Here is a 72089-nt window from a genome sequence, read left to right as displayed (position 1 = left end):
AAATATATTTTATAACCGTTTGCAAAATAACTTGTATCAATTCAAAGTGTAATCTTTTCCAAACTAAGAAGATACATTCTCTATATTGGCAGGGCAATTTAGTGGCAAGCATTATATATGCCACAAGACTAAGGCAAGTAGCAATTACTTTAGATGGGATACTATTGGCATAGTACCAACCCAACAGGAATACTGACACAAGAGGCAAATGTTATTAAAATATACCTAAAAATGAGCACTAAGCCGGATCAACAGGCGCATCTGTCTTGGCATTTGGCCTGGTGGACATTCATAATCACTATTGGGCTTAGGGCATTAGTTAGAAATGAGCAGAAGGGATACTCCATAACAAACATGGTGAATGTCCCATCCATCATGTCACAAGTGCATTACGGTCTGTGGCCAGCTGCGGCCCGTGCAGACCGTGGGGCGGTGGGGCCGGTGGGGCGGATTTAGACAGATGACCACAAGCGAAAATTAATGATTTATTTACATTTCCCTCGTGGTCGTCTGTCGAAATACACCCCCCCCCCCCCCCAACTGGCCCCACCGCTCTTACCTGCATGGGCAGCCGCTGTCTGTGGCACTTGTAATACAACAGACAGGATATCCATCACGTGCTGGCAGAGTTTCCCATCTGCCAATTTCCAAGTAAGGCCCCTAATCTTTCTGTCTGGTGAATTTTTCAATAATTGTCTGGCGTTTCCCATCGAAGTCTGACACTGGCTTCAAAATCTGCTATTATCTTTTATGGAACCCTTTATGTGACCCTTTGGCAACAATTGAACTGCTCATCTTCAGCCAGTGGTGATGTATTATTATGAGTTTGCTCTTGACAGTTAGATTCCTTAATCAAAGAACCTCAATGCATCAAGAAGTGGAGAAATGTGTTTCTTGGCAATTTCTTGTTTTTAGAACTATTGCCTAGAAAGGCAAGCAAATACGAGCGAATCATTCATACGCGAGAATGTATTTAAAGCATCAAGCATGGCCAGAATGCTTGACCTCCTCAAGGCAATGATTAAACGCTTCGTGGTTTAAGAAGTTGTACACAAGCAGCATGCATTTCGAATTCAAAAATCCTAATCAAATCGAACCAGGATTTCATTGTTTGTACTTAATACCGTCAGACATTGCAAAGAAGCTCTTAAGTCACCTCCATGAGCAAAAATACTAGAATTAACAAAATAAGTTATAAACTCAGAATTATTGGTAATTAATGCTCAATACCATTAGAAACAACAAAGAGGTATTATGGTAGAGAAGATGAATAAGACAACTGACTCTTCAAATGCAAATATCATCTTCGAAAGACCGCATTGAGATATCCACGGTCAAAAGTATTTTAAATATTATCAAGAGTTGTAAATCATCTTCAGCTACAGCTCGGGAAAGGCGTTCTTCTAACCATGTTCAGAAACATTTATACTGATGGGGTTGAAGTTACACATTGCCTTCTCTAACATTTTCCTGCCTCGTAAGATCCCAGCTGTTTGGAGATAGCTGTGCCCATCGTAAAAAGAGCAAAACGTAACCTGTAATTTGTTTTGTTTTCTGTCCATGACCAGACCTCCGGCACAAGATTTTTCTCAAATAATCGTAGATGAATTGACAACATAATTCCTCTTATTCTAACAATGTTTAGGCGAGGGTTCTGTACTCTTCACAACTCACTGACTTTGGATCTTTTATTTAATTATTTATTAAAAAATGAGTTCCCTTCTCTTTATAGTGCTTCTGAGGACTTTAGCCAGACTTTCAACTTAATTGTTAGGTCATTACTAGGTGTAAAATGTTAAACTAGCTGGTCCAACTAACCTTATATTTGATTTCACAACTCTGTGGACCTGATCATGACTAGACCCCATTGAATGCAATAGTTATTACATCTAAAATGTCCAGAATTTATCCAATGCAATAATTATCTCATGGTCCACCTTTTGGGGGAATAACATGCTGAGGTTGGTGCTTAGTGCACCAAAATCTACATGTCTCAGTAAATATTGGGTCTTCCCCCATCTTAAACTCTGGCAGATTTGACCTGCCGAAATTTAACAAAGGATGTAATCTCTATTGCGCTTGCCAATTACAGGGTGCAATAAACATTAAACAACTTTATTTGGGATCGCTACTAATGGATCACTTTTATTCATAACATATATCAACACTAGTTCCTCCATAACAAATTACCAAAAAGCATAATTCCCACAAAATTGTCTTTTGACGTGCAAAAAGGGTGGGGGTTCTTGCGCTTTATCTATTCCGTATTTAACTCAGTGACCTAGATGAAACCTTTGATCTTTTAAGAAGTAAAACATATATTTGGTTTTGTATTATGGCGATGGTCTGTCACTGCTGATGCTTAACCATACTCCTAGACTCCTACTGTCCAATTACAATATTTGGGTTTCTGGTCACACAAAATACACATTTGACAACAGCGACTTCTTATTGTATCTGTGAATCATATGTACGAAAAGAACCTCTAACATTGTTCTGCTAGAAAGGAGAATATAGTCCATAAATAAAGCAGCAAATGTCCTCCACAATCGATATGAAGGTTACTTTTGGGGCTCTGCTGAAGAGGGCTTATACTGCTAAAGTTGCGCCATTATCTTCGACTGAGGAAGTCTACTTCTTTGAAGGTGATTAGGTTTGAGTCAGGTTTCACCTCAACCAGACTATCCCATTGCAAGCAACTTGGATCTGAGAAAATTGAAAATGTTTATTAAAACAAAACTCTTTTAAATAGTAACATACATTAAAAGAGATAATGAAACAGACACTTAAATAAATAAAAATCATGTGATCAACTATTTCTACTTTACAGAGGGTGTAAAACAGCCCCGTCCAGTTGCTACATCAAGATATCACCTATCTGCCTAGAACAGTGCAGGCCAATGTTCCTTCTTTTAGACGAAGGGGTTTACAATCTTGTGATGCAGAGCTATAAACAGAAAGCAGCCCATCAAAATAAAGGAGAATGTATATTTGCAGCTCAAACCGCACCAACATTTCTCATCATTAGCCAGTATTCCAGATTCTGGGCATGGAACTTAAAGCAGGTCATTTAGATCTATATATGTATGTGCGTATGTGGTGCTTGTATATGCAAACTTAGCCAAATTGCAGCGGAGCGCTGTGCAGAGTCAAAGACAATCATCTAATCTAAATTTAAATACCTCTGCTCTCACTGATCAGAAAGTCTGCAACCAACAACAAGGTGAATGGACACACGTCACTGTCTACCACACTGTGGTGTTTTTGCAGCAGCTGCCTAATCGCAGTGGCCTCAGGCTCTATTGAGAGCCGGTTTCACGGCACACTGAGGGTGTCTATTACACGTGCTACCATTGAAGTGGCTGTTTTATCCCAGTAACAGAACAGGGTCTAGGCTCCTCTACAGTAAGGCTAAGCCTACTTTAATCACACAAACAAAACAACTGCCAATACTGGAAGTACTTTTTTTCTTTATTTTTCAAAGATCTGCCATGAATAAAACGTGGAAGTCTATTCTTTCTTTTATTGCTGATTAATTATACTCGTTTCTTATTGTCATTTGTTGACAAAAAACCACAAAAGATCTATGCGTTTCGAACACCCTGATTGCGGGGTTCTCCTCAGGATCAACACGATTTCTTAAGATTTAAATTCAGGGTGTCTCTCAGTACTGGTGTGGGTGTTGTGTAAATACACTCGCAAGCTACAGAATATCGCTTGGGGTGCCCGGTGTTGATGTCCGATTTGCTTTACCAGGCGCTCTTTTTTTGGGGGCTTGTTGTTCAAATGGCCGCCCTGTCGCTAGAAATATGCACTAAATGCACAAAGTCTTGTCAAGCTCTGACGGTGTGGCGTCTTCGCGGTGTAGGCAAACAGTCTTCCGTGCGAGTGACTCCCGGTCATGTGACCTGGTTTGCTCTTAAAGGTAGCTGAATTTAACAAATGAAAAAGTCTAGAGAAACTAGATCAAGGCACAACTTAATTTGAACTGTTTGAATCATTGGAACTTCGAAAAAATTGTGATTCACCCAATTTGTCTAAACTTCTTGAAATATAAATAATTCCTTGTTGACATTGACCTATACCTCAGAGGTAGCTTTTGTTATGTTTGTGAATGTTTTTTGAGCGTCTGTAGTGTGAAAGGTATGGTATGGATGTGTTGTCTAGGAATCATAAGACTGTTATTGTAAATTTTGTATAAATTTGTATATTTTGTAAATTTGTATATTTTGTACATGCACGAAAAGGTTTTCAAAAAATGATAAAATGAAAAAGTGTTCTGACAATAAGAAACGAGTATATTAAATCAGCAATTAAAGAAAGAATAGACTGCCACATTTTATTCATGGCACATCTTTGAAAAATAAAGAAAACAAGTACTTCCAGTATTGGCAGTTGTTTTGTTTGTGTGTTTTATCCCAGTGGCCTCTATCCCCACTGAGAGCTCAATACTACTGCATTTTGATGTAATATCAACCCCGCAGTAAGTATATAGCCAGTCACGTACCCACAGGTACAAATTACCTATTGGTTTTAGACCGTAGTCATTACACTACTCAGCCAATATGACCCAGGCATTCCACCTGTCCTGATGAGGCCCCTATATCACAATGAAGGTTGAAACGTGGTTGACATAAAGCAAACAAAGGGATTGGACATTGGCATAATAGTAATTTATTGACCTTGTTTAAAAAAAACATACGAAACAGATTTGTGACTGTAATTGTTTACACTCGCTTGTTAAAGCAATTGGAACATGTGACATGTATGCACACAGTAAACTATTACATGTAGTATATGGTACTCATGACATTTATTTCTTGTTTACATTGAGTGCTCACAGCCATTTTTGCTGACAATTGTTAAAATGATTTGAATGATACCAATGAGAACCACAGTGAATTTGAAGTATTGCTACCCCAGGTTCCCATATGTTTAAGGGCGGCTCTTGTTTCACAGTACTCTGCGTGGAACTTTGAACAGGGTATTTAGATCTATGTATGTATCTGCTTATGTGGTGCTTGTATATGCAAACCTAGCCAAAATGTAGCGGAGCGCTGTACAGGGTCAAAGACAATCATCTAATATAAATTTAAATACCTCTAGTCTGCTCTCACTGATCAAAAAGAATGCAACAAACAACAAGGTGATGGAAGGAATGATTGAATTAATCTTACCGACTAGTGTTAAGGAGGGCAGTATTCCTGTCCCTAGTTTTTCACCCACTATACCAATTTAGACAGAGACATGCAGTGTTTGTCCTGCCCCATTAGAAACAGTCCAACAGGAATTGCCAAACCATGCCCCTTCCATACAGGAACACAAGCACCCTAAGATGAGTTTCAGCTTACACAGGCTACGTCAATATACCTTGAGTCCTGTGACACAATGAGCACAGGACCCATGTCCGGGCATAGCTGTCATATGTAGGACTTTTCTTAGTGCTGTGTCTGAGCCATAGAACACCAGGGGTAAAAGCTTGCCCTGAATGACCCTTAACATGAAGTTAAACATATAAGATCCATTTCATGAATTCTAATCTTAACAATTCAGCTAATACACCAAGGTCATGCTCATTACAAAGTCTGAATGGTCCGTTCACTTAATGTTTGATTTGAAATATAGACTCTAGTAGCTGTAGAAAGAGACCAAATATTCTATTAGGAATTGTACAATTTTTAAACCTTAGTTTTCTTAACATTTATAATCAACCTATTTTGAGGAAAATAATGTTCTAGCATGAAAACCTGCTGAAGTGTTCATAATATTAGATGTTGTTGCTCCATTTTAGGTGAAAAAGAATGTATTTTTATGCAAATCCTGTTGTAAGTCAGCTAAGTAAAGACCAAAACAAACCAGGACTAATACACAAAACTGTCTTGGGACACTTTTAACAGTTGTGAGGTCATTCAGTTAATCTTTTTGGGCTTGCTAGCCCTTTAGTGAAAAGTCTGTGATTAGCATCATCACTGCTTTTAACAGCAGACAATGCTTTTCTAATAACAATGGGAAGAAATGTGCACCCTCTAAATAAAACCATGTTAAACATACTAGAATATTCCACTCATATACCAACTAAATTACAGGTGTCTTTTTATCTCACCCTTAACGTCCATCACTTAAAGCTGGTGCCTCATATCCAGAATCTCTTCCTGCTATGATAATGTTGATGGAAAATGCTGCAGGTCATGCCTGAAGTACTGTTTGCTGTTAACAAACTACTTAATCTATCTGCACTTTGAGAAGGGATAGTGTTTGAATTACAAAAAATCTCAGAAATAATGAAAGTACCACCTGGGTCCTTGGCTCTTCCCTCCTATTGCTTTAAAATAGTGAGGAGTCCAAAACAACAATGCCACATTTGACTCAGGTGTGGATGCTGCATTTGTATTTGTTTCAGGGAAACCTATGTTGGTAATACTTAGAGGAAAGTAAGGACGAAACTAAAAATGAAATCAACTCAGTGAATTTTCCTTTCAAACAAGCCCATTTAAGGAAGACAGAAACCCCTGCTCTCCAAACCTAAACCTCTCTCAGTGTACTCGGATTCACTGTTGCGATTATCTGATGCTCAAGTACCATTAGAAATAATGACATTGAAGGGAACATCTGTTTGGAAAGAGAAACTTGACTTATTGAGAGCAAATAGTCCGATAAAGGAAGCCACTTGTGATACATGTGCCTTACCACCCCCCTTTAAGGCCGGTAAGGTTCAGATTACGAAGACAGAGAAGCCTTTTGTAAGTGAAACTTCACATTGTAGAGGCATTTTTTATATTAATCAATCAATATTACTTTATTTCGGCTTCTAGCAAACCATACAAGAAGTACATATTAACCAGAATGGAAAAGGAAATCATAAGCGTAGGCTTTTAGACAGATGTTCTCTGTTAAGAGGACTTCAATCAATCAATCAATCAGTGACACTTATAAAGCGCGCTACATACCCGTATGGTCTCAAGGCGCTGGGGAGGGGGGGTGCCGCTACTGCTCGAACAGCCAGGTCTTCAGCTTCTTCCTGAAGGAGATGTGGTCTTGGGTCAGGCGCAGGTCGGACGGGAGGGAGTTCCAGGTCTTGGCGGCCAGGTAGGAGAAGGACCTTCCTCCTGTAGTCGCTCTTCGGATGCGGGGGACGGCGGCGAGGGCGTGGTTGGCTGATCGGAGGTGTCGTTTGGGAGCGTAGAAGTTGACTCGGCTGTTGAGGTAGCTCGGGCCTTGGTCGTGTAGGGCTTTGTGTGCGTGGGTGAGGAGGCGGAAGGTGATTCTCTTGTTGATGGGGAGCCAGTGAAGGTCTCTCAGATGTCCGGAGATGTGGCTGGATCGTGGGATGTCGAGGATGAGTCTGGCTGAGGCGTTTTGGATCCGCTGGAGTCTCTTCTGGAGCTTGGCGGTGGTCCCGGCGTAGAGGGCGTTGCCGTAGTCCAGTCGGCTGGTGACGAGGGCCTGGGTGACGGTCTTCCTGGTCTCTGTGGGGATCCACCAGAAGATCTTCCGTAGCATGCGTAGGATGTTGAAGCACGCCGAGGAGACGCTGTTGACTTGCCTGGTCATGGAGAGGGAGGAGTCCAGGATGAAGCCCAGGTTTCGTGCATGGTCTGTCGGTTTGGGTGCGGTGCCCAGGGCGGGAGGCCACCAGGAGTCGTCCCAGGCGGAGGGTGAAGAGCCCAGGATGAGGACCTCCGTCTTGTCCGAGTTCAGTTTCAGGCGGCTGGTCGTCATCCACTCGGCTACCTCTTTCATCCCTTCGTGCAGGTTGGCTTTGGCGGCGGCGGGGTCGTTGGTCAGGGAGAGGATCAGCTGGGTGTCGTCGGCGTAGGAGATGATGCTGAGGTGGTGTTTGCGTACGATGGCCGCGAGGGGGCTCATGTAGACGTTGAAGAGGGTGGGGCTCAGGGATGATCCTTGGGGGACGCCACAGATGACTTTGGAGGCCTCTGACTTGTACGGTGGTAGGCGGACTCGCTGTGTTTCGTCCGTCGAGGAAGGAGATGATCCACTCCAGCGCCTTGTCCTGGATTCCGATGTTGCTGAGGCGCCGTATTAGGGTGCGGTGGCAGACCGTGTCGAATGCCGCGGAGAGGTCTAGGAGGATGAGGGCCGCTGTTTCTCCATTGTCCATCAGGGCTCGGATGTCATCGGTGGCGGCGATGAGGGCGGTCTCGGTGCTGTGTTTGGCTCGGAAGCCGGACTGTGAGGGGTCGAGGGATCCGTTCGTCTCGAGGAAGGCAGCCATCTGCTTGTTGACGGTCTTCTCGATGACTTTGGCTGGAAACGGGAGAAGCGAGATGGGGCGGTAGTTCTTGAGGTCGGTGGGGTCCGCTGTTGGTTTCTTGAGTAGAGCGTTGAGTTTGGCGTGTTTCCAGCTTTCAGGGAAGATGGCGGTGTCGAAGGATGTGTTGATGATGTCTCGCAGGTGGGGTGCGATGACAGCGTCGGCCTTGTTGAAGACGTGGTGAGGGCAGGGGTCGGTTGGTGATCCGGAGTGGATGGAGTTCATCGTGCGGATGGTGTCTTCTGTGCTGATCGGGGTCCAGGCGTGGAGGGTGGTGGTGGGGGGGGGTGGCTGGTCGGTCGTGGTGTGCGTTGGTTGGTTGTTGAAACTGCTGTGTATGTCCGTGATCTTGTTGTGGAAGTATGAGGCGAGGGAGTTGCAGAGGTCTTGCGATGGGGTGATGTTGTTGTTTCCTGCGCTGGGGTTGGAAAGCTCTTTCACGATGTTGAAGAGTTCCTTGCTGTTGTGTGCGTTGTTGTCCAACCGGTCCTTGAATGCTGTTCTCTTGGCGGCGCGGATCAGCTGGTGGTGTTTCCGGGTGGCCAGTTTGTAGGAGGTCCTGTTGTCCGGTGTCGGGTCCCTTTTCCAGACTTTCTCGAGGGCTCGGCAGTTCTTCTTGGAGCTCTTGAGTTCGTCGGTGAACCATGGGGCCTTCTTGCTGCCGGGTCTGCTGGGCGGGGTCCTCAGCGGGGCGAGTACGTCCGCGCAGTTGCTGATCCACTTCGTGATGTTATCGGCGGCCTGGCTGGGGTTCGCTGAGCTGGCAGGAGGGTGTTGGCTCAGGGAGGTGGCGAGCTGGTCTGCTGTGATCTTGTTCCAGCTTCTGCGGGCGGTGTGTCGCTGGTGTTGGTGGGTCGTCGTTCTCTTGAAGGTGAAGTGGACGCAGCTGTGGTCCGTCCATTGAAGCTCTGTGGTGTGGCTGAAGTCGATGTCTGTGCTGGATGAGAAGACGGCGTCGAGTGTGTGTCCGGCGAGGTGGGTGGGGGTGGACACCAGTTGCTTGAGTCCCAGGTTGGCGAGGTTGTCGAGCAGGGTGCTGGTGTTGCGGTCGTTGTTGTTCTCCAGGTGGAAGTTGAGGTCCCCCAGGAGGATGTAGTCAGCGGAGGGGAGGGCATGCGGGCTGACGAAGTCGGCGATGTCCTCGCTGAATTGCGTGCGTGGTCCAGGGGGTCGGTAGATCAGGGTGCCTCTGAGGGTGGTGTTCGGGTTGGTGTGGATCTGGAAATGCAGGTGTTCGGCGCTGGTCAGGGTGTTGTCGGTGCTGGTCGTGAGACGGATGGTGTTCCTGTGGATGATGGCGATGCCTCCTCCCATCTGGTTGGCGTTTCGGTCCCTCCGGACGATCTTGTAGCCCTCTGGGATAGCGATGGCGATGTCGGGAGCTGAAGAGGCGTTCATCCAGGTCTCCGTGAGGAAGGCAACGTCAGGGGCTGTGGCGTCTAGGAGGTTCCAGAGTTCGATGGCGTGTCTGTGGACGGAGCGGGTGTTGAGCAGGATGCACTTGAGGTGGGTGCTGCTGGTGTTCGACTTGTCGGGTGCTGGTGCGGGGCTGGTCCGGATGCATGAGAACTTGCAGGCGTGGCAGCTGAAAGGTCCGTGGGTGCGTCTTGGAGTGGCTTGGTGGCATTCTGGGAGTCGGCCGGTGTTGAGAGCGATGAGGGTGGCGGCTGAGTACGTCAGGCGGGTCGGTCGGGCTCTTCGGGGGCCAGGGGTCCTGGCGCTGGTCGCGATCCGGTCGCGGACGGGCGCAGACGGGCTTACCTTTGGCGCGCCTTCGGCGCACAATCGGCGCGCCCGCTGCGCGTGACCGCTGCGCGTTCGCACGGTCGCCATTTAAGGCCAAGTGCGCGGGTGGGCGGGGCAGCTGGGAGGCGGGAGCCGGGAGGGTTACAGAAGACAAAAGGGGCGGGGACAAGCGGCGGTGGCGGGAAGGGAGGGCGGGGGGCAGCGCGGTAGGCGGACAACAAGGAAGGAGAGCAAACACGTAAGAAAAGTAATAACAGGCACAAATTTACGCAAAAAGCGGGCAAAAACAGAGATACACAGAGTTATACAAGGCAAGCACAAATGACCGTAAAAACAAAGGAAAAAACACTCGCAGCGGCGGCAGCCGGCAGACGAGGATGCAGCGAGGCAGAGGGCAGGCAGGCAAGGGGCACACGCAGCAGCTGGTGGCCGTGCGGCGCGGGGGTGTCCCACAAGTGACTTAAAGCAGTTTGGTCGTTGAGTCCAGTTGAGTCCTCCGATTTGGAGAACGTTGGTTTCCTTCTTGCTTCAGGCAAGGAGTCTGCTAAGGGATTTTTTTCAATTCAGACCTGGTTAGACAACTGACACTGGGGACCTCATATGATTTACAACAACGATGTCTTAATTTACTACATGAGTTAGAGGAAGATGATCCTAATGATGCCACAGGCTCACGTAGTAACATCTTGCATTGCAAAGCTGGATTGCTTCCAAGTCAAATGTACTTGGATGATTTTAGGCGGAAGGTAGATACAGATCGACAGTGCTTATGAAAACTCCCAGGGGATCATTGGCCAGGCAATTTGAAAATTGTGGTAAAGAATGATAACTGGAGATCAGTTATGTTTGAGCCAATTACACTCCCACGAAGGCCCCCCTTCCATTTGGAATCCAAGGATTATTCCTAGGTTGCATGGCGGCCCAATGAACCGGGACCCCTTGTGGAGAATAGTCATAGGAAAGCGATTTGAGGCCTGTTGGTGACCTTGAAGATTGGCATATTATTCTTGTTTCAGGATCCTTGGCTAGGGAAACCCTGTGCTCAGTGGTTCTTTGATACCTTAGCAATCTGGCCTGTTTTATACAAGTCCAGTTACAGGGAAAAGAACTCTAAGTATTGGTCTTGCAAATGTACACATTTACTTTGATATTACTGACAGTGATGTTCAATTTCATTTGTTATAAAGCGCTGTAAAAGCTTTGAGAATTTCTCTTCCTTTAAGCTCAATTAATTCTTGCTGGTGATGATAACATTGATGACTGTTAATACACCGAAATATTAGTTTATAAAACAAAAATGTTTAGCTGTTTCAATAAAATGTATTCTCTTCTCTGCATTCAAACTTAGTTTATCTGAACGTATGTATCCGTAGCGTTTTGCCATTGATTATGTTTTTTTTTTTACTGTAGGGTTCTTTCACTAAATTGAGAATTTTATGATTGAAGGTTAGGGCAAAATGGTCGTTTTGCTCTCTCTGTGAATGTAAAGGCTTTAGTGAATATGCCCATTCAATCCGCTTTGGTATTCCCTTCTCGTATTCTTATCGGTTGTGAACTAGGGTAGAGCTGGAGCTATTCCATACAATTGTGACTATACAAAACACCATAACAACTGATATTGCAGCCTGTAATTCAATCGATGCTATAGATATGTACAACCCAGTGGTTTCAAGTTTTTTGAAATGTGTTCAAAGAACTCCCAAATCTGATCGTTTTAACCACTTGAATGCAGTGGACAAACCATTCACATTGGAGGATGTAAATCGTCCTCCAACTTGGGAGGCAGTGAGAACCCTCCAGTTCTTTCACCAGAGTTTCCCCCAATGGAAATCTTTATTGGAGCCAACATGGAATAGATTCCATGTCAGCCCTCGTGGTTCCCCCTCCCAACAATGATCTCTGTGCTTCGTATGGTGTGCACGTTATTAGCCCACCAGACAGCATGCACTGTGGAGCAGGAAAGGACAGCTCCAATGAGATCGGTCTTCCCAGGGAATAGAAAATACATCAGGTCCCAGACAACAATCTTCTCATGAGTGATACCACTGAAAACGAGATAACCTCCCCTTTCCGATGGCACCCCTCTGCCAACGTTTCCTACTAGAGGATTGCAACTGGGACCAGGGCCGGACTGAGAACCACAACCGGCCCTGGCAAAGGGCTCGGCCGGCCTCACTCCCCACTGGGGGGGTTGGAGGTGCCGCCGAGGTCTTTGCCGGGGTCGGTTTTCGGCCGATTTTGGTACAGGGACGATTTTGCAGCTAAACGGCCCTGTAACAAAAATGGCACCCAGGGGCCAAAAACGGCCCCCTACTCGTGCGGCGCACCGGGGGATTGCCCGGTGCCTGCTATGGCCAGTCCGGCCCTGGCTGGGACTGTAAACCTCGAGCAGGTATCACACAAGGCCAGGAGCATATTTTTCACCCACCACCACCCCCTTGAAGTGAGGCAAAGAATCAGTCCACTATGGCCATTTGTCTGTTAATTTGTCATTGACATTTTGCTTCCCTCAACTACAGCATACCACATGGGGCAATGGGTCAGCGCACATAAGCCATTGTTATGTTATTGTGGCATTTCACATGGTGCTTCTGGCGAATAGTACAACATACTGCATTGGGCAATGGGTCAACCTTATTTGGCAATTGGTCTGTTATTGTGCGTTTTGCTTTTGTCCATCTCAGCATATCGCATGAGTATATAGGTTAGCAAAATTCAGCCATTGGTCTGGTATGGTGTCATTCATAATTTGCTTTTCTCCAACATAGCATACCACATGGGACAATGGGTCAGCCCACTTAAGTCATTGGCTAGCTTCACTGTGAGAGAGGGTATTTTTTTCTTTCACATGGGAGAATAGCAGATCCTCAAACAAAGTAGTTCCTTTAAGTGCCAGGGATTACTAGGCAATATGTACTTTTTGTGACAAAAATTGTGTTTTAGTTTGCCTCTTGCAAATATTGTACGTTTAAGTTATATTTTTTTCTCTTTTAGCTTCTTTGGTAAAGTTCTATACTTCAGAGAGTCCTTAAAGCTAAAGGCCTGCTTTAGATTTTGGTGTACAGGGTGTACTCCATCAGGGTGATGGAGTAAAGTACTGTCGCCCTGTGGGATTACTGCCCGCCAAATTTAGAGATGTCCGCAAGGCAAGTGGACATCTCTTGTATTAGCAGGAACTGTTTTCACAACGGTTCCTGTCAATGCATTGAAACTTTGAGGGACGTCCACGTTAACATTGCAGAGCCGTATGACAAACATTGCATTTTTTTAAATGTATTTTCGAAAACAAAAGCCCAAAGCAGGCTTTTGTTGTTGAAAATTAAAACAAAACATTGACCCCTAAACCATGGGAGTTTTCTCCGATGGCATGGGGTCATTTTACAGTTTTCACTGCCCCTAATAACCATTAAGGATAGTGAAAACCTCTCTAGCCCACTCTAAATACGGTGTACAGACACATGGCAAAACCTATGCCGGCACTTAGCCTGTTGGCCGTAGGAGGTGTATGCCGACTTTAGAAACGGAATAGTCTCAGTTGTCGACATACTGAAGACTTACCTTATTCTAAATGAGGCATGCAGAACTTCACTTTGGAGGAGAGGGTACTCCATCACCTTTGCACCCTCTCTGCAAAACTTTAAATCAGGTCCTAAGAGTTGGTTTTTATGAAGGCAACTGTGCTTCGTGGCTATTGCATTTGTAGTACGCTGTCCTTTGCATTGCATCCTCACTTTCAGCACATTTCATACTTTCTGCATTCTCCCAGCATTTAAATGTATATCAGTACCTTTGCATTCCAGGATATAGTATCTGAGGAGAAAAGTTTTATATAGTTAACAGGAATAGCATCTCGTGGATGAATCCTAACTCAAAAAATGGAGCAGAATTCTGAGTCATGTTCTTATACTGAAACAGCATCTGAGAAAGGAGAGCATGGATCAGAATATGATTTTTCAGTTGGTAGAGTTCCCATTCCGAATGACCCTACCAGACGCCTACAGACCACGATCTCTAGCTTGGTCACCAATGCGGAATGTGAGCAATGGATCACCAGAAAGGAGGCAGACTTCCTAATGAAAAAGGACCCGAGGGTACCCTATTTTTATATACTGCCTAAGATCCATAAAGCCACCAGACCTGTACCAGGGAGACCCATTGTTTCAGGGATAGACTCCGTATTGGAGCCTCTGTCACAATTTTGTGACCATTTTTTACAACCACTTGTGAAGGCCATACCCTCCTACATCCAAGACACCACGGATGTACTACGGATTCTTGATACCATCCAGGACATAGGAGAAATAGATCTATTGATGACCCTTGACGTAGAGGCCCTCTACACAAACATTCCTCAGAGGGCCACCCTTGATGTCATCGAGGAAAGACTCGGCCTGGAACCCTGGAACTCAAGCACCCCACAGACCTTTGTGATGGAATGCGCCACACTGGCCCTTACCGAGAACTATTTTGAGTACAGAGGCAAGTACTATCACCAGACCCAGGGGACCTCAATGGGCAGTACTTTTGCCCCTTCGGTAGCCTGTCTGTACATGGCGTACTTCGAGGGTACACATATACACCATGAGTCGAATCCTTTCCGAGAAAACATCAAACTTTGGAAACGCTTCATCGACGGCATCATAATTCTATGGAAAGGCTCCACAGCCACCCAAGAAGCATTCCTTGTTTGGGTGAACCAACTGAACCCCTACCTGAACTTCACCATGGCCTCCTCACCAAACGAGATCCCTTTCCTTGATTTAACAATAAGACTGGAAACAGGGTCCATCAGCACAACTATGTACAGGAAACCCACAGACAGGAACAGCCTCCTACACTACAAGAGCCACCACCCAAGGTCCTTACGCAACAACTTGCCCTTTGGCCAATTCCTACGGATTAGACGCAATTGTAGTGCCATAACTGACTATAAAAAGGAGTCCACAGTCCTATCGAGGAACCTACTAGATAGAGGTTACCCGAAAAGTGAAGTCTTTAAAGCTAGAAAATGGGCCAGGAATAATAACAGGGACGCCCTCCTAGAACGACGGGAAAGAGTACCGGTCGAAAACCAACCAATAACCTGCGTAACCACCTTTACCCCACTCTCCAACCAGATCAGGAACACGATCAAACATCACTGGGGCATATTGAACACAGGCGACCTGATACTAGAAGAACCGAGATTCGCGTTCAAAAGGTCTCAGAACCTTAAGGACATTCTAATCAGTACCAGACCTAAGGTGGCTAGGAAAGAAACCCAACAAACCCTATGGCATCTACCTCCTGTGACAGGCCACTACCCCTGTGGCATGTGTGGGGTCTGTAAATACACCCTGACACTTAAAAATATCCAGCTTTCCGAGACCTTTAATTGGGAACTCAGACACCACACCAATTGCAATACATCCAATTGCATATACCTGATAACCTGCCCATGTGGCCTGCAATACATCGGTATGACTACCCGGGCTATCAAAGTGCGAATTACCGAACACCGCAGTAATTTGCGCTGCAAGAAAACCCATACGAAAATGTGCAAACATTATGTGGACTTCAACCACAATGAAGACTCTATGAAATGGGTGGTACTAGAATCTAGCCCTAACTGTCCTAAAAACGCCCTGTTCCGCAAAGAGCAGAGATGGGTACATCGCCTGTCCTCTGATAAATATGGCCTGAATGAAGAAATTCCCTGGCATTCACTCTAATACTAGTATATCAGCACAGCTAACCTGAGTCTGTTTACCTGACACACCCCTTGTTAACACCTGCCCTGATGGGCATTACACCCTAGAATAAAAATGATTTCATCATCTTATATCCACCTATGTGTTAACTTCAAATCCAGGGGTCTGGAGCAATTGTCTTCACGAACCATCTCCTGCACATTACATCATGGCCGCCATGATTTTGATTTGTCCACAACCATGTGACTCCTTCTCATAAAACACACGTTATTTATAAAACACCAGTTCTGTTAATTGTGTCTGGTTACAGCGTTAAAACACGGAAAACCAGCGCTCTTGCACTGTCAACAAACTACATGAGCTAATACATTCCTACTCTCTATGAGCGCCAACACAGGATATGACCATTACAAAATGGCCGCCACCTTTTCAGCGGTTACCACGTGACCTGCCCCCAGGGCGATGACGCGTAATACACGCCGATCATCGCGTTTCTTTAAATAATCCCGACCGCCGAGCTCCCTCATCTACTCGAGCTCGGCGGGGACGGGTAGGTCAAGTCACCTGGATACAGGCAGGATGAGGTGAGTTAACCAACGAGCGGGACGAGCACGGTCTCCGCATTTGCATTCTTTAAACAAGGCGGTACATACGCAATAGCGCTACTGGTACAGCGGCGCCACCGCTTTATTTACCTTTGTTTACCTTAATATCTCTCTCTAGCCTCACCTAAGGGCCCTCCCTGATATCTTTTCCCGCCGACCCTCATGTGGCTTGTAGTCCCCAACCTAATGGTGAGTAGGGAGTGCAATTTTTGTGTGTACAGCGCTAGTCAGATACCAGTGTGTGTTTCTGAGTTGGTATACTATTCCCTGTCTGGTTCTCACCATAAGCAATGTTTTACAGCACTCACATGTTCTCAAGGGTGCCTACAAAATGCATGAAGTCTGAAAGGGTATTACACCCCTCCTATTTTTTGCTGTTTTAACCACTGTCCTCATTTTTGCTGTTTTTAATCACTGCTTTTAAACACCACCCTGAGACACCGTTTTCTCCCTCTTCACACAGTCTTTGAGTGTGCCTGGCACATACACGCTGCTCACTCAATGTCCTCAGGCATGCTATTGTTGTGCTCAATAGTTCACAACACCGCCAGCATGCCACTCATTCCCCACCCTCTGGCATTGACTTGATATTCATTAATGACTTTTGCAAAATGTATTAATCAGTGTTGTTCCTTTCTCTATGTCTAGGCATAGGATACTCCACAGAGGTAACACACATTACATACATGACATGAGCATGTTCCCTCTTTTTGACACTCCTTTCACTTGTTATATGGTCCTGAAGAATCGCGGGTAACTTGTCCCACTGCGAGAAACATGTCGACCACTTATGACCTCTAGTCTTTACCAGCGTCACTCAACCTAATTGTGTTGACACCTAGTAAGCTAGTTCCACGTTTTAATTGTAGCCAGGGGACCCCCAGAATAAAGTAAATTCCGGTACCCCCAGTTACATTTTAGCTCTCAGCTTATCACTATACACCTTCTTGCCCACACACCCCCACTTCACCATAAGGCTGTTGGAAAAAAGATCTCCGCCAAAGAGCCCCTCTTGAGGTGAGCCCGTCGGGGATTGCACCGCCTCCCCGACGAGGAGCAAACGCCGATGATGAAGCATGACATCCCTCGGGGTGTGTGAGGCAAATACATCCAACACAATGGATGCCCCAAGGTGCCACTTGTATACCTTTGGTCATGCCAGCTAAACCTCCCTCGATTCTACATTGGAACAGTACAGCATTCCCCCTCTTGCATTCCTTGTACCAGATACGGACACAAGCTGATACTGGACCTTCCACCACCCTGAGTGGTAATTGGTGTCCGTTGATCAAACGATCAGTCTTCCTCCCTGTTTCTTGATAAATATAATTACTTAATGACATATTTTTAGTGAATAATTAAGAATTATTATAATATTTGTAAGCCTTCTGAAGTACAAATCTTTACCTACTCTTGCTTAAACTCAAGTGTGAATAGCAAGGGCCTTATTTTGAGTTTGGCGGTCCTCCTGTTGGGCCTCCACCACCAGGCCTAAAGAAGTACTGCCAAGCCCATCATAAACCGGCCCACTGGATTATGAGGGTAATAACAGGCGGGTGATGCTGTGGCGGTCTCACAGCGGGTCTGTATAAGGCTCATAGGAGAGCTTAACAGCAGACTATCACTGTGACAGCGCCTGCAGCACGTTCCTGGACATTGTGGCATGCATGCCACACCATGCAGGAATGGGGGTGCAATTACACCATGTTCCCTCCCAGCATGCACTCCCTCGCTGGGGGGCCCTTTCCTGCATGTCCACCACCCTTTTCATGGTGGGCTCACCGCCATAAAAAGGTCAGTGGATATATAGGTTGTAATATGCTTAGTGCTGCCGGCATCAGCACCGCCAGCATATTGAGGCCAGTTGCAGACCACCAGAACAGCGGGATACTTGATCTCGGTGGAGTCAGTGGTCTTATGGCGGTCTGCATTTCTCAGAATACTGCAGGTGTACCCGCAGAGGTGGCAGTGATTGGACCACGCGTATGGCAGTACTGAGAACCGCAGTACTCACAATAAGGCCCTAAATCTAACCCCTCCGAAGTCCAACGCATTCCCTGCTGTTGATTATACTGGAATGGGAATAGTAAATCTAACCCTTCGGAAGTTAAATGCCTTCCCTAGTGTTTCTAAGACTGGAGTGAGAATAGTAAATCTAACTTCTCCGAAGTCCAACGCTTTTCTCTACTGTTGCTTAGAGTGGAGTGGTAATAGTAAATCTGAATTCCATTGTTTTCCCTAGTGTTACTTAGAGTAGAGTGTGACTAGTAAATCTAACCCCTCTTAAGTCCAATGCTTTCCCTCCCGTTGCTTAGACTGGATTGGGAATAGTTAATTTAACCCCTCTGAAGACCAATACTTTCTCTACTGTTGTATAAAATGCAATAGGAATAGTAAATCTAACCCTTCAGAGTTCCAACACTTTCCCCTACTGTTTCTCATACTGGAGTGGGAATAGTGAATGTAACCTCTCCAAAGTCTAACGCTTTTTCTGCTGTGGATTTTTACTACTTTTCAATTTTTTATGTCTTTTTAGGTTTAGATTTGTCTTTTTTGTTTTGGGTAAAATGTTTATATTTTCTTTATATTCACTAGGTTAGTTAAGATTTTTTTATGTATATAGTCGTTAGCTGATTTTTTTGTTTTTCATGTTATTGTTTTGAACAATTCTAAATGTATTAAAATATGAATCTCGTTAAAAAAGATTTCTGAATGTAGTTTGTAATATAATATAGATTCATTTAATTGCATATGCTTATTTTTATATTTTAACTAAGGCAAATATTTTTGCTGCTTGTACACATGTTTGTTACTGTTTAGTTAATTAATTTTACTGCTAATATGTAAATTGAAATATGTAAAATATTGTTATTTGTTGATATTCTTAAAGATTACATTTTGACACAATATTTTTGTATTTTAGATTATAAGTGTAGGATTACAATATTTTTGCTAACAATGTTATTGCCACAATATTTTTGTCTCACAATATTATGCCAATGATCCAATAAAAACAGATCCTATATGGCTACACATAAGAGACACTCCAGCCAGTTGGCACATGTCTGGCCATAATGTACAAGGCTGTCGCTGACGTACATGAAATTTCAAGAGCCATATGAGCCTATCATCATTATGCTCCAAGCCCAGAACAGTCAGAAACAAATCGGAGCGTATTCAGTGAACTTCTGCACCAGAAACAGCGACGTAGAGAGTGAGACTACCTTCAAAGCCGTGAATGAAGAAATCCTAGTTGACGAAAATGTGGCAAAAGAAGATCAATTTTGCTGAGATGAGTGTGTGGCTAGGGACACAGGTAACTCTTTGCCAAATTGAAGAAGTGATAGATGATCATAGAATATCATAAAAGATAAGTTTAATCTTAACAGGGCACCTGCAACAGCAAAAAAGAGATGACAGCTCACTCCTAAGAATACAACTGATTTCAAACAGGAAATTATACAAGAATGGAATGTGCAGAGGACATGAAAAGAAGTAGGGAATGGTAATAGGAATGTAAATAGGAAAGAAATGTGTTGCTGTAATGACGGAGAAAAGAAAGCTTGAGACATACAAAGAAAAATTAAAGAACACAAGTGCAGAAATTTGAAGAAGAGCAAAAGAATGAACAATAACATGATATCACCACCTTAATTTTTTTTACAAATTACCCAAGTTTAGTCTACCCGAGCTAAAAATGTCCGCCTTCAGTCAACCAGAAACAAACACAACTTATTAAGATAGGAAGTGGTGGGGCATTAAGTGGTGGGGCATATAATGGGTCATTTTACCATACCAAAAATATGCATTATGTCACTAAAATGATAGCAAGATGGATATTTTCAAAATGACACCCAATGATCATGCTTAATATACTCATATTGAATACACAAGGTTTAAATTCAACAATGAAAATGAACGCGCTCTTAAAATGGATAAGCTCCATAGAAATAGCAATTGCCTTTCCACAAGAAGCTCATTTGCTAGTAAAAGATAGACATAGACTACAATCCCAACTATATCCATCACAATTCCACTTTACAGCTGATACCAAAACTAAAGGAGTGGCAATACTATTAATGAAAAGCTTAACGTGTCATTCAGATTCAATATACAGAGAAAAAGATAGATAGGAAGAGCATTGATATTACAGAGAAAACTAGAAGGAAGACTCTTGACCCAGGCTTGTATCTACGTCCCCAATAACAATGAAGAAACATTGTTTGAGAAACTCTTCCAAATATTCGCAAAGGACACAAAAAGCACTCTTACAGTAAGGAGTGAATGTAATGTAGCTTTAAACCCCACTGAAGAACTATCAGGCCTTACTCATACAATAAGACCTCCAGCTATTGCCCTAGTACAAGCGATACAAGAATACTTTGATCTAGGTGAAATTGTGAGGTCAAAACATCCAGCTTAAAGAGATGATACCTTTTATCAAGTAAGCATAGTACTACAGACATGCAGTCTATTCTCCCAACTATTGGGTGATAACTTGGATTAGCCACTCACCACCATGACTAGCAAACTTCTCATCCACATGCTTCCAACAAATAGGTTCACCATTGCATGTAGATTGAAATTCCCCTCACCTCCCGTGAATTGAGGTGGTTAAAATTTTGGTCTACATATGCTATAGAAAAAATAATTGTCCATGAGAGAATGGATACATTTGAAAGGATTTGTGCACCTCAACACACGTATACAAAACATCAGGCGGGGCCAGTAAAGCTAAGAGAGGTGAGGCAGGCTGGGGCAGGGGAGGGAGTCGACATACGAGAGGATAGGGAAAATAAAATAAATTAATAAAACTTCTAACCTTGCACTTGCCGCATCGCCAATTCAGCGATGCATCGAGCGCAAGGTAATTGGTTTTATTTATTTATTTTATTTCCCCTATCCCCTCGTATATGTCAACTCCATCCCCTGCCCCAACCAGCCCTACCGCTCTTACCTGTAATGGCCGCAGCTGGAAAATATGAGGGCAGATACAGGGTAGGACCAGGTCACATCTCAGCAGTTCTCCAGCGATCATGTATATGAAGACCCAGCTCATCCTCAAAAACGTCTACTTTATATACAGAAAAAATGATTAGACAATTATGCATAATGAAGTGGTTTGGTCACAATCCCCATGGTTTAATATGTCATATATAACACGGGGGGATAATGTTTGTTATAAATGTTATGAAGAAACAAATCATGAGAAAATAAATTGTTGGAGCGTGGCTTAGCGCCCGTTGGAGATGGCGGTGCCGGCGTGAGCGCTCCGCTACGGCTGGTACAACTAAGCAAACCACGTCGGATTTTGCCCCGCCGAGGTGAAGATTCAGCCGTTGGAGTGTGTCCCGAGCACGATGTGACCCCTCACATGCGCTTGTTTGCTCCTTTTCGGCATGTTTCAGGTGACGCTGTGTGCTTCGCGGTTCTGTGATGGCCGCTGCTGCCATTTTGTGTAATCCTTCTTACGCAGCGCTCCTCACAGCTGTAATATCGGCGCCTCCAGCAAACTCACTTTCATGCTTGGCAACATTTTCTTTCCTCATTATGGGCCTCATACTGTTACTAAATGACCTCTTTCAACTTCAATAACGGCCCACTGATATTTATAAGTGACATTTCTCCTTACTATTTTCCTCTGCACGCCAGCGGCCATTTTGTTGCCTTAATGTCTTCAAGTTCCTCCAATACAACTTTGCCTGCGCAACAACGCTCATTCTGCCTCATTTATGCAATATAAACTGTTTTTATCCTATGTTGGAGGACTTTCTCATCCTTATTCTTTCCACTGGCAGTAAACCTTCATCCTTTACCTCAACAACGTATGTAACATGAATTTACTGGCTATTATTGACTGGAAGAGCGCACCCTCGTGAAGGTGATTCCTTCTTTTCCTGGTTTTAGCAGTCCTTGCTCTTGGCTCCTGTTCGTGCTTTCTATGTTCTCCATGCATGCCATTTAAACCTTCAAGCCACTAATGTTGTTGGTATCTACCCTTTTCTCATATTGGTGATTACTTATACCGGATGGTAAGGGGTCTCCTCTACTTTTTGTCATCGGCTACTGCTTTGGAGGTAGTTTGCGACCCTGATGGGCAAACTTACAACAAACTGCGCCAACACAACCTCAAAGCGCGCTTACATCAAAAATTCAAAGGTTTTCTCAGCATTGGCCCAACTAGAATCTTCTCAAGAACATCCTGCTCTTATGTCGAAGTCAGCCATGGAACCCCTTCCTCAATCCAACGGGAAGAATACAGTTAAACGGCTCAAAAAAGATCCTCCCTCACCATCTGCCTCCGCTTCGGCTCCATCTGCCTCTATTGACTTGCTGTTGGAAGAGATAAGGGCACTCCGCCCTTTCATGGAAGAAACTAATGCTAAATTACAGGTCTTAAGCGATAATTGGGCTCAAATGGAGGCGAGGGTTACATCTGTGGAGCACAGTGTATCTTCACTTCAAAAATCCTCTGCTAAAACTGCCCATATGCACTCTCAGATCTCCTCTCTTCAAAAGCAGGTTGAAGACCTTGAAAACAGAAATAGACGCAACAATTTGAGAATCTACGGCCTTGCCGAGGGCTGCGAGGGGAGTGATCCTATAGCTTTCTTCAAGTCCTTTCTTCCCAAACTTCTGCATCTTCCGGAGGACACCGTACTTAACATACAAAGGGCTCACAGGTTTGGTCGAGCCCCATCATCTACTTCTCCTTCGGTAAAGCCCAGAGGTGTCATCATGTATTTCCTACAGTACACTGACCTTCTGAAGGTTCTCTCAGCAGCTAGAGCTGCTCCTCGTCTCACTTGGTCTGGATCCTCCTTGTTTTTTGCACAAGATTACGCTAGAGCTGCGGCCAATCGTCGCAAAGCCTTTTTGGACATGAGACCTGCACTTCGCTCCATTGGTGCTCGTTATGGACTCTTTCATCCTTGTCTCTTTCGGGTCACATATAACAACAAGACGACGACCTGCGAAGATCCTGTACGACTCCAGAGCTTCCTGAACTCCTGCCAAGCACCGACCATGGATACTTCTGGTCCCTCTTCGGCATTTCCTCCTTGACTCATGTGACTGATGTAACTTTTTCTTACTTGCAATCCAGTGTTATTTGCATAGGCTTATGCAAGGGTTTATTACTCTTATTATAGTTATTTATGCCTCGTGTTTTCAATTCTTCTTTTCATGTTGTTCTTGTTGTTCACCATGTTCATTGTCTTTTCTCCCCTTTTAGATATATTGCCTTTATTGATATAACCTTCGCATTGTATATTTGATTGTTCTGTTTTGTTTCTTCCCTTAATGATTTCCTCCTCTTTTTACAGATGATCCCCAATACTTCATGTTTTCCCAGCCGGGTGGTACGCTTGCCCTGACCGTCTTGTCTCCTCCAGTTTGTTCTAAACCCCCCCGTCTTACGCGTCTGGTTCCCCTTCCTGCTTGTGTTCCCTCACCTCCCCTACCTGTAAGTACATTTCCTTTCCTTACGGACATGTTCATTTTTGATCCTATCCTTATCTCTTCTTTCCTTTTACCCTTTCTTCTTCTTCTCTTATTCGAGGTGTCATTTTTTCTTTTCCTTTTTCAATCTCTTTTTATCCAGTTACTCTCTACTTTATCATCTTTCTTGCTTCTTCACCTTTCCTTTTCATGTATTTTTCATACTTTACATGTCAGCTCTTATTGTAGTAGTTTCTCCTCTTTCCTATTTTTGTAATGTCAGTACGTATTGTTTCATGGAACGTTAAAGGTCTTAATTCTCCCATTAAGAGACAACGAATCCTTACTCACCTTGCTAAATTGAATGTAGATTTCGCTTTTTTACAAGAAACTCATTTAACTGAAGCAGAATCTGTTAAGCTTAGAAGGGGGTGGGTGGGAGAGGTACATTTTGCTCCTGGAGATGGTAAGCGAAATGGAGTCGCTATTCTTATCCGTAAGTCTCTTACTTATTCTGTTTTAGAAACTGACTTCGACTCTGATGGTAGATGGTCTTTTGTCAAGCTTTCCTTGAGGGGTGTTCCACTCTCCCTTCTTAACATTTATGCCCCTACAGGCGGTCATCCTGATTTTTGGCGTGAGATGGCTACTCGCATTACCAATCTCATAGATGATCACTTTATCCTAGCGGGGTATTGTAATCAACCTCTCGACCCTTTTTTAGACCGGAATGCCAAGACCTCTTATATCCCAAACAAATCCCATAAACTTTTCACCCATGCTATTTCACAGCATAAACTCATTGATACTTGCACTTATGTAATCCAACAACCAGAGAATTCACTTTCTACTCTCCCTCTCACCATTCTCAATCGCGTATTGATTATATTTTTGTATCCCATCATCTTGCACAATCCCTTACTCATGCTGAAATTGGTCCTATTCTTTTATCTGACCATGCTCCTGTCCTTATTAATATTGATGTCCTACCCAAAGTTACTGGACCGAAGAGGTGGCGTTTTAACAACTCCCTACTTTTAGATCCTAAATTTACTGCCTCTTTTATTAACTTTTTTAATGAATACTTTACTTTCAATGACACTTCCTCTATTCCTACCCACACAATTTGGGATGCTTTCAAAGCCACGGCTAGGGATTTCATCATCCGTTTTGTATCTGCAAAACGGAGAGATGCACGTAAACATAACAATGACCTCCTCCGCAAAATCAAGAGTTTGGAGCACTCCTATTACACCTCCCACTCAAAGGAAAGCTTGACAGCGCTTATTGACGCTAAATTGAAATTTAACAAGAAATCTACAGAGGATGCTTCTCTTTACTTGTTGAAATCTAGTTCTAAATTTTATGGTGGGAAAAATAAAGCAGGGAAAATTCTAGCTAATTATTTAAAAATTAAGCATAACAAGCTCAATATTGAATCTGTATTTGATGAACATGATATCCCTCGACACAAAGATGCTGATATTCTGGATGAATTCTCCCATTTCTATTCAACCCTCTATTTCTCTGAAACTCATCCTACTTCTCAATCTCTCTCTGATTTTTTCTCTACCATCCGCAAACCAGACCGTTTTCCCATTGACTTAACCTCTCTGGAATTGGATATTTCCCAAAAAGAGTTACTTTCTGCTCTCACTTCCCTTAAAAAAGATAAAGCTCCGGGACCTGATGGCTTCACTGTTGAATTTTATCTTCATTTTTCCGCATTGTTGATTCCCAAGTTGCATTCTCTTATTGACTCCTTTGTTACCTTAGGTGGCTCTTCAGGTACCTTTGCTGATGCCCACATTTGCATTATTCCTAAAGAGGGTAAAGATTCTAGATATTGTAAAAATTATAGACCAATTTCCCTTGTCAACACTGATTATAAGATCTATGCCAAATCTCTTGCAGGCCGATTAGACTCCTTTTTACCTGATTTACTTGGTCCTGAGCAATCTGGTTTTGTTAAAGGTCGTTTTATTACTGATAATACTAGGCTTTTATTTAAAGTTTTGTCCAAATCTCCACGCTTTTCAGGTTCCCTAGCAGCTATTGCCCTGGACGCAGAAAAAGCGTTTGATAGAGTAGAATGGACCTATCTTTTCTCTGCCCTTAAATGGTTTGGCTTTGGTCCCAAATTTATTTCTTTAATTTCCTTTCTTTATTCCAATCCTAGAGCAGCGGTTTGTGCAAATGGTCTGGTTTCCCCCTTCTTTGACTTGGGCAGAGGTGTTCGACAAGGTTGCCCATTATCTCCATTTCTCTTTAACTTAGCTCTAGAACCTTTCCATTCCAAACTTAGACAAAACCCTGACATCCACGGCTTTCACTTTCACAATCTCATATTAAGCTTGCTGCTTACGCTGATGATATTTTGCTCTTTATCTCTAACCCCACTATTTCTATCCCTGCCTTTCTTTCTCAAGTTCATGAATATTCGCTAATTTCTGGATATAAACTGAACAATGACAAGTGCGAAATTTTACCCCTCACTAAATTTACTTTCAAACCTGATTTTGCTGAATCCAATTTCACCTGGAGCTCTTCTCATATCAAATATTTAGGTTTACACGTTACTCCCTCCATCACGGACATGGTTTCACTCTGCCTCAGTAAATGTATCCAGAAATTAACTGATCTTACTACCAAATGGCACCCACTATATCTCTCCTGGTGGGGACGCCTTGATACTATTAAAATGATGCTATCCCCTATTGTTTTGTATACCATCTCCAATATTCCTGTCTCTATTCCCATGAAATTCTTTAAAAAGATTCATTCTGTCCTTGCTTCTTTTCTCTGGTCAGGTAAGAAACCTCGAATGTCTCTTTTCCGATTGACACGTCCCAAATCGGAAGGAGGTGTCAATTTTCCTGATTTTCCGACCTATCACAAAGCTTTTCTTTTACGCCAAGCTTCCTTCTGGTTACGTGATCCCGAAGAGCCCTGTCCTCTTTGGGTTACTGTAGAACGTCTTTCTCTTTCACCTTTTACTTTTGCTGAATTTTTATCTTTTTCTCGCAAACCGCAGATACCATCCATCCCCATACATAAATATACTACCAAGCTACTTCTAGCCTCCTCCCCAACCAGTCCTTCCTCTGTTGCTGATTTTTTATCCTCTACTATTTGGCATAATAACAATATCCTTATTAATGGCAAACCTTTCTATTGGAAACCCTGGCGACAAAAGGGTTTGATTTGGGTTTCTCAACTTTTCTCTCAATCCACCTTTCTATCTTTTCCCTTGCTGCGCCTCTCTTTTGATTTACCTGCTTCCTTTGCTCGTAACTATCTTTTATTGAAAGAAGCAATCTTGCCTATTTACACCCAGATTCTGCATTCTCATAATCTTTCTTCCTCTCTCACTCCCACTTCACAACTTCACTCTTTCCTGACTACCCATTCCAAAGCTTCCCTTATCTATGCATTCCTGCACTCCAAATCTCTTCCTCGCCCAAAATCTAAAGTAGAGGAGCAATGGGAAAGTGACTTTGCTACTTCTTGGCCTATTCCACTTTGGGACAAGCTCTGGGTAAAACTTCGCAAGTCCTCCAGATCTGCCACTCTAACTCAAACTCTATTTTTTATTTATAACAGACTCCTTTATACACCACATTTGCTTCACAACAGATTCTCCTCTGTTCCTGATCTCTGTTGGTCTTGCTCCACTCCCACTGCTACTTTTTTCCACATGCTTTTCTCCTGCACTATTATTCAGAACTTCTGGGAGCGAATCTGGTCCCAAATTAATGATATCTTTCACACCCAAATCCCTTTTGCTTTTATTCATATTTTTCTTGGTAGTCTCTCTCCATGTTGGGACCAAGTTACTTTTGATGTACGAATTATTGACTTACTGAGAGCGGTTGCATTCCAACAGATCACTGCTAACTGGAAAGATTTTACGAAGATATCGATTAAAGCATGGTGGTATAATGTTTGTCATAACCATAGATTGGATACTGCCTTTGTTTTTCCTCCTCAGTTAGCAATGAAACGCACTATTTTGTGGCTTCCTATAACGTTATACCTTGATGCCTCGGCTAAAAAATCATTTCATTTGTTACCAACTCAGCAAGAAGTCCCCAAACCTCCTTGACTGACCTTCTCGTTCCTACTTATTTTTCATGTATAACAGATATATTATTATTTTCCTCTTCTCTTTTTCAATATATGCTTTCACATGATTTTCACCTGATATACACATTCATTGTACTTTTTGTATGGCTATTTATGCAAATATTTTCCAGCTTATTTTGCTCCTCTTTTGTATCATTTGTTTTATTGTATTGACACCTCTTTCTGTTCAATAAACCTTCTTCTGAACTTAAAAGAAAATAAATTGTTTTAAAACAAAAACGGAGGATGGTCCTTTTTGTACCGTTACCACATAACAGTGAATTACTAATCTACTATAAAGTTTTCTCTAAATAAAGTTTGTAAAACAATAAAGAAAAGCCTTTTTTTATTTTTGTCAGGAGCAGTGGGGAGCACAGGACAGGAAAATAAGTGTCCTGGCAGCAGTCTCCAGTTTTCAGCGGGCAGAGAGCAATAATTTAAAGAAGCAGAAGGAAGGTGGGGGACAACAGACAGGGAAGCGACAGCCTGGTAGCAGTATGGAGGTTGTAGAGCCCGCACACAAGCAAAACAAGCATTGGCTAAGCCAAAAAGTCTCGCCTACAGGAGAGTTCTTGACGTTGTCTATGTCTTTTAATTTAGGATTTAGCCATGTGTAGCGGGCCTGCTGTGCAGCAAGGTGGAAAGTAGGACAACATGCTCTTTGATGTGGCAAGTGCTATGCATGAACTACATGGAAACAAATATAGAAATTATGTGTCCTAGTCAGTCCATTATATTGAAATGATAGCCGATGCACTGGAAGCAAGAGGTTAAGATGAAAGATATTTCCAATTGGAAAAATAACAGACATGCTCCTGTTAACCCAACACGTTTTTTAGGTCGAGGTACTATCCGGTTCGTCAGAACCGGAAGTAGCGAGATCTTATGTTTCTTAGAGGGGCTCTTCATCCCGCCTCTAATTTTGTCTCTCTCCCATTGGCTGGCTTCCTAAATGGAGGCCAGCCATTGGAGGAGAGAGCCGTTGCTCCGTCCTTTTGGGATTTGGAGGTGTGTTCGTTGTTCTTCTTTCCACTTTTTGGCCACGCCCCTTTTTGAACACCGAACACGCCCCCAAATCCGAAAAATCTCAGAGCTTTATGCCGCCATTTTGTTTTCTTCCTCGCTATCCTCTCCTCGCTGTCCTCTTGTTCCCGTCTTGCATTCTGCCCCCGCCGTGTCTATTTCCCGCCCCCCTCCCGCTGACTCGGACTGGAGCAGCTCGAGCCCTCGGGGTACACACGGATCCCTGGAGTGGAGAGACGCGCTCTCGCTCCCTCGCCCCACCCGCCTACTCCCCTTGTTGTGTCTAGAGATGCAGAGCTCGCGAAAGCCCTTGGCCGCCGAGGCTGCCCTTGCCGGCCCTGCCACTTAGGATTAAGTCTGGTGTGGCAACATCTGCTGCTTACCGCAGCCGCACAGGGCTGCGAGGGGAGCGGCAGCGATGCGGGCTGCGGGAGTCTCACGGAACATGAAGTCAAGAGGCCACTCAATGTTATCTCCATTTGGGTCTCTGCAAGCCCAGCTCCTTCTTCTCTTCTGACCTCCATCTTGGCAAACCCCAAGTGTCCTTGGCTCCAGCTAGCCGCTCTGCGGTAGGCCTTTCTGCTAGCGAGAGACCTCTGTGGTTGGCAGTGCCCTGTGTCTGGACGTGGCTAAATGAGGCCCTTTGGAGCGGTCGCCCTTTGCCCGAAGACAGAGCGAGATAGGCGGACCACCACACTGCCTCGATAGCTTTGCATGCGATGAAGATGACGTTCCGGCTGGTCCCCGCATGAGATGTCCTATCTTAAAGCACCTGGACGCCAGTCGAGCGCTTTGACGGTCTCTCCCTCATTTACTGGTAATGGTTCTTCGGCCTAGCCTGGCTGCGCCCACGGTGACTGTACAAGAGTCCTCGACAGTGTCTTTCACGGCATACCTGTGTTTTGTGCCTATAGGCGCCTCTGTCGGTCTACCTGTGTGTGTGTGGGGAGGGGGGAGGGGGGGCTGGTGATACTCAAAGTAGGGCCCTGCTGACAGTGAGTGTGTACAGTAGCGATATCTGCATAAGTGCTTGTGTAGGTTTTTGTCCATGGCTGAGACTGCCTTCAAACGCGAATTACAGTGAGAAAGGCTGACAACAAGAGTCAGACACTGCAAAACACTGCTTGCTAGCTGAAATCAGACTGCAGAGTTTGCAACGTACTGTTAGGCTACAGAGTCTGCAAACCCGGCCCCTGAGTGTTGTCATGGCGGGCACTGCAGAGAAGAGACAGCAGAAAGCAGAGACCACTGAGACTGGAGCAAAAGACGACGGAGTGTGAAAAGAAGAGAAATTACAACAGACTGCAGCGAGAGCTGCTGGTATGTTTTCTCCCAAACCAATAATGAACGATTAATAATAAGCAAATACAATCAGATGCCCCAGAAACCGAACAACAGAGACCGCAGAGCTCGAGGCAAGAGACTACGGCTATTGGAAAGCAGAGACCCTCGGGTGTGCAGCCAGGTGCGGCAGAGACAGTAAACAGAGGCCAAGGAGCTGTGGTCGAGAGACTGCAGAGAACGAGGAACGTGAAGCCAGACACTGCAGCGACCTGAAGGAAGAGTCAAGAGACGACACCCACTGGACGGCAGCAGCTGCCCCCTCCCTGGGGAGGAGAGACCGCACCGCTCGAGGTAGGGGGGAGACTGCAGAGCAGAGGCCGTGACTCCTTCACGCCATTGCCAAGGTGAGAGGCTCGCGTGATCCATGCGGGGGGGGTGAACTCCTCATTCAGAGCCATCGAGCACCAGATTATGAATGGATTTGGGAGGAAGGACCCCCCATCCGCTTTGCATGCACACCCTGGGGGCAGGCGGGCTGCGCCAACGGCCTGTCTGCAGAGGGACAGTTTGCCGAATTTTCCAAACCTAGTCTTTAACAGTTGCCTGTTTTATTGGGACAATACAATATTTTATAAATAATTCAATATCATTAGTCCGCTGCCTCCAAGACGTGGGAATGTGGACTCCGCTCACTGGTCCTTATACTAGCGCCAAGAAGCACACACTGCTTGGGTTGACCGGCGCCACAACAAAGTGCGCTCTAATGAGGTAAGGAACATCTTTAGCTGTCATTTCCCGCATGTAATGCCCCCTGTTCTGTCGTGTTTTCTTTCCTGCCCCTGTTCCGTCGTGTTTGCTTTCCTGCCCCGTTCCGTTCCGTCGTGCTTGCTGCCCCCTGTTCCGTCGTGCTTGCTGTCCCCTGTTCTGTCGTGCTTGCTGCCCCCTGTTCCGTCGTGCTTGCTGCCCCCTGTTCTGTCGTGCTTGCTGTCCCCTGTTCTGTCGTGCTTGCTGCCCCCTGTTCCGTCGTGCTTGCTGCCCCCTGTTCCGCCGTGCTTGCTGCCCCCTGTTCCGTCGTGCTTGATGCCCCTGTTCCGTGTGCTTGATGCCCCTGTTCCGATGTGCTTGCTTTCCTGCCCCCGGTTCTGTTGTGCTTGTCTTCAATATGGTGAAGGAAAGTACTTTCAAATACCCGTGTTCCGAATACCAGTTGCAGAAAAGCATAGTGCCTCTGATTTACTAGAGCATAATGTTGCTCTCTCCACAAGAATGCGGCCTCGCAGGGTTCAACTGGCTGCTCGTAGTTCATTAACGTCACTTTCGGCAGAGTTGGGAGGGAGCAGAAGTGTTCGCAGTTATTGTTATTATGTATTACATTACTAGTGCGTCTCTTCCTGGGGTGGTGCTGTTGGTCTTTTTACTAAGCTTATTTGCGTGACAATGGTTTTAAATGGGGTACAGTGACAACATACTTTCTTATAACACAAGATATGTGACACTTGGCAGGGCTGGTATTTTTATTATTCATCCAAACTCTACTCAATATTTATGGGGTGTCGGTGGGAGGCACAGTTTGCTGGTAAGTTCTCATGCCAATTATCAAAAATATGAAACCCCTCAGCGCTTTGTTCATTAACATATGGCACCAAGCTGTTCTCTTCCATAGTATCCATACCATGGGGCGTATTTAAAAGCACTGGCGTTGGCGCTGCATCACTTTTTATGATGCTCGGTGGCGCAGAGAGCTAAACCATATGTACAAGGCAAGGCCAAGCCACTTGGCGTGGCTTTTCATGGTCTTGCAGATATGGTGTAAGCAGAGACGTTTTAAGGCAGGGGCAAAGTGCCCTCTGGCCCAAGGCCCCTGGCTTTCAGGGGGTCCTGATAGAGCCATTGCTGTTCTGCAGAGTCTTGCCCTGATGACCTGGAATAATTCTTCAACAGATTGTTTTAAATACCATTTTCCTTTCATTAATTTTAATGTGAGTGATGTGTGAGTTTATTACAGATATTTGGCAAATAAATGTTTGTTTTATGCAACATCCATAAAAAAAGTTTTTTTAAGATCAAAACAGGACCTCACATATGAGAAATGGGAACGGATCACAGAGATTATTTTCAATATTAGCGAGCAGCTGCTGGGTTTCAATATTGCAAATAGGTCATGTAATAGGTCATGCATTTGCGAGTGATTAAGCTATTGGCATTGTAAACGACAATGCCATTTATTTATGATAAAAAAAAAATCATGAGCAATGCCAATAGCTCTACCTTTAATAATGCCGAGACCATTGCATTGTAAATGCTTGTTTTACAGCCTGTTTATTCATCTGGAGCTGAAGAGTGCTGGCAAAAAATACTTGGTTCTGTTTAATGATGCCATTGAGATGGGTATTCAGTCCTTAACATAAAGGGCTGAGCATTTTTAATTGCCTCAGAAGGCATGAAAAATAAGTAAGCTCATAGCATTATTATTCGGATAATTTTCAGGCAGAATATTTTACAGACACCGGCTAGGAAATTGAATCCTCTTTGACATAAGGAACCATGTAACCATTCAAAATCAAGCATGTCTTTTTTAAGGCAACATACCTCAACCGTTCAATAAAATGCACTTCCTCTGCATTTTACATGCTCAGTCTCTGTAATGCGAAACAGAAAGAAATCAGGGTAGTGGAAAGAAGTGTAAATTCTGAAGAGGTATGAATTCTTCACCACAAATGCCCGTAGAAGATTAATTCAGCAGCACCCCCTGCAGCTCCTAATTACACTAGAAAACTGGCATGAAGACGCTGGTAAAGCAAGACTGTCTTTATTAAAATGTAAATGATGGCCAAATTAAAAACTAGTTTCAATGTAGTTGCTAAACACAGCATGCTAACTACACACACAAAAGCAAAGTTATTGAGGTCAAGCTTTGTACACAAAGGGTGAATTCCATAACACTTACCTCGAACGAGTAGTATAAAACATCAAGACTAAGCCAACAACACTATGCAGCACCCTATTCATGTGCAGTTGAGCAACTGATCGCATCACAGACGCACAGGCCGTGGCTGCCGTATTTCAGTCAGTGCTCAGGTTTGCATTTAAAGATAGACACTACATATTAATCCATTTGAAGTAATAACCAGTAACTTAAAAAAAAAAATCACACCAAACACCTACCCCACAGTGCTGGATATAATTACATCAGCTTTTATAAATATAAATACATTTGCAACAACCAAGGTAAAGCAGCGCTCGGATGTGAGGGCGATCTGGCTGGGGTTGGGATGGGGCAGGTTGGAGGGGCGAAGAGGCTACAGGAGATGGAGGACGCACAGAGTGAAAACATGAGCACTCGTGTGTAATGCTTAAACGCAAATAAAAAAGTAGCTCCAAAAATGGAAGCAGTGGATGGACACAAGCAGGCGCGGTTCGTCCATTGGGGCGTGGGGGCGTAGCCCCCCTGCCCGAAGCAGCCCCCAGCTCCATCGGCGTTTTTGAGTTAAGACTGTGACAATCATGTCAATGAATCAACATGACGTCAGACGGCCCTGCCTGGCGTCATGTTGATTAATTGACATGATTGTACAGGCGGCAACATAAGTGCGCATGAGTGGGGACGGAGGGTGAATTTTTACCCATGCCCACTCATGCGCACTTGTGTTTTTGCGACGTTGCGCATGCCCATTAGGAGCCCTAATGGGCATGCTGCGGGCGAGAAGGTACCTGTGCCCCTGGCGCCAGGATTGGCCAGGGGCGCTGTGAGCCTGTGACGTGTGGGGAGCAGAGCCCAGAGGTGGCGCGGACCGGGACCGGCAGCAAGGTAAGAGTGTGTGTTTTTCTTTTATTTTAAAGTGTTTGGTGCGAGCGTGCGTGTATGCATGAATGTTTGGTGGAGAGTGTTGCGAATGGATATGTTTGTGTGTGAATTCATTTCTTTGAGTGTTGTGTACGTGGGGGGGGGGGGTTGCTGCCGGCCTGAGTGGCCTGGGGCCCGCAATCGTAAATCAGCTTGCGCCTCACCACTTTAAAATGTCACCAGCCGCCCCTGGACACAAGTACTTGGTCCATGCTCTGGGAGTGCTACATCTAAGAAGATGCATGACGCATACATACCATGGACTAGTGGGGACAAAGGATATGAGAGCAATGATGCAGAGAGCAAATGGTAAGCCTATGGGCGGGCTGAAGCACACAGATTGAAAACAAAATTTCTCTTTGTGACAGTGCATACGCTGTCTAGTCAGGACCTAAATATAAGAACATTATGAAGCAAGGAAACAAGGGTTGTGGAAGGGTGGTGAAGCCACGGATGAGTAGGGAAGGCATTGTGATGAAACATAGAGAGTGTGGGGGCTCCAGGGGGATAAAAAATATATTTTAAAAAGTCATTGTAATGCTGGGGTGGTGCAAGAACAATGAAGGAAATGGTGGGAGACCAACATGCACAAAAGAAGGAAAGGGTACAAATGTACAACAAAATAATGACACAAGAGAGACGATAAAAACACATGCACTCTAATGGGGTGCTGAAAGAAAAAGAATAACGTTGTTCCCTGATTGTAAACAATGGAAAGGTAAAAGTAATCCAATTGGAACTGCTGTTACACAGCAATCATGCAGGGGAGGGATAAAAGCAAGACAAGGATGAAAAGCCATCAAATAAGAATCAAGAAAATAAGATTGACAACAAAGCCAAGCAGTCAAAAGTAAATGGGCTGACCCATACCACAGTCTGTGTACAGTATTGCGCACAATAGGTCATCAACCGAAAAACACCTGAAAGGAAAGTAGGTGATGTGAGGTGATTTTAATACAGGAAGATCACAGGTTAGGACGCTGCCATTCTTACCATCCAGCAGTCAGAGGATCTGAACCTGTTGCGAACCCTTTTCTTGATTGTTTCATTGACTGAATGTTGTGGTTGGTCATGTTGGAGATTGGAACTTTATGAAAGCAATGGTTGAATAGTGTTGCTATTACTCGTACTGGCGTGCTTTTGTTGTGCTGATCCCCATATACCAATTGTGGAAAGCTTCCTGCTTACTAGAAAACTAAGGATAAACTAAACTTAAATATTGCTCAATTGATCTCCAGAAGGGCTGGTGATCATTGAGTGTTAACAAGTTTCAATTTGTAATTCATAACTTTCTGCAACCCTGTCAGTGAAAGGAAGGTGTGCCCGTGTCCCTGAACCTGACAGGTGCCCCTGGAGGTGTACTGAGCTGAGGAGCTCAGAAGAGAGCTTCCATGCTAAGTGGTTTACCATCCCTTGCTCCGAACAAGGTGGTGACAACATGTTGCGTCCCACCACCAACAGATGTATCTGACTGACTTATTGCAACCCGCCCATAATGAAAGAATGATTGACATACAGATGGCACAACCTGTTTCATGCTCAAGCCCTCTGAGATTATTTTCACTTCTAAAAGCCCTAAGAAATGTAAGCTATTCCCCTTTAAAGCTGACATGAATGTGAACCACAAAAGCATTCCACATAGTGTGGGAACGAGACGGAGCGACGAGATGGAATAACATTGCTTCGATGGCGTATTTTGAAGATGGCTGAATTGCATGAAAGTTGATCTCTGGATAGGGTTTGGGGGGTTTCTGCAACCACAACAGACATATACTTAAAAGCGATTAAACCACTCTCCGAAAGGGAAATGGCTTGTCTGGGAACCACACACGGGCATCCTATGCGCTCTGTGTTTGATGCTGGCGAGTGGTTAACAAGGCACCGTAGACTTAGAAAAAACTACCCTCTGTGTGTTTTCCCATGGAAGCCGAGCTGTGACGTGGGCGAAAGAAACAAATTGTGGAAGCGAAGGGAGACAGAACCATGGCTTAAGAGCAAAGTTGCACTAGCGGGCGTACCACAGAAACATTTCAAACCATAACTACCGCTTTTCGATGCCAAGCGTTGGCCGCTTCTCTGAACACGCACATTTTCACGAAAAATATGTTTTTTGCTCTGTGCAGAATCTGAGCCTTTTAAATGTCCATCCCATAAGAATCTCCCCCTACTATACATATATTGCGTAGGAACGGTCCAAAATGCAACTTCGACGTGTTTTTGGTTTTTTAAATTGTAGTTCGTAAACTTGCCTGTATGCCAACCACTGTTAGTACTGTCTGGGGCAGGGAAAGCTGCATTGGCCCCAACGTAGCATAGCTTTTCGAACGTCAGTGTATGTGCACCCTAAGCCATGTAAGGGGTTCTTCTCCAATATGAACAACACACCTGTTTGTGTCTCTGGAGCGCGTAAAATAACTGGCTAGAGGTGAGTGACCGCATTAGGGAAATATACTAAAAGAGGCCGTGATAACAATACACGCCATCAACACATGGCTTCTCGTTGCCCAGGCTTCTGATTGAGCAAGGTGCGAGGAAGATGAGACATAGATGCAGGTGACAAAACAGTTATTACCACTTCAAAGCACACATTTAAAAATGACTGTGTGAAAAGATGTTCCGATGGCAGATGGCATGTGAAGTGCAATGAACACTCCACTCTCAATACCCTGCTACTACGGTACTATCAGTCAAGCACCCATAGAAACAGCTTAGTGAAGATACAGCTGTATACTTGTGCCTTTAACACAACACGAAATATGGGTCTGGATGCATCTCTATGACGATGTGTGGTACCGACTGATGTTTAAAAGAGAATAAAGCAGAAGGGCAAAACTTGGTGCACGAGCTGCAACTGTAGCTCTGGGCATTCCAACTACTGGCTGAAAAGTAACACCTGCACAGCAGTCGACACTACACGAACATCACTCCTATGCGACTCCCACTTCATGAATGACCCAGAAGTCATGTGTCAAAAATACTGTCATGCAATGGAATCCATAAACATCTAGCGCCACCAACACAAATATAGCTCCCAGAACAGAACACGCAAACCTCAGTGAAGGTGGTCACAATTTCTTTGGAAACTGTTGGTCCACGTTCCATTCAGGAGGAGACACGTTTGAATTCACTCCACACATTAATCGGAACTCGTCATCACATAGCGTTTTGCCACAGCACTGCTTAAGAAAACTCATCATCTTGATGGGACAGATGTGCTGCTCATAACACCACATGCCACCTGCAAAATAGACCCCACTGCAAACGTGCACCTGGAAGTCTCACCACACATACTCACTCATGCAAAATCAATTCATGCAGGATCTTATTTGACTGTAAAAAAGTGTTGTATGAAACTACCAAATTGACACTGAGTCCAAATGTAGAAGAGCCATGGAGAAGCGAGTATAGCACACATAAAAATATGACTCATCAGGATATGGAAAATAGAACCACAGGCAACAATGCTGTCAACTGGTAGGTGCTGCACACATCCCTTTACTGAACCACTAGAAATCCCTGAAGAGGACAATGAAAGTGACCGCAGCGTATGAATACACCACATATTTTAGTTATATCACAGAAAACCGTCAATGACACTAGCTCCAAATCTGGCGAGCAATAAACTGCTGCCTCCAAGAACACTGGCTAAAAAACTGTATGTAAATGGATAAAGTGCTATTTTAAGAATATTTAACAGGCTCATCATGCAGAGAAGGTATGGTCACACTTGAGGCTCATCTCACATTTCATCAGATCCCTGGTCCTAGCAGAATTCACAAGGGAGACCGTCTGCTGGGGTTCAATGCCAACATCAATCCACTCATTTGGTGTCAAGGAGCTAGTTCAGTTACAACCAGATGAGACTGCCCATCAAGATTCACTTCTTACAGAGACAGGGGCAGATGTGGGAGACTGGGAGACCTGGATTAAGCCATCCATCAAGTGACATGGCAGGATAGGAAGATGTAGCTTTCACACACACAAACTGGAGGAGTTGCCAGGTTTGGCATTAAATGAACAGCATACGCAAGGGTAGGGAAATCGGATCACACTGCTTCACCTCCCAGCACAGTTCACCCCTTAGCATTATGGTAAATGCAGTTCACTTCAAATGCTTACTTGAATTTTTGCTGAAGTGTTTCACCAAAGTCGGTGCAGGTCAGTGTTGTGACTCTTTAGACATATGTGTTTCTGGATATTATCCTTCATCAGTAGACATAAAAAACGAAATTCATCTGGGGTTGCTGAGAAAGCTGCCACAATCCCTTCAGATCTAAGTACCTCTCATTGGCGCACAGGTGCATCTCCAAAATCTCGTCAGCTCAATGGGTCAAGGGAGCCTTTTCAAACAGAAGGGGAATGGGAAGCACACTGCTTTACCCTCCAGGACAGTTCTCCTGTTAGCATTATGGTAAATGCAGTCCACAGGTGGCACAATATGGGTTTCCTTATACACTAAGGAGAGAAGTTCACTTGAGCTTAGACACAGAAGGTGAAAGAGAAGATCCACAATGACCCTAGTCTAGACCCTAGCAAAACCCGAAGTGTATACTCTTGTAGGGAGTGGGTCAGCATCAGTTCACGTTTATAAGCTCACACCTGCACCCTGCCTCGCTGCTGTCTCGAGAAGTGGCATAGGCCAGCTGAAAACACTGAGAGTAGAAAAGGGGGTTGCCAGTAAAATTTGTAAAAAGAATTGAAGAAAATAATAATTCAAATAAAGAGTTATTCGAAACAGTGAAGGAACTTACCAAGCCAACTGGCATTTCCCATTCATTGACTCTAACTTTTTCTATAATGAAGTTTCCCAAATCTACTCTACATTTAAAAATCAGCTTAAACTGCAGGATATTAATTAGGAAGTTTTGAAAACTCATCCTGAAGTACCCTCTCACTTAGGAAATGTTGCTTATTTTACGGAAGAACAAGTATCGAACATAATGACAGAGGTAAAAAGTGTCTACACTTTATCTAATCCTGGTTAACACCAGTTTTGTGCCCTTACTTAACGCTGGTTTTTCACCAATCAATAGAAGCAGCTTTGTTTCCGGATGCATAGAAACAAGCTATCATATTCCCATTGGCAAAAAAAGCAGATATGGATGTCTCTAACCTTTCAAACTATGAATGAATGAATAAATGAATGAATGCGGATTTATAGAGTATATATGAAAAAAACAAGGACCCCCTGGGTACCGATAAGGATTCCTAGGGCAGGGTAAATACCTATGTGTGTATAAAACCTAGGACATCTGCATATTATAGACGACCAAATTAGTTTAAACTAGCAAGTGTGAAAAATAAACAAAGACTAAAATTGTATACAGTATATAAATTTAATATGTATTAATTAAAAATCATATAGACAGGCAAACTATATGATAGGGCTAAAAAAACAGTTCATTGAAACCAAAACACACATATCATATTCCACTCTAAATTCTCAAAATTATACATATGGTGACGAAAGCAATACATTCATGAATTTAGATGACAATAAAAACATATAATCATAAAGTAACTCGACACGCGTTTCGGCAGAAAAACCGCCTTCTTCAGGAGTTTCTGCTGATAATCTGGAGAAGCAATTTATAAAAAGAGAAAAAATATATTTATCATACAAGACTACGTAATTTTCACATATTCACATATTTATATTAACAAATTTAAAAAGATTTTTCATCAGCTACCTTTAATTTTTATACAAAATGAGTGCATATCATACATTGTGACCTTGTGTCGACTCACACTTACTAGATTAAACCTTATACAATTTTGGTCGTCTTACGTCAGTTGATTGACAAATATTCATAAAAATACATTGTACAGTACTTATCCTCGTTAACAAGCTATTCTCAAACCATATACATTTACACTGCAAGAGACTTCATGAATATACATAGTTTGAGCTACTTAGTCGCTGCTATTGTCTGACTAATGATAGGACCCTAAAGCGCGCACCGGGAGCAGGGAAGGATTTGAACTCCTGATGCCGAAGATAACATTGGATGCGGTATTTGGTCAAAAATGCTTCCTGTGGATATACTTTGTTAACTTTAAGGGGACCTCCCTGATGATTTCATCACATAGGAGAGATTTCAGCATCATGGCATTATTGCGATAGCGCGAGATCTAAAAGATAACTTGCTCATAGTTCTTTCCTATTTGACACATATAATCACCTTGTGTTCTACACATAGCGTCTTATTTTTACACTTAGGGGTCAATTGTTGAAGTATTACCTTATATTCTACAGATAGCGTCCTATTGTTCCTTTGATGTTTGGTCCTTGGACCACTGATGGGTAGTTCCAGAATATGGATGATGATCAGTGGGTCCTTTTATATGGTCCTATAACTCTGGTGATGTAAACAGAACAGACACTGTGGTATAAGATACACATTTAACTATTTCACTCGATTGGATTAACTCACTAAGAGTATCTGTCTACATATAAAGGGATATTAACCGTATGAAGGGAAATTACCTTCGAGAATCTAGACTGCGAGCTTCATATTTTGGCCCGGTTATTGTTGTTGTCAGGAAGGACACTTTATTTTAAAATGGCTGAAAAAAACCCGAAAGAAAGGGACCATAGTAGGTAGTACACAACAGAATTAGCTAGCCTGAGAAAGATATTTTAGTGTTCATTGATCATAGCTATGTGTATAGATCTCGCGCAGTATAAGGTTTAATCTAGTAAGTGTGAGTCGACACAAGGTCACAATGTATGATATGCACTCATTTTGTATAAAAATTAAAGGTAGCTGATGAAAAATCTTTTTAAATTTGTTAATATAAATATGTGAATATGTGAAAATTACGTAGTCTTGTATGACAAATATATTTTTTCTCTTTTTATAAATTGCTTCTCCAGATTATCAGCAGAAACTCCTGAAGAAGGCGGTTTTTCTGCCGAAACGCGCGTCGAGTTACTTTATGATTATATGTTTTTATTGTCATCTAAATTCATGAATGTATTGCTTTCGTCACCATATGTATAATTTTGAGAATTTAGAGTGGAATATGATATGTGTGTTTTGGTTTCAATGAACTGTTTTTTTAGCCCTATCATATAGTTTGCCTGTCTATATGATTTTTAATTAATACATATTAAATTTATATACTGTATACAATTTTAGTCTTTGTTTATTTTTCACACTTGCTAGTTTAAACTAATTTGGTTGTCTATAATATGCAGATGTCCTAGGTTTTATACACACATGCGGATTTATAGAGCGCATAGTTACCCGGAAGCATCCCAGCGCTAAACCAAAACAGAGAGACCAGAGGGGGTATCAGGGAAAAAGAGGAAGGGGTCAAGGGAAGCGGTGGGTTTTTAGGAGTTTCCGAAATCGCAGATGGCAGGGTTCGATCCTGAGTTTGAAGGGAAGGGAATTCCACAGTTTGGCTGTGTTGACCAAGAATCGCCGTCCTCCTGTACGTGTCTTTTTTACTCTGGGCACAGTGACTAGGCTTTCATGATCTGAGCGGAGTGGTCTGTTGGCTTTGTAGGGCACGACTAAGTTCTTTAGGATGGGGGGCCCTTATCCTGCAACAATTTGTGTGCCAAACATAGGGATTTAAACTTTACCCTTTCGCGTATTGGAAGCCAGTGCAGAAGTTTAAGTGTTGGTTTAGCTGATGTTCTGGCTGGGGTGCCCGTGAGAAGCCGTGCTGCAGCGTTCTGGATCTGTTGGAGCTTGTTAAAAGTGGTTTCCGGTGCCCCAAGGAAGATAGCGTTGCTATAATCCAATCTGGACAGGATCAGTCCTTGGATAAGCAGCTTCCGAGAGGGCTGTGGAAGGAGAGGCAGGACTTTCCGAGCCGATCGGAGGAGGCCGAAGCAGGCTCCCACCTTTTTTTTAGCTTGGGTCTTGAATGAGAGGTCCTGTTCCATCCAGACCCCCAGACTTTTGATTTCATTTTTTGGGGAGGGGGGCTCCCCCAAACAGGCGGGCCAGATGTTCGGAGGGAGGGTGGATCCTTTATGCCCTAGTAGCATAATCTCTGTCTTAGACCCGTTCAGTTTCAGGGAGGATTCACACATCCAAGTAAATATTTTTGATAGGCAGGTGTGGAGGGAGGCCGGTCCCTGGTCGAGTTGGGCTAGAGAGACGTCCAGTTGGGTGTCGTTAGCGTAGCTCGCGATTTTGACACCAAACGGGGCGACCACCTCCTCCAGTGGGGCCATGTACACATTAAATAATGTGGGGCTTAAGGAGGAGCCTTGTGGTAACCCGCACTGGAGGGGAATTGCCGCTGATCGTGTGTTACTCTCCCAAACCTGGAAGGTGCGGTTGCTCAAAAATGACGTGAGCCAGGACAAGGCTGTCTCTGCCACCCCTATGTCTGTCAGTCGCTGAATAAGGACCTTGTGGTTAACAGTATCGAAGGCCGCACTTAGATCCAGGAGGATCACTGCCACTGATCCTCCTGAATCCAAAATGCATCTGGCCTCCTCAACGACCTCCAGAAGGGCGGTGTCCGTACCCTGTCCCGGGCGAAAGCCAGTTTGCGATTTCCGGAGAAGGCCGTTGGACTCCAGGAAATGGGAGAGTTTTTTATTGACTAGCCTTTCCGTGACCTTGCTAAGTCCGGGGAGTAAGGAGATTGGCCTATAATTGGACAGTTCCGTTGGGTCTAGGAGCGGCTTTTTAAGAAGGGCTTTGACAATGGCTCTCTTCCAGCCAGGAGGGACCACTCCCTGAAGAAGCGAGGCGTTAATAAGGTCAGTAACTGGTGTGGTGATGGTGGGTGCAATCATTTTTAGGATCCGCATGAGTACCGGGTCACTAGGAGAGCCGCTTTTGATGATGGCCAAAGTTTTGAGTACCTCGTCCACTGACACTGGACCAAAGGTATCCTGCTGAATGGCTGGTTTTGCTGGCTGACAGCTTAAGTCTATTCCATGATTGACTTGGGGCAGGGTAGTTAAGATATTCTGAATTTTAGCATCAAAGTAGTTCGCCAATTTGTTGCATTTGGCCTCAGAGGTGTCTTTAGCCAAAGGGGGTTCGGCACCTTGAGCAATTCCTTAACGATGAGGAAGGTTTCTCTAGAGGAATTGGAGGAATTTTTTATTCTTTCGTCGAAGAAATGCCTCTTAGTGTTGCGCAGGGCCGTCTTGTATGTTCTCATGGCGGTGCGATATTCATCTTTTCTGGATCTCGCCCAATCTTTCCTCCAGGAGCGCTCCAGTTTTTTACATCCTTTCCTTAATAATTTCAGCTTGGGTGTATCCCAAGGGTCAGGGTCAGCTCTCTTGTCCTTTTTCTGAGTGCTTCTCTTGGGAAGAATAGAGTCGAGTGAGTTGGTGAGCCAGTTTTCAAGGTTCGTATCTGCAATCCCAAGGTCAAGAGCAGGGGGGGGGGGGTAGGACTGTTCTAGTATGGAGGTCCAGTCTTCAACAGAGAGTTTGGACCAGGCTCTGTCCATGACACGCGTCTTGGGGGGTTGAGGTGGCATGGCTCTAAATTTCCAGAAGAGAGGGACCAAAAAGTGGTCATTAAATGGGAGAGGGGGGGGGGGGGGGGAGGTGAGGCTTTCAGCGCGTGGATGTTGGTGAAAATCGGGTCAAGCAAATGACCTTTGTTGTGTGTCGCCTCAGAATTGACAAGTCTCAACTCATAGGAGGTAAGGTCAAGGTGGAGATCAGTCGCCACCGAGTCCTGGGGGTCATTGAAATGGAGATTGAGATCTCCCAGAATCGTGAAGTTGGTGGTAGAGGCTGAGAGTGCAGTAACGGTTTCTACCAGGGCACTAGTGAAGCGATTAGGGCATCCCGGTGGGCGGTATACGAGTAGGCCAGAGAGGGAGACTGTGGGTGATATTTGTATAGAGAAATGACAGCTCTCACAGTCTTCGATGCCGCTATCTTTTGCCCTGCATACAAATGTATCCATATATAATATGACAAGACCGCCTCCTCTACCAAGGGGCCTGTTCTGGAAATGGATTAGGAATCCTTGGGGGAGGGCACTTACGATGTCGGCTTCAGAATTGAGTGTCAGCCACGTTTCCGAAAGGAACAGGATATCTAGCTTGTGGTCCTGAATTAGAAGATTAATCTCTAAGGAGTGTTTCGGGAGGGATCTACAGTTCAGGAGGGCCATTTGAAGGGAGTAGTGTTCATCAGTGGGGGGGGGGTGAGCAGCATAGGTCGCAGTTGAGGAAGACCTTTTCCCCTTTATGAATATAGTGACAGTTAGAGTTTTTTGAGGGACTGAGTGACATGAGGTCTCTTTGAGTATAGCTGTAGCGGTCCCATGAGTAATCGGGCATAGGTTCTGGCCCTAGGGCCCGCTGGGCCCGGACGGGCACAGACGGGCTTACCTTTGGCGTGCCTTCGGCGCGCCCACAGCGCGCGTCCGCTGCGCGTCCTGCGCAGGCACATTTTATAGAGGGGAAGGGGGGGTGGCCTCAGGACGGTGGGAGTGGCTTCACTTCCCTCAGTAATGGCAGCAGAAAGTTTGATAAGACCCGCGGCAGCGTTACTATCCGCTGCGCGGTAGAAAGTTGGCGATTTAAGAGGAGGGGGAGTGCTCTGGGCAAAGTGAAGAACACAGGTAACATCACAGTTTTAAAATTACAGTGCTTAGGTTTGTCGAGCGTGACTCCCGGCTTCCGCCTCAGGATCTGTCTGTGTGGCTAATGCATGCTGGGTCAATAGCGCGTCTTAAGTAGCAGTCAGGGGGGGCGTGGCCTCAGGACGGTGGGCGTGGCCTCACTTCCTCGGTAATGGGGGCAAAAAGTTTGATAAGACCCGCGGCAGCGTTAATATCGGCTGCGCGGTAGAAAGTCGGCGATTTAAGAGGAGGGGGAGTGCTCTGGGCAAAGTGAAGAACACAGGTAAAATCACAGTTTTAACATTACAGTGCTTAGGTTTGTCGAGAGTGACTCCCGGCTTCCGCCTCAGGAGCTGTCTGTGTGACCAATCTCCCATCTTCATTACATGTCCAAGGTTGTAGAGAAACTGATTAACAGGCAACCTGTTGACTATTTAGAGACAAATTATCTCTTAGATCCTTCACAGTCAGGTTTCAGGGCAATGAATAGGATGGAGGCTAAATTACTAGCAGTGTTGGATAATATTAGTTTACTGGTGGACCAGGGTAAAGCTGCCGCCCGGATTCTTTTGGACTTGTCAGCGGATTTCAACACTGTATCTCATAGCCTCCTGTTGAAATCATGATATGAAAAAGGACTTTATTCTAAAACCCTTCAATGGTTTAGCTCCTTTCCAGAAAAACAGAACTCAGAGATTACAGTTGGGTTCCTTTTCTTCCAACTCAAAAACAATCAAGTGTGGAGTTCTGCAGGGAGCATAGTTGAGCCCAACCCTCTTTAATACATATATCTCCCCATTGACCATGATTGGGAAGAAATTGGGCTTTAACATTTGTTCTTATGCAGATAGCACACAGCTGTTGATAGCTATAGTAGAAATATATGATGACACTAGAGCTAAAGTGATCAACTGTCTCTCAGAAACTGCAAATTGGATGACAGATCATTGTTTGAGGTTGAATGCAGATAAGTCTGAAATACTTCTCTTTGGAGGAGCACACCTAGTTTGAGACACACCCAGGTGGCCCCAGTCACTAGGCACTGTACCGGAACCTAAACAGGTTGTAAAACACCTGGGAATCATGGTAGACAATGCACTAACCATGCAAGACCAAGTTAAAGTGCTGTGCAATAAATGCTTTGCCAAGTTAATACTATTAAGGAGACTTTTTATATGGACCCCTGCCATCTGGGGAAAAAACATTGTTCAGGCCTTGTTAGCTAGTAGACTGGACAATGGGAATGTGCTACATGTTGGTATGGCTGACTATTTATTCTCCAATTTGCAGGTGACCCAAAATGCAGCAGCCAAGGTGGTTTGTAACAAGAATAAGTATAGCTCGGCTTCTGAGTATTTGAAGGTGCTACTTTTGCTGCCTATGCACCAAAGAGCTAAGTTCAAACTATTGTGCTACCTGCATAGAGCCTTATAAAAGCTTGGCCCTAAAATCCTGCAGGACAAGCTGAATTTTATGTCCCTCCACGAGAACTAAGGTCTTGCTATCTTGCACTGGCTAAAACTAGATGCATAAAGAAAGTTAGAGAGGCAGGGCGCTCTTTCTCATGTAAGACTGCCGTACATTGGAATACTTTTCCTTGAGACCTATGCCTCACTGATGATGATATGGGGTTCAGGAAGAAACTGAAAACATGGATGTTCAGGACTTAAAAGCTGGTGCCTTTGACAATTGTCTTCACAATATGGTTGTGCTTTCATAGAGCCGTGAAATCCCTCTGGATGAATGTTGTGCTTTACAAGTACAATAAATCAAAATAAATATGAAGCCACTTGAGGTGAATAATGACAATACTATCCATGCATGAGGGTCACTTCTCTGAAACATGTGTTTTCAACCACCTCTGGTGAATGCATGGAGGACCAGCCTGCGGCCCGCACGCAGTCTTTTCGCTGGATAACAAGAGCATGTAACAAGATGGTAATTTCACATTTATTGACACAGTAACACTCCACTAGCAGACACATTCTTTACAGAGCAGGAGAAATTCTTTCTGACGACAGCGCAGCAGGAGTAGGAGGACCAGATATGTTTTCGTGGGGAACACCCCTTCATGTCACTTTCCATGCCATGTAAAAAAGAGGCTTTGCTCATGAGGACCTCAGCATTTGCCTTACGTATCAAGACTTCATCACAACCCACACCAATAACGACATATGGCACTACAGAGTCCCAGCTCACTCACACAGATGTGTGTGCATTTCCACAGCTCTCATATTGTCTCTTCCTCAATATGTATCACAATTCTAGGGCATCTTGGAGGGCAGGCTGCCATGCATGAATGGCAGCACAGAAAATAAAGGAATGTGGTTCTGGTTCCATCACAAACCATAGTTTGGCAGTGGGGATGGATGTGGGTGGCATAGATAAAGCAGAGATCGGTCGGGGAGGGCTGGCTCCAAAGAACATTGTAGCTGCAGTGGATGCCAGATGGTGGCAAGATGTGTAAAATGGCACATACAACAGGTAGGTATGCTTACAAAAGAGGAGTGGGCACCAATGGGCGCAGGTTGTCTTGAAGTTCATAGATCCTGTCAGTCCTAAAGGGAGACAGTATATCATATCTGCCTCTAATGAGTGGGCACCATTACTCGCGACTCTGCTTTCCATGGAGAGTGAGGTCCTCTTTACATGTGTGTCACCAAGAATCAGCACATGTGTGACATACACAGTGTTAGCAACGATCGCTGGAGTTTTGCGGTGTTGGTGAAGATGCACGTTCCTTTATGTCTGCAGGATGACAGTGAACTGGCCCAAGGGGTTCATGTGATTGCTGCAGGGGGCACATGCTTTGTAGAGCAGCAGTGAAAGCACAGCTGCATGCCAGCATGTCTAAATTTCTGCGCCCCGAAGACAGTTCTTTCAACTGAGCACCTCCAGGAAAGTTGTTAGGTCAGTAATTGGGACTTAAGTACTGCTAGGTAATCCTTTGCACAAGTATTGCTGTATCCATTGAGCCACAGGAACCAGGTACTACTGCAAGCTCAATTGATTGCCAGGTGACTTCTTTATCGTCTTTCTCATAGTAGAAGACTGATAGCACAATGAATCTTGAAGTGGAGTGGTGTGGCTCACTGGTTAGAGGCGGCAGACCCTGAAGCAGAGAACGGACCGGGACCAGGGTTCAATCCCCGACGTGGCAGGGCCGTGAACCAGGGTCAGCAGACTCGATAATTTTCACCTCGGTGCCTACTCTAACCAGGGATCACACTCGGCAACTCTGGGCATTAGCTTGCCTCATCTCCACAGCGGCTCCCCACAAACGCCGGGGATGCCTGGTTTCACCTTGGAGATACGCAGGAGGGAACCTCTCACAGGGAAAGTAGGGACGGGTTCCACAGCGGTCTATAGCACCAGGACGCCTCCGGGTAGCAGTGCGCTTTACAAGACACACAAATTTACAAGACACACACATTTACAATCTTAATGTCCAATCGGCAATCAGTGGCATGTATTTTTGAAAATAAATAATTATTCAATTTCTGCTAAGCCAAAAATTTGTAAGTATGCCATTAACAACACATAACTCCTATTTCGTTCACTTCTGCTGCAACTCTCCGGGTTCGTTTTTTTAATCATTTAACTAGGGGTACCTGAGTGAGTATGTAATAGAGATCTGCCACAGAGCACCATCTGATTTAGTAGGAGACTGTAACACTTTGCAGCAACAGAAATGTTCACACACATGGTGCAGTTGGGTTTCAGCATCTGAGTCAGCTTAGGTCTGCCATACAGGGTTCAGGCAGGATTGACTGACAATATCTCACAGCAGAACTCACTCTTAGTACCCTTGTGGTTGAGCGGCACAAGTCTAACAAATTCTGCAGCAGCTATGAGCTGTCAGTGGAACTTAGGGTCTTGCCTTCCATGGTGAGGATGTCAGGAGCTGGCACAGTTATCATAGCCAGGCACTTAGGGTCTGTAGCCTTAAGGGAACCATGTGGTCCAGCCAACCTGGCAAAGGAGGACACAAGGCAAGAACAGAGCTGCAAAGATACAATCAGTCTCTGTACTTGCCAGCACGTTGGGTTTCAAAGTTGTTTGTGGCAGAATGTGGGGCAGTTGGGTTTGAACACAGAGTACTGGCACTCTATCCCTTTCTCCTTTCAGGTTACAGCAGCATCTCTTTTCCTCAGTCCTGCAGTTTATTTCCCATTCCTCCATGGGTGCCAGACACTTTTCTGGCCTCTGGTTCAGTTCATTCTCCGCACTAGTGTGCAGTACTTTTTAAGAACAAAGATGCACTCTATTCTTTCGGGCTGACAGAGCCATATTATAATTAGAAACAGTAGCATTTGAACCCAAGCCAAATAGCTATTCAAGTTGTCCCCAACTCGCCCTCACAATGCACTGCTCATTACCTCACCCATTACATTACTCTTGACATGTTCTATGATATCATTGATATTTGTGATTTCATTGATATTGGCTCTCCCAGGTTCTTCTTTCGAGCACAGGGACACGTCTGTTGGCGTAATCTGTACCTTTATAAGTCAGATTATTATTATTTATGTTATTACGTCACTGATGACATCTGAAATTACATCATTGATGACAACACTGTGCATAGTGGGGTGCAAGCTATAGTTACTTTGTATAGATACCTCTGCCCGGTATCTTCCCCTCCGCAGGAATATGGCTGGTACGGTCAGGTACTCTCGCAGTGCCCTACTTAAACTCAATCTGGTATCAGAAGTGGGTCTCTGCACTCGGGCTGGGCTGGATTGTGATGCTGGGAAGTGCACAAACTGTGGTTTTCTGCCCCAGCTAAATCTACCCCCACGAACATGCAGTGGATCAGGCCCTACTGTGATTAAGGCAGGGTTAATCAATGCTAGATCTTTTGTAAAACATGCGGTGGACATTTTTGAAACACTCGCTGACGGACAGCTGGAGCTCCTTTTCAACACGGAGACATGGCTTACTAGTACCTGTGCTCCGATCATGGAACTCGCTGTCCCTAGAGGTTTTAAGATTGCCAGAGTTGATCGCATGACAGGCAGAGGGGGCGGGCTAGTAGTAATTTACAGGGAGAGGTGGCTCTTCTCCACTGAGCAGTCCGATAAAGTGGCTGACGGGGAAGTGCTCCATTTCTCTCTCATTATCAATCCCCATTTTACCTTGGGAGGATCACTGATTTATAGGCCTCCAGGCTATGCTGGGCACTTTATTGAAGTGTTGGAGGAGTGTATATTGCCACGGCACTGACCTTTTCGAAATTTCTTCTGGTGGGATGACCTCAATATCCATGTTGATGTCCCTGACTCTATTGAGGCTCGCCGCTTGGGGGAAATTTTCGATCTGGCACAACTCAAACAGTGGGTGGAATTTCCGACCCATGTTGGTGGTCACCTCTTGGACCTAGTTTGCTCTAACTTTCCCATCATGGGAATAGGTTCGGAAAGAGTGACATGGTCCGATCACAAGCTTATTAGGTTCTCGTGGGAGCTGGAGGACGCTGGCAGAACGGCTTGCGGCCTGCCCCTGAGTCACCCCCAGAAGATCAATCTGGTCTCGTTCGGACAAGCCCTATCTAGAACCCGCCCGACTCTTAGTTCAGAGGTAGGCGAGGCGGTAAGTGGCTTTAATGGGTGGGTGGAACAGGCAGCTTATGCGTCCACAAAACATAACACCATGTCAAGGCTCCGACGCACCCCCTCTCAACCCTGGTTCTCGCCCGAATTGAGGGAGTTGAAATTGGGTTGCAAAAAGTTGGAGCGAGTGTGTAGGCACGAGTATAGCCCTGAGACAAAGGCCGCCCTGCGTATAGCCCAAAAGGACTACCATGCTGCTATTAGGACAGCAAAAGGCAGTTATTATGCAGGGAGAATTGCCAGGGCGAACAATAACAGTAGAGAGATCTTCTCTATCGTGAAGAGCTTTCTATCCCCTGTTGCTGACACACCCACGATCCCTTCCTCCATCCAATGGTGTGAGGAACTGTCCTCTTTTTTCATTGAAAAAATAGCAAAGATTCAGAAGGATTTGCTCTCTGCTCTGCCAAAAGCCAGCGCAGCGGTGGGTCCTCCCCCTCTGTTATGTCACTGTGTCACTCAGCAGTTCACGGACTTTTCAGTGGCTGCTGAGTGCGATATTTTGGCACTCCTTCAAACCTTAAAATCTGGTTCACCTTCAGACCCTTGCCCTGTTCGGGTACTTTCAGAAGTAGCCACTACTGTATGCAGTGAGGTCACCCAGATTGTGAATCTTTCTCTATCCTCAGCAACTGTTCCTGTATGCTGGAAGCAGGCAAAGCTTCTGCCGCTCCTAAAAAAATCAGGGTTTGATGCTGCTGTTCCAGGGAATTACCGTCCTATATCCCTCCTGCCGGCATTGGCAAAAATTTGTGAGAAAGTGGCTTTCCATCAACTCGAGAGCTTTGTGGAGGCTTCTAATGCTCTGCACCCAGCTCAATCGGGATTTAGGGCGGCCTACAGTACTGAGACAGCCCTGGTTGAGATGACGGAGGCAATCCGGGAGTGTTTGGACGGTGGCGGCAGAGCGGTCTTGATTCTTCTGGACCTCTCTGCCGCGTTTGACACCGTTCCTTATGAGCTCCTTCTCGCCAGGCTGTCTGCGGTCGGTATTGGTGGTTGTGCCTTGGCCTAGTTGTCTTCATTCCTATCGGATAGGACGCAACAGGTCTGGATGCCGCCCCATGCCTCAAAGCCCAAGCCATTTCTCACTGGGGTCCCTCAGGGCTCCACTCTTAGTCCCTTATTGTTCAATGTTTACATCACTCCCTTGATTTACCTGGCGGAACAGTACGGGGCTAAGATAATTGGTTATGCCGATGACACGCAATTGCTGTTTACATGGCCAGACGATCATCTGGATACTGTGGCAGTCCAGCTCTGTTTGTCCTCAGTCTTTCGCTGGTTGACTCTGGCCCAGCTGAAATGTAACAAGGACATATCCGAGGTCCTTTTTAACGGCACATTTCCCTCCAGCTTTAAAGATACGCTGTGGCCCTCGAACATTGCCAGCCCTAAGGTGATGGGAGGCCCTGCAAAAAATCTTGGCATATGGTTTGGGGAAGATCTAAGATTTGAAGATCATATAAGAAAATTGCCAGGGACATGCTTCGCCACTCTGAGAGCGCTGCAAAGATTCTTCCCACTCCTCCCTAGAGAAGCAAAGGAGACTGTCGCCCGAGCTCTCATTTTATCGAGATTGGACTACGCGAACGCTCTGTTCAGCGGTATCCCTGCATATCTGGTCAAACGTTTACAGGTCATCCAGAATGCCGCTGTCCGTTTCTTGTTCAATGTTCCGAGATGGAAGAACGTCCGCTCCCACATGCGTAGCCTTCATTGGCTGCCAGTGGCGCAGCGTATCCTATTCAAATCTCTAGTGCTCTCTTTTAGAGCAACTCATGATCAAGGGCCAGCCTACTTGAGGAAACGGTTCATCCTTTATGCTCCTTCACGTTGCCTTAGATCGTCTTCCCTGCATAAGATGACTCTTCCTCGCTTTAAGCGGACTAGATTAGGGGGTCAGTCGATAGCTGTGGTGGCTGCCAGGGCATGGAATGCCCTTCCCCTTCACCTGCGCTCCATTTAGTGCGTGGGTCAGTTTAAGAAGAGTCTGAAAACTCATCTGTTTATCGGTGTGGTATAAGCTGGTTCCCCCGTTGTGTTCTGTCTTTCTCCATCGCGCCAGGATACTCTCAAGTAACAGAGCGCGTTATAAAATGGTTTATACATACATACATATACATACATACATACATTGATATTGGCTCTCCCAGGTTCTTCTTCCGAGCACAGGGACACATCTGTTGGCGTAATCTGTAGCTTTATAAATCAGATTATTATTATTTATTTTATTACATCACTGATGACATCTAAAATGACATCATTGATGACAACACTGTGCATAGTGGGGTGCAAGCTATAGTTACTTTAGGGCCGTATTCTAGTTACTTGAGAAAACTGTAACTGGTGATCTTCAGTAGTTTTGTTAGTTTAAAATGGTGTATTTTAAGTGACATTTTAACGTAACTATAACCTCGCTTCGATTCGATTTGACCAAGATTTAAATAGTACAACAAATGCTCGAAGGAGTCAGTCACTGTAATTAAGCAGTCTGATTCAGCCCAAAACTGCTTACACAGATTACAAAAAATGCAAATGAGTCTCCCTATAAAGTAAAAAATCACTTTAATTGAAGTCAGAGAGTGCGGAAGCGAGTGCCACAGTCTGGCTGCGGAGACCAACAAAGCTATGCCTCCCCATTTCTTCTTCCGGACTCTGTGAAGAGTGACAAAATTAAGACGAGATGAACAAAGATTTCTCCCTGGAGTGTACCTTGATTCTCACTGGGCAAGCCTGATGTAGAGCCTTGTGTACTATACAGAGGGCCTTGAACATGATGCACTTTTTTAATAGGCAGTCAATGCAGATCCCGTAGTCCTGTAGAGACCAGTTGTTGTTTGGGAATGTGCAAGATGACCCTATCCAGTGCACTCTATGCTACATACAATTTGGCCTTGGTGCTGTTGTTAGTGTCCGAGACCCGCTGTGAAACGGGCTGGTGGAGTCAGCCCGCACCTACCTTCTTCTTGTGGAGAAGTGTGGCTCACTGGTTAGAGCAGGCAGACCCTGAAGCAGAGGTCAGACTAGGGACCAGGGTTCAATTCCTGACACGAAAGGGTCTTGAGCTCAAATGTCCATGGACTCGATAATTCTCGCTTCGGTGCCTGACCTAATCATGGGTTCACACTCTGCAACTCTGGGCATTAAGCTTGCTTAATCTCCACAACGCCCCCCCCCGTGGCGGGATGCCTGGCTTTCACCTTGGGGATGCCCTGTAGGGGCTATCTCACAGGGAAAAGCCAGGACAGGTTCCCAAGGCAAGCGCGGAGATACCCCTTCGGGGGTCGATTCAGGCGCTATATAAGAAACATAATAATAATTGGCTTCTGGCTGCTGGGGAGGGACTCATCCCCAGGCTTCCTGGTGGCGGTTGTCTGCAGCATCGGCATGGGAGGCGTGGCCAGTCCTCCCAGTGCCATAAACACACTTGGGTGCTCCCACAACGCGGGACACGCTGTGAAACAGGCTGGTAGAGCCTGCCCACACCTACCTTCTTTTTGGCTTCTGGCTCTGGGCTGCTGGGGTGGGACTCGGTTCCCCAGCGTTCCTGGTGGTGGTTGTCGGCGGCATTGGTGTGGGAGGCGTGGTCAGTCCTCCCGGCACCATAAACACACTTGGGTGCTCCTGCAGGGTGGGACGCGCCCGAGTGAAGCCCGGGCCAAGTGGGTGCTCGTCTGCTCCCGTCAGTGGCTGGGCTGGGCTTCCCTCCTAAATTCTTGGATCTGAGAATATCTTAAGGTACTGTGTACTGTTGTTTATCTCGCACATAGTACTGACAGTAGCATCTGTTTTGTCAGTTTGAGCTTAGGCTCTGGGTAGCACCCCTTGGGGGGGGCTCAATTGAATCCTTCTGAATCCCTCTGTTTATGGGATAAGATATTATAGTTGGTACACTTTTGCAGCCACCACCTCTGCCACTTCCTCCAACTATTTATTCAGGAGCGTGGACCTTGATTAGAAATGGGGAAAAAGGTAGCAAACTACAGGCCCGACTGGAGGGGGGAATGCTGCAACTACCCTGGACTCATTCCTAATTAGGGTGGCAAATGTTTTGTCAAATGAAATTGCCCTTACTGAAAGGAAACTCTCACTGGAGATAAGCAATCAATCTCAGAGTGCATTGCCTCATGGTGACCCTCTGCATCCTGTTGATAGTGCTGTAAGGGTCCCCACTATATCAATTGTTGCGGGTTTGCCAGATGGCCTTGGAGGGGAGAGAGACGAAGGAACAACTTTAATAGAACCTCCGGTCAAAAGGAAAAGAGGCGGAGGGAAAAAGGCTGTGTACACACCCAAGGGACCTGTGGGTTTAGTAGCATCGGACCGGGTTAATTGTGCCTACTTGGTTGCTGAAAATTGAAGAATTTGTAAAATCACTCCTAGCACCCATTGATATACGATTGGCAAAGATAGAAGTTTCACTTGAGCAGTCTACTAAGCTGCATGAAAATAATTTTACAAACTTCTGACAGTCCTGAGAAAGGGAACGATGAGTTATCTGGGGGGATGGGAGGGGCAGGCTTGCTCGGCGCACCTCAACCCTTTTACCAAGTAGTCGTGAACCCATGCAGTATTAAAGTAGCACCCAGTCAGAGTAAGCTATTAAAACCTGCCTACAGGAGGGCACTCAAGCCAATGGTAATCAGGGTATTTTTCGACATGACATGGATGAAGGGGGGGTCTGTGGTTCCATCAAGGAAGTCTATGACTATGGAAAAGTCGTGCCCCCGAAATAACTTAAGGCCCAAGGAACAAGGCATAAATCTCCCCTATCCACTGCCAGATACAGGAGCGAGAGATGATATTCTTGAGTTACCCCCTGAGTCGGCTGCATGACAGCCCTTAGTGGTAGTCACAGGTGTTCCCTCATGTTAAACAGGGTTCAAAGGAGTCAACAATAGATCTGATCCATTAAGTGACCCACTAGCAGGATAATTCATTAGTAAACGGTCCACATTTATCATCCCATGTTATCATAGCTAGAAGAGTGACTTTGGTTGGAACCACTGTAGAAAAGGACAGGGAAGGTGATTCCATAGTGGTTAACCTAACCCGCCGAATACATACAAATGTCATGATTCATAGCCACTATAAACTGGAGTGCAGCTGGATAAAGGTTACTGACCACTGGCTAAAATAGCGCTTAGGAAATCCCAGAAAGAATACTATGCTGCTATCAAGAAGGCTAAAGGCAATTTTTACACGGAGCGCATTGTTCAGTCCAAAAACAACTTAAAAAGAAATGTTTTCCATCATTCAAAGTTTTCTGAACCCATGCGCAGAACGTTTTGCCTTGCCGGAATCAAACACCTGTTGTGAGGAGCTGTTTGGTTTCTTTTTAGATAAGATTCAAATGCTCCAGTATAGTTTTAGGACGAGCACTCATGGGCAGGGGCTTTGCCTCCCAGAAAGCCCCGGTCTCGGAGCCAGCCCTCGCCTTCCTGAGGAGTTTCTTACCCATCCACCTGCAGGATTCTCTGGCATTCTCAGATCCCTGAAATCTAAAGATTTCTGGCCAGCAGACTATCCCAGGCCAAACTCAACCAGCAGCCCAGGGAAGACTCTGTGGTTCTGGTTTAGTGAGGATCTCAAATTCTCACTGCAGATAAAAAATTTGGCTGGAGCTTGCTTTGGCACACTTAAATCACTGAGGAAATTTCTGCCACTGCTGCCTAGATCGGCTAAGGAAATGGTGACCCGTGCCCTCGTCTTGTCACAGTATAGACTTCGCCAATGCATTATACATTGGCTTTACCAGATATCAGCTAAATAAACTGCAATCCATTCAAAGCACAGCAGCTAGAGTGTTGCTGGGCACCCTTGACAAATCTAGTACAAGGTAACACCTCCAAGATTTGCATTGGATCCCTGTGGTGTTCAAGGCCCTGGCCTTTGCTCACAGCGCTTTATACAAATCTGGGCCACCATATGTGAAGGTTTGCTTTGATTTTTAGGAGCCCCAAGATATCTGAGATCAGCAGCACAATGCTTGGCAGTTGTCCCCCGCTTCCACCTGGGTCGAACAGGGCAAAACCAAAGGGGATGATGGACGGATTGTTGACTATTGCAAGCACTCTGATCTGGGTTTAATCCATCATCATTCTTTAGCTCACTCCGCCACCCCTGTTCAGACATGGCCATATGCAAATCAGCCTGACCCTGTGCCTCATGGGAACAGTCCAACCCGGACTGCCAAGCCATGTCTTCCCTGGACCGAAAGCAAGCATCCTGGGACCGTTTTCTGGCTAATCAGCCATCATCAGCGAGGCTAGCTTGAATCCAGTGGCACAGTGAGCAAGGAACTCATGTCTGGGCATGCCCTACCAAGTTAGGGCGAACAAAGCAAACCAAAGGGGATGATGGACGGAGTGTTGAACATTGCAAGCACTCACCCCTAGTCCACTGATCTGGGTTTAATCCATCATCATTCTTTAGCTCACTCCGCCACCCCAGTTCAGACATGACCATCATGGTCAACTGCGGTTATTTTACCCATTTTTTAAACAGGTTCTAGGGATGATACCGCATGTTACCGCCTAATTTCATTATTAGATTCATCCACTAAAATCATGATGAAGGTGATTTTAGATCGACTACAAACATGGTTAGATGCCACCAGTGTAATCTCCGAATTACAATAGGGTTTTAGAAAAGGCATGGGAACTGTGGACCAATGCATAAACTTGCTTACACTGACCGGCAAATATACACTTGCTAAAAAGAGCCGTATGTATATGGCATTTGTGGATTTAACATCTGCTTTCGACCGAGTTAATTGGTCTAAATTATGGCCCATATTAATAGATTATGAAATGGATGCTGAGTTGGCAGCATTTTTACACTGGTACCATTTAAATCTGACTGCCTCTGTTAGATTTAATGAAAACAGCTCCCATGCAAGGTCCTGGGATGTGAACAGATGGATGAGACAGCGGTGCATTTTAGTCCCTGTTTTGTTTACTCTGTGTCCTTGAAACTGCTAGTAACAAAATCCCTAGAGCAGGTTTTAAATCTATACCTGCTCTCTTTCTTATATGCAGATGGGTATACAGTCAAAATATCGAGTCAAAAATATAGAATTGAGTAATATCGAATTCAAAATATAGGATGGACAAAATATCGAATGGACAGAATATATTCAACAAAAATATAGAATTTGAGGTGAGTAAGTTAATATCGATTCACATAAATATAGAAAGTCCAAATATCAAAGTATATAATATAGGTATTAAATATATCGATTTTTTAATAATATCGATTTTTTTAAAGTGTTTTTATGTTGGTATATGTGTGAAAATGGTATATTTATTTTATAATTTATTTTAAGTAATTAATTTTATGGTATTTAATTTTTGCGTAATTTAATTCTGTAGCGGGTTGTGGGTTTATAGGGGAATAGGGTAGAAAGTAATGTAATTATAATTTATTAAATATTTTAATTTATTTATTGGTATTTATTTTGAATTAGTTGTTAATTAATTTTTAATTGGTAATTAATTAAATTATAATTGGTAATTTGTTTTACTTAATTTATTATTTGATAATTATGTTAATTGTATTAATTTATTTTCTGTAGCAGGTTGTGGGTTTATAGGGGAATAGGGTGGGGAGTAATTTAATTATAATTCATTAAATATTTTAATGTATTTATTAGTATTTATCTTGAATTAATTGTTAATGAATTTTTAATTGGTAATTCATTTGTATTAGTTGATACTTATGTTAATTTTATTAATTTATTTTCTGTAGCGGGTTCTGGGTTTATAGGGGAATAGGGTGGGAAGTAATTTAATTGTAATTAATACATTTTTTAAATTTATTTATTGGTATTTATTTTGAATTCATTGTTAATTATTTTTCAATTGCTAATTAATTATTGTTAATTGGTAATTAATTTTTATTAATAGGTAATTATTTTTAATAATTAATTTGTATTTGTATTTTTAATTAATTAATTATTATATTAAATTGGTAATTACTTTTAATTAATTTGTAATTGGTATTAATATTTAATTAATTTTTATTAATCCATGAAGTATTTACTTTACCTACTGTTGCACTCGCAGGAGTGGGAATAGTAATTTTTACCACTACGCTATCCAACGCTTTCCCTACTGTTGCACTCTCTGGAGTGGGAATAGTAATTTTTACCTCTACGCTATCCAACGCTTTCCCTACTTTTGCACTCTCTGGAGTGGGAATAGTAATTTTTACCCCTACGCAATCCAACGCTTTCCCTACTGTTGCACTCTCTGGATAGGGAATAGTAATTTTTATCCCTACGCTATTCAACGCTTTTCCTACTGTTGCACTCACTGGAGTGGGAGTAGTAATTTTTTCCCCTATGCTATCCAACACTTTCCCTACTGTTGCACTCACTGGAGTGGGAATAGTAATTTTTACCCCTACGCTATTCAACGCTTTCTCTACTGTTGCACTCTCTGGAGTGGGAATAGTCATTTTTACCCCTACGCTATCCAACGCTTTCCCTACTGTTGCACTCACTGGAGTGGTAATAGTATTTTTTTCCCCTACGCTATCCAACGCTTTTCCTACTGTTGCAGTCTGTGGAGTGGGAATAGTAATTTTTACTCCTATGCTATCCAACGCTTTCCCTACTGTTGCACTCACTGGAGTGGGAATAGTAATTTTTTCCCCTACGCTATTCAATGCTTTCCCTACTGTTGCACTCACTGGAGTGGGAATAGTAATTTGTATCCCTATGCTATCCAACGCGTTCCCTTCTGTTGCACTTTTTGGAGTGGGAATAGTAATTTTTACCCCTACGCTATCTAACGCTTTCCCTACTGCGGCACTCACCGGAGTGGGAATAGTAATTTTTACCCCTACGCTATCCAACAGTAAATATGTTGTATATTTTTTTCTTAATATTATGTTAGTATATATATATATATATATATATATATGTTTTAAAAAGTAAAACATTTTTTTTTATAACTTAAATTAATTATTTAATAATTTTAAGGTTATTTAAGTATTTATAAGTATATTTTAGTTTTAATGTTTTATTAATTTTAAATTAAAAAAATCGATATTTTGACTAACTATATTTTTTTAAACAATATTTTTGATTTAATATTTTTGTACTTACCTGTTTGTAGATAGGAATTCGATATTTTTCTATTCGATATTTTAACTTCAATATTTGTGTAATTCTATATCATTTTTATCGATATTATGTCAGTGATCCATGCAGATGACGCCGTTTTGTTAGCTAGGACACCCATAGGTTTGAAACGGCTTGTAAATGCTTTTATTGATTTTATGATTTCACTCGACCTGTCGATAAACTTTTCTAAATCACACATAAAGTCCATATGTAATCCAAAACGGGAAAAGAGCACACTTGTAGGTAAAGGCGGGGAACTAATAAATGTTGCTACATTCCCGTATCAGGGGCTTTTGTTTGATGAAAAGGGGTCATGGGTGGCACATGGGTGGCGCAATGAACACTTAAGAAAAATACGTTGTCCAGAGCAGCTAGAGTTACTTTGGACTTTGCCAAGAGATTGGGGAGCAACCCCTTGTGCCCACTTCTAAAGATCTATAACGAGAAATGTTTACCAATTGCCACATATGGAAGTGAAGTTTGGGGCTACAAAGAGCCAGGTGATCTGGAAGAGGTCAAAACTAAATATCTGAGGAAGCTTTTAGCAGTTCCCCCAGTACACCGTCTTTTATGGTGCATGAAGAACTAGTGCAGGGCTACATATCTGACCAGATGGCAATGGCCCCTCTAATTTGGTGGTTAAAATCATGGTTGAGTCCTACGCCTACCTTGAACCAATGTGTACTAAAAGATTGCATGAGGCTGGACAGGTCTGCTAAGGTACCGTGGATAGCTTACATTTCTAGGCAACTAGCTAACTTAGGGTGTCCTGATCTTTTTACACATCCAAGAAAGATGTATCTCAGAGAATTGAAAACTATTAAAAATCAATTTCTAGAAAGGAGGGTGGCAGAAAGGGAAAATATGGAACTTAAAAAACAAACAATAAGACAATACATATTACTAATCTCTGGGCCTCTAGAGCAACATTTTTGGTCCTATGTTAATAACCCATACCATTGCTTCCTTTTAATAAGATTCAGGTTCAACTGTATCCACTGGTGTCTTACGTTTCCAAAGGGCTTTTCTAAGTTAGGGTCCCTAATACCCGGTACCTGTGAGGATTTTTCATTACAAGATCTTCTACATTTTATGTTTTTATGTGGATTTTATAATGATCTTCGTGCAGATATATTTGACCCCTTTTTTAGCACTGCCATTTTTCACAAGTGAGTCCTGCTTTGATATATCTGCAAATGTTGTCTTCACCTATGATATGTTTCGGGGTGGCAAGCTTTTTAGCAGGGGCGTTACGGTGTCAAAAATTTGACCATGCAATAAACATGTAGCAGAACGACTATGCTTTTATGAAGACTTATGATAAACATCGTATAACTATACACCTTAATAAGGCCTACGAATATGTAGTTGTTTATTTCATCTGGGTAAATCAATATTTGAGGTGTTTGAAGTCCAATGTAAGATTAGAGCATATGAGTTTTTATATTTGTTCTGTGTGATGAAAAGTATTTTTTTTAAAATAGCTTTTTAATCATGGTTTGTATATATTGTGCTTTTATGGTCAAAATTTGGCAGAATAAAGGGGCATATTATCAAGGGGGCTATCTCCTATTACCAACTTTTGGAGATATTCGCGCTAAGCGCGAATATCTCCAAAAGCTAACACCTGCCCTGAGCAGTTCTTAGCCATGTTATCCATTGGGAGGTGGATAACATGGCTAAGAGCATTAGTTCGGTAATGCAGGAATATCGCGGACTTTTCAGCGATATTCATGCATTGTGGCGATTTTTACCGCATTCGCGATAAACCTTGGTAATACCAAGGTTTATTTGCGGTAAAAATCGCCGCAGCTCAGCGGTAAATTTTTGTCTCTAACCAAGCAATAGCGATAATTAAATATATATATATTATGCCCCAAAGTTTGTTTGACTTGACTTTTGTCCAGATAAACCATATTACTATAATCAATTCTGGACATAACTAGCGCCAGGGCCACCTGTTTCCGTACCAGGAAGGGAATAAATGGAAATATTTTCTTCAACCTTCTTATAAGCCAAAAACAAGTTGCAACTGTATGATTGGCCTGTCCATTAAGAGAAAGCTCACTGTTCAAGATCACCCCAAGATACTTGGCCTCCTCTGTTGGAACAGGCAAGGTGCTTAGTGTGTACAGCCACCAGTTAGTGTTCCAAAATAAAGGCTTGCGTTCTAAAGATTAGCATCTTGTTTTTTTCCCATTCAATTTCAGGAAATGTCTTTCCATCCAACTTGTTACAGCTGTCATACAATGGGAAAAATTGGCAGCTTTTGTAGCTGCCGTGTTTTTAGGCATTGACACAATGATGTGGATGTCGTCAGCATATGACACTGCATGTAGCCCATAGTAGCGGATGACTCTGGCAGGAGGAGAAACATAGAGATTAAACAGCGTCAGGCTTAAAGATGAGCCATGCGGTACTCCACATGGTAAAGAAAATAAGTCAGACTGGAATTCATTCAGCATCACCACCAGGGATCGATCCCTAAGGAAGGAAGACAGTAGTTTCAAGGTCCTGTCTGGGATCCCCATTTCCCATAGGCATTCAATTACTAGAGAAGGTGAGATGGTATCACAGGCGGCAGACAGATCCAACAGAATCAGAGCTCCACCCTGCCCTTCATCCACCAGCAGCTTAGTACAAGTCTGTGGCCGACACCAGTGCAGTTTCATTTCCATGATGTTTCTGGAATCTGACCTGCGATGTGTCCATCTACAAACTCCATCAAATCGTAGTTAAGATATCTCTCTAAGATCTCAATAGGTAATGGAAGTAACAAGCTAAATCAATAGTTTTTAAAGTTCTTGAAGTCGAGGTTGGGTGTCTTGAGAAGTGGACTCAATAGCGCTTCCTTCCAGAACCGCGGGTAGCATCCATAAGAAATAGCTTTATGCATGAGAGATGAAAGAGAATGCACTACTACATCTGCCACCATGTGCAGAATATTGGGTCTTCACAGTTCAAGGGGAGTGCCCGACTTGGTGTTAAGGGCATGCTGCTCAACAATATAGGGTGTAAAGAATAGAAAGACCGGAGGCAGATTAGCATTTTTTCTTAAGAATATTAAGAGGTTCTGACTTAAGCTCACTCCTTAGGGACTGCAGCTTATTGCTTTTTAATTTCGTTGCTTCAAGCTCATTGTAGATGTTAGTGATTTTAAGTTGGAAGACATCAGCTAACTCATTGCATAGCTCTTGCAAGCCTTCAGGTTCTGCAGTGGGTGGGAGAGTTAATAGTTGTTGTACTACTTTAAAAAGTTTTTTAAAAGATTTGGCTGCTTCAATTTTGTTGGTAAAATATATGCATTTTTCCTCTTTAAGGATGGTTTAACTTTATATTCCCTGATCTTGAGCATATGAACAGCTTTTTCTTGCTCCTCGTAATTTTTCCTCCAAGCTCGCTCTTGATGGCAACAAGCCTGCCTAAGCATCCTCAGCCTATCAGAGAACAGTTGAGAAAACAGCGAAGGAATTTTTTTCCTCAGCTTGACTTCCCGCAGGGGAGGTACCATATCAGCGTCTGCACACAGCCAAGCCGCGAAATCCTCTATCCCCTTGTCCTCATCCTCCTGAACTTTAAAAGGCTTGTTGCATGTAGCAGTAGAGAGATATTCTGCAGACAATCCCTTCCAGTTCCTACGCATTTTGCTATTGGAGAGTGTGTTTCTCACAAATGACAGAGAAAGCATCAATAGAAAAGAGACTGCTCCATGATCTGACCAACCGAGGGGAAGTACAGCCTGAAATTACACCAGCGGATATTTAGAAAAGATACAATCTAAGGTATGCCCGGCAGCATGAGTGGGAACCATAACAAGCTGAGGCACCATCCAGGTAGGCCAGAGTCTCTTTCAGAGCCACTGAATCTCTATTGGCGCTGTCTTCAAGGTGAAAGTCAAAGTCACCCAAAACGGTGATACCTTTATGCACCAAGGTGGGTTCTATGAGGTTTGATAATTCGGTCGGAAAATAAATCCTGGGTCCAGGGGGCCTAGAGATTAATATCAAGGAGAAAAAGCTGACCATGGATTATTTGAACTTAAAATGAAATGTTTCCCTGGAGCTAATACCTCTGTTAGATTCTAAGTGGCATTGATACTGGGCTTTAAAAACCACTGCTAGTCCCCTCCTGGCGTACCTACTCTTTTCAATCTTAGAATAGAGAAATCTGGAGGAATCACATCAACTAGGTCAGTGCCTGAAGGCTCATTGGCCCATGATTCCATGATGAATACCAGTCCGGGTCATGAACAACCAGGAGGTCAGCGAGTTCCACTTTATATTTTACAATTGACATTGTGTTAATTAGGAACCATTTGAACTTATGCCCAGGTTTCCCAACTTCGATGCAGTTGTTCTACTGTTATCAGATTTATGGTGTGCACTAACTGGATCCTAGAAGGCCTTAAAATCACAGGTGCTGCACCTACAAGATCTTAGATAGTACATATTAGTGAAACAAAAGGCACAAAAGAAGCAGGCTTACCCTCCCTTCTTAGTTTCAATAGCTGGTCTCTACCTGATGAAAGGGCAAATGTCGAGGTCGAAAGGGCCAGGGATCCGGGCCTTGGATGCAGTCTGGACGTGGATAGGCCTAGACATGCGTTAACCTTTGTTTTTTTCAGTGAATACATAGGGAAGTATAACTTGCACCCTCGTTATTGTCATTAATTATGTCATTTGAGATGCCATCAGTGATCTTATAAAAGATGTCATAGAACATGTTGTGAGTTATAGTTCAGTCAGTTATCTATAACTGGTCAATTTCAGTGTTTTTATGAGTTAAAAATGTTATGTTTAAGCTAATATTTTCACCTAGCTATAACGTCACTTTAATTTTAGTTTTTGTTGGTGAATTTCCAAGCTTTTGTTAATGTAAAGTAAGATAATATAGAAATACTTAACTATAACTTCACTTTAACCATTGTTTTTACAGTAAAATTCTTGTGTTTCTTTAAAGCAAAGTAAGATTTCATTACCATACATGACTATGCTAACCTTGCCCCTCTTGCTATCATCTGCAGCTAGGTCCCCCACCCTATACTCTGTGCAGGTAGCCACCCCCAATGAACCAAACCATTCATATATCTATACATTTTGAGCCTTAATTTCTCAAAACTACTGAATTAATTTATGCCAAATCAAAAAAGCCAGCATTTAGGGCAAACATCAAGTTTTCTGGCAAATTTGGTGTCATTCTGTTCATCTTTTTTGGCTCTAGCCACGTCGAAAGTTCCATTGGAAATTGTATGTTGAAATTGTGCTTTGGAACCCCTATTTTTCTCGGCCCCTACTTGAAGGATCATCCTGATACTTTCAAGAAAGGACCTGAAGTGGATGAGCCTTTATTTTTGGAAAGTTCTGTGAACATCATCAATTTCCTATGGAAACAAAACATGGTCCAAACTGTAACTAACCAGAATACTTCCCAGCTTGACGGGCATGCACTGTGGGGTGTGTCATGTCATTCAGATTTCCAGGTACACCACTGCCAAGGGTGATAGAGTGCACTGTAGGATGTGGCACGGGTCTAGCCTTTAAGGTCACACCTCTTCCCCGAGAAATGGACAACATTGTAGGGTAAGGCAAGGGACTGACTTTTGAGTCAGTCTGCTTCCTAGGGTGATGGGCATGTGCTCTAGGGTTTGTGGCGGGAGTGGCCTCTCCGATCAGGTCACTTCGCAGGGTGTCAGGCATGAGCTGTAGAATGTGGCAAAATACTGGTCTCTCCTTTCAGTATGCTTCCAGGGCAACGTGCATGCACTGCAGGGTGTGGTGAGGGACTGACCTCTATGGTAAGACCACTTCCCAGGGCAAAGATAAGCATTGCAGGGTGTGGTAAGGGACTAGTGCCTCTGGCTAACCACTTTTCAGGGCTACATGCGTGTGCTGTAGGGTACAGTCAAGCACAAATCTCTCTTCAAAGTATATTCTAGTTCATCAGCAAATTGCTCTGATCATATACTGGGCTTTTAGATTTCACACAATCCTGCGGGACACTCACTGGAGCCATTGTCTTCCCGAGCTCATGTGCAAGACTCCCATGGGCTCGATATATACATTAAAAAAGCCCATACTACAATGTGGCCCAGAGAGGATGCTTCTATGAGCCAGCCCCCTTCAAGTGCCAGGAGGTCAGGGTACCCCTACCCACTTTTTGGCTTTAATATTCCGGAAACAGGGACCAAGAACCAGAGTCCTGTAATGATCGGCGGAACATTTCTCCTCATGTTGCGACCAGTTAATCAGAGTGCAAGCTCCCCTGTGACTCACAAGAGCATCTTGATCCTACTGGAGCAAGGTGTTCAACAGGAAAATAAGACCCATCAGACAAGCAGATCGCTCTATTATTTGAATTTGCATGCATGCAGGACTACAGCAGGAGTCTTGCATATCCAACCTTCCTGATATACATACATTCTGAACCAATTTTCTCAAACATTACTTAACGTATTTTCACCAATCCACAATAGTATACTTTCTGGTCAAAGATTTAGCTTTCTGCCAAGTTTGATGCAACTCTGTGCACCCGTTTTGTTGGTATCGCTGTTCAAAAATCCCTATGGAAACTGCATGAATAAATTATGTTGTACGGCCCCCATTTCTCAGTTCCTGCTTGACTGATCAGCCCAAAACATTTCAGGAAGGAGTTGAGATGGATATATATATATATTTATATATTTTGTTAGTAAAGTTTTGTGAAGATTCCTTAAACAGTGCCAAAGTAATTCTAACTATTACTTGCAGCCTTGCCATGCCCTGCTTATGACCTTGTAAATGTAAATGTAAATTGATACTTGTATAGCGCACTACTCACCCGCAAGGGTCTCAAGGAGCTTGTATGAATACCGCTGTGGAACCCATCCTGGCTTTCCCTGTGAGGCGTCCACTCCTGGGCACCCCAAGGTGGAGGCCAGGCATCCTTAGCGTTGTGGGAGCCGTTGTGGAGATTAAGCAAGCTATTGCCCAGAGTTGCACTCCATGATTGGAATAGGCACCGATGTGAGAATTATCAGGTCCGTGGAATTTTGAGCCCAAGACCCGCCGAGGAGGGGAATTGAACCCCGGTCCCGGGCTAGACCTCTGCATCAGGGTCTGCCGATCTAATCATTGAGCCACACCTCTCTTCCATATTACATCACTCATGTTCTATTTAATTACATCATTGAGAGCACGTTGGGGAACAGTGAATGTGCTCAATCTGCAGGAGCAGAAATGAAGGTTGCTCCTGCCAGGCAGGAGCACATTCACAGATGCCATCTCTCCCCTGCACACAGTATGGGTGCTGGCTAGGGATTCAGCAGCACTGTGAGGGCTTCGTCCCTTAAGCTCCCAACATTTCAGAGTTGCTAGGTGCCCCAGGTGGAACCGGGACAACCACACAAAAAAGGAATGGCTGGCTTCCGCCAGCCCCAACGATGGGTATTCCCCAGCCAATCCACACATATCAAAAGTTGTGGGTGCCACAGGTGAGACCATGGCACCCAGAAAAGCAAAATAATAGGAAAGTCATGGCAGAATGCCATATATAGAAACTGAAGCAGCTTGGCCGTTTATGAAATATTCACTTTTCTTGGGAGGAGCGTCGCATAGTTCCCTATGAGGGCATAGTTGTGGCTTTTTTTGTTTATGGTGATTCCCCAAAGAGGGACAGAGGCATCCTTGTGGATTTAATACACACAGCAGTATTCATGACTGTTTCGGGACTCTTGCTCTGGGTAGATGTTAGAGTATGGTACCAAAATATCATATCCAAAATATCATCTGACAGAAATATTGTGTAATAAATAGCATTAAAATAAAATCACCCCATTGGAGTTAATAAAAGAACATCCAGTGGGACAGCATTTTTGCTAACGATGTTCTAACATGCATCCATATTTTCAAAGAAAGGATGTGGTGGGATGGGCAGGCAACCCATCTCCTTTGTGATGGGTTACAGTGGGCATGACTTTGACCACAGTCCTATGACAAAAAATGCTTGAAACTTACTGTTATAACTTCTGTCTGGGTAATTGATTGGTCTTTGTGAATCAGAAATTTTAGAAAATATATTTTTTAGTATGAACACTCTTTTGTGGTTATATCATATGACAGGTAAGCATGATCAATAGTCACTTGATCCTAATTATGCACTCAAAAGTACACTATTTCCTGTGGGAGATATTGCAAGGATACAATTCAAAATGAAATCATCAATTCCACCCCAGTCACTTATAGTATTCGAGAACTGTTCTTTACTGTAGAATTCAAGTGTATTATCCAAAAAATGGCATAAGAAAAACCATCTAGCATAGTGTTTTGAGGAATGTCCTCATTTTCAAGGTTGTAAACATAAATATACAATATTATTAAAATCGATACAAAAACATGTGTCAAAGAATAGAGCACATGTTTGTAATAACCACAAAACTCTTTGGGGCCCATTACCATGTCGGGCGGATCGCCACCGCCATGGTGATGGTGGCGATCCGCCCGACATTAATGCCCGCCGGCCCCCCATTTCACCCCCCCGCCATATTACAATGGCTGGGAGACCGCGGCGGACGTAAACACCGTCCGCCGCTTTTCCACCCCGGTCGCCTTGCGGCCGGGGTGGAAAATGTTTAATATGGTGGTGGTGTCTATGAGACACTGCCAGCCAAATTATGATGGGCTTCCTGACATGCTTTTCCGTCGCCGCAATGCCGCCACGGAAAGGCATGCGTAGACTCCCTGCGGGGGCCCGTTGCGGGCCTCCTGGGAGTCTGGGGGGAGGGGGGTGCACATGGGGGGTACCTATGGTACCCCCCGCATTTCAATGTGCAACATGGCAGGCACCGCGCGGTGCCTGTCATGTTGTGCTTTGAAATGCACAACGTGCATTTTTACCATTGCGGCGGGCGGTGCTTTCAGCCCCGCCCGCCACAATATTGAAAATGCGGGATACACCCGCCACTGTGGCAGGTGCATCCTAATTCCAAGGACAGGACCCCCACCCTTGTGGCGGGCGGTCCCATTTTCCGACAGGATGGCGGGCGGACAATGTCCGCCCGTCATCCTAATAGGCCCCTTTGTATTTAACTTATAATCACAACACTACTTCAAATGAAAATTCAATCTTGTCTAAAGGTAAGGATTCCTCTTCCTCTAATTAATCACAATCATAGTGGCTGAAATAACATAGACAGTGGTGTTCAACATCTTGCTTCAAAGTTAATGGAGTGATCACTTTACATTGAAATACAAAAGTTACAAATTAATAACAGACAGACGCCATCAGACCGTAGACTAAGAAGTGTAAAAAAGTAGAAACCACAGACCTTTTCCATCTATGCACTCGGGATTTGGAAGAGAATGACGGTATCCTTTAGAGATGCCCCAACACTTTTCCAAATTAGGAATGTGTTAAAGATCCACCTCTTTAAAGACCACTACATCACTATTGTTAGCCGTCGACAAACCAGCTACCTCTCCTATCACTCTTTGACTTTGTGCTTGTGTTGGGCCCAATACAGTCCTCTGTTGCCTTTTGGCTATGTTCATGTTATAGAATTTAAATATACATAGAAATGCACACATACCTACAGACATACATACATAACCTAGTATCTTGTTGGCAATAAAAAGATCAGATAACTTTGCTTTTAAAAGAAAAGTATCTGTCATGGAGTAATAGAGGTCATTTTATTGAATAGTTTTTTGCAAAGTTGCATTCAGGGTTGAGTAACTTTTGTGGAACTCCTTGGTGGGGCACTTGGCTCTGGGCTTCCTGTTGAGCAGCTCACTATTTAGCTTTTAAGATGGCGGATTTGAAGATCCTGCTGAGTCTTTGTAGACAGATGTTGTCAATTTTGTTTCTAAATATGATTAAGACTCCCAGTTTACAGTTTTTACTGATTTTAACAGACAAATACAGACAGAAAAAAATGTGTTTCCTTTCTGTACTTATTTTCAAAAGCTGAAAAATACAGAAAATTGGGCCTCTTTTGAGTGACTCTCCCTTTTGTTATTCGTGAGTTCCAAGTCAACAGATGACAGATTCACAGCATGTGGAGTTAAAACACTGGTTGAGATTTCCTTAAATCAATACACATCTCATTGTATATTTGTTGTATAGTGCTGAAACGTTCATAAAGGTGTAATGTTCTTTTTTATTCAGCTATTTAATGTGTTTAAACCCAACTGGCATCAAAGTAGGATTGCTTATTTATCGGTTAAATAAATGTGGAAAAATAAAAATTCCGACTTAAGTTATTCATAAAACACAAAATAATATTGACAAATACCAATGAGATGGCAAAAAAATAAATATGGCTAAATACAGACTGAAATGGTTAGCAAAATAAATCCTATAAAACCGGAAGCCCTCAATATGACCAACTGATGCTGTAGATCTGTCAGTTGTGGTTACATTTTCTTCATTTCTTCAATGATGCAGAGCATTTTGAGATGTGTTTTTATTGCTTGGAAGCTTGTTGAATGCTTTCTTAAACTAGTTGTACAGCTGTTTGACATATGTTTTTGGTCCAGAGTTGAAAGCAAATTTAGGTAAGATTTGAGTTTAACAATGTTGTTTTTTCCCATTATATATATGTGGAAGAAGACGGTTTTGTCATGACATTAAGATTTGATGGAATGTAACGGACTAAAGAGATAAAATGGTAGCCCAGGTGATAGGTTTGTTTCCTTTGACTGTGATGATTGAAGATGTACAGAAAGAAGAAGGAGTATCTTGCTACAAATAATTCACATGCTGCCAGGAATAAGTCATATAAGTTTAAGATTATAAGGTTTTATTTAAATATCAGTGCTACGTCTCCTCTGGGTTTTCACTGAAATCCTGTTGAAGTTGTCATTATCTTGTCTATTCTTGCTGATTGATTATGTGTTAATCAGAAAACAGCTTAAAGTGGAGGTATGCTATGGAAGGGTGTACATGAGGCATGTAAGGGTGGTATTTGTATTGGATTTTGTTCATGGTAAGTCAGGATAGGGGAGGTGTGAACTAATAAAGACAAATGAGAAGAGAGTTGTAGAGCAGACAATGGTCCCTGTAGTGTATGCTGATTCCTAGTCAAGAAGACTAAGAAGTGAGTCCATTGGTGTAATTGTGTAAAGTGAGTGTGGGAAGTGTTGTCAGTTAGTTTTTTTAATCAATTTTAGAACTGGCTGCAAATATAGCAATAGTAATAGTTCGGAGTGAACATACCTGTAAATTCCCCTTGACAATGGAATGTAAACTGTAAATTACTTTAATTTCCAAAAGAATAACAAGCAGAACATATCAATACTCCATGTTAGACCATTAGCATCAGGGCAAAACAACAATATCCACCTCCAATAACCTTTCAAAACATACTCAACTGTCATTCTGAGATAGCCAACAATGGGGGATTTATCCTTGCTACTCTCCCTAATTCCAGTAGTCTTGTAGTTGCATTAGTTCATTAAACATATGTCACATGTGGGCCAAAATATTTTCAAAGGAAACCATCGGGTCTCTTAATAAGGAAGTTAATTTCATCATAGTATTGAGGTTCCATAGTTTAGTCCACCATATTGTCATTTTAAGCAGACCCAGAGCTTTCCACTGTTGTGCCTCTGTCAGCCATGCTGCCAACAGCACATGAGTGATCGGTGTGCTGCTCACTGAGGAAAGTGGGTACAGTCCCTCCTCATCAACATGACCTAATAAGAATATTCTTGGATCTAGAAGTAGCATACTGATGGTAATGTATTTAACCATATTGCGTACCTCATTCCAAAAGACTTTAATTTGTACACAGTCTCACCACAATATTCAAAATAAACATATGACACCCTCTGCTTGCATCCCCTCCAATAGCCATCTGATCACCATAAATTGCTCGAAAATGAACTAAGGTTAGGTGCCATCATAATATAATTTTAAAGGAATTGGCTTTGTTTTTGTGTACATATTGATGATTTATAGCAGTTGCCCTATCAATACACAATCACTTTAAAATAATTTACAGTTCAGATCTTCTGACCATTGTTGTGTATACCATATGGTATGGATTGGGGTAATCGTATCTAATACTTTGTGGAGTCATAAAAAAATATGGGCTGCATCCCCAAACAAGCACATTGTCTTTGATTTCCATTCATTTTCTTCTCACTCCCTTCCTCACCAATGGACTCTGCACCCAATGTAGCAGTATTGTCAAGTGATATACGTTGCAGTAGATGGGTAGCTAATACATATCTTTCTAAGTTGAGACACCCAAGGAGTTTTGTATAATAGTGATTTCCCCATGTGAGGTGCTTTATTAACCCAGAAAAAGTTGATAACTTTTTTCCCATACTCTCTAGGTGATCTTGGGGAAAATAATATAGGTAAAGTCCTACAACTATGGAGCAGCATTCACATGAAATTCAAGTTAAGTCAATGTATCCCCACCCATCCAAGAAATTTCAAGCTTCCCTAAGCTGTATAAATCCTTATACAAAGTTTCCAACAAAAGGATTATGGATTAAACTGCTATTTTATAGATCTTTCAATTTAAAGGAAATATTATTCCCAAATAGACTATTCTTTTATGTGACCAGTCAAAGCTGTGTTGCTTTGTTATCTCTCTTTAATTTTCTATAGACTGTCCCACGCCCATTCCTGTAGATTTCTGGTAATTGATTTCAAATCAAGCAAGTTTATTAAATCTGTCTAGTACCAGCAGGTGCAGGAGGTGATAAGGCCGGTTCTGTCAGAAAACAGACCATATCATCGCAACAAAAAGGCCTGTTTCAT

Source organism: Lissotriton vulgaris, chromosome 7 (assembly GCF_964263255.1).
Source record: "Lissotriton vulgaris chromosome 7, aLisVul1.2, whole genome shotgun sequence".
Classification (NCBI taxonomy): Eukaryota; Metazoa; Chordata; class Amphibia; order Caudata; family Salamandridae; genus Lissotriton; species Lissotriton vulgaris.
The sequence above is the reverse complement of the archived record's forward strand: the minus strand, read 5'-3'. Positions refer to the sequence as shown.